At 40.7% G+C, this 72,089-nt stretch overlaps 4 protein-coding genes across 5 annotated transcripts in view; 1 reads left to right on the top strand and 3 right to left on the bottom strand.

The window, feature by feature from the left end:
* Positions 1–11,012: 11,012 nt before the first annotated feature.
* On the bottom strand, positions 11,013–31,547 carry LOC310997036 (ubiquitin-associated and SH3 domain-containing protein B-like). 2 transcript variants are annotated; one of them, XM_083986607.1, is made up of 14 exons: positions 30,938–31,547; positions 17,875–17,928; positions 17,490–17,676; positions 15,993–16,191; positions 15,627–15,796; positions 15,262–15,470; positions 14,526–14,667; positions 14,026–14,146; positions 13,786–13,908; positions 13,554–13,646; positions 13,140–13,284; positions 12,945–13,051; positions 12,311–12,420; positions 11,013–12,220 (listed from the first exon to the last, which is right to left on the bottom strand). In XM_083986607.1, exons 1-14 carry the CDS (start codon positions 31,063–31,065, stop codon positions 12,083–12,085), a joined length of 1,926 nt encoding a protein of 641 aa, XP_083842733.1. In that variant the 5' UTR covers positions 31,066–31,547; the 3' UTR covers positions 11,013–12,082. The 2 variants fall into 2 exon arrangements, with proteins under 2 accessions (XP_083842733.1, XP_083842732.1); XM_083986606.1 differs by having other exon boundaries at positions 15,978–16,191.
* A 1,205-nt stretch (positions 31,548–32,752) lies between these two features.
* On the bottom strand, positions 32,753–41,203 carry f11r.1 (F11 receptor, tandem duplicate 1). The gene is made up of 10 exons (XM_083987049.1): positions 40,713–41,203; positions 37,481–37,540; positions 36,975–37,091; positions 36,415–36,555; positions 36,072–36,274; positions 35,857–35,959; positions 35,020–35,146; positions 34,265–34,270; positions 34,099–34,156; positions 32,753–34,001 (listed from the first exon to the last, which is right to left on the bottom strand). The coding sequence occupies exons 1-10, from the start codon at positions 40,762–40,764 to the stop codon at positions 33,966–33,968; spliced, it is 903 nt and encodes a 300-aa protein (XP_083843175.1). The 5' UTR covers positions 40,765–41,203; the 3' UTR covers positions 32,753–33,965.
* Positions 41,204–49,968: 8,765 nt separating this feature from the next.
* LOC310997668 (uncharacterized protein) lies at positions 49,969–53,927 on the top strand. The gene is made up of 4 exons (XM_083987450.1): positions 49,969–50,049; positions 50,467–50,596; positions 52,194–52,541; positions 52,631–53,927. The coding sequence occupies exons 2-4, from the start codon at positions 50,524–50,526 to the stop codon at positions 52,729–52,731; spliced, it is 522 nt and encodes a 173-aa protein (XP_083843576.1). The 5' UTR covers positions 49,969–50,049; positions 50,467–50,523; the 3' UTR covers positions 52,732–53,927.
* Positions 53,928–60,755: 6,828 nt separating this feature from the next.
* Positions 60,756–72,089, bottom strand: part of LOC310996719 (forkhead box protein O1-A-like) — a 15,547-nt gene continuing 4,213 nt past the window's right edge. Inside the window, exons 2-4 of the mRNA XM_083986174.1 lie at positions 64,266–64,457; positions 62,921–64,130; positions 60,756–62,836 (exon numbers count right to left, since the gene is read on the bottom strand). Coding sequence (XP_083842300.1) covers positions 62,937–64,130; positions 64,266–64,457 — 1,386 coding nt within the window. The 3' untranslated portion in view covers positions 60,756–62,836; positions 62,921–62,936. The remainder of the gene's footprint in view (positions 62,837–62,920; positions 64,131–64,265; positions 64,458–72,089) is intronic.

Below are 72,089 nucleotides of genomic sequence, written 5' to 3' on the forward strand. Positions count from 1 at the left end.
GGCAGAGTGACCTTCAAGCCCGGCTGTTGTTATTTTCCATAGAGGTCAGCAGCTAAGAATGTGAAGCATGTGGTGGCTGAAACATGTCTTTCTATTCCCAACAACCCCACCAATTTTTGAAAATAGCTTTTTGCATTATTATTACTTTACAGCATCTCCATTACTGTTGAATTAAATTAAACGTGTGTATTGAAACCTTCTCGAACTATCGCCATCGTCCTGCATGTCCATATTCTGTCTTCTTCTGTGGCTCTACACGCTTTAAACTTCCTACATTTGCAGCTTTGTGAGCAGGGTCAGTAAATACGAGCATAATGATGTTGGTCAGTGTTTCCAAGAGCAGTAATCATCTGAGAGACATGTGGAAAATAGGAGACCTATTTTAATCTGTTTCCCTGTAGATTCTGCTTAACTGCCCAACTCAGGTCACACACACTCACCAAGAGGGGTCAGCCAATCTTTGCAATTGGACAAGATGTAGCTAGTAATCATTATTCAGTTCATCATCATCAACTTAATTTGATCATTTTAAATTCAAAGCAGCCACTCCTTGGTATGTAATACACTACAAAAACATCATAGCTTTGTAAATCCCCTTTAGACAAGCTAAGTATCATGTAGATACTGTAGTGCATCTGTAATCTGCAAAGAACCCATACCACAAAATTACATCCACCTGCTGAGTATCGAACATTGCTTATTCATTACAAAATTACTGCAGCAACAAAACGTTGGACGATGGAGCGTAAAGGTTTTTTAGTTCTATCTAGAATATACACAGTTAGTTGTGCTGCACAATGTTCAGTTTAATTTTAGCACTAGACAGAAGACAGGAAAAAGAGCGCGCCATTTGCAGAAAACTAAACATCTAGTGACTAAAGGGCTTTTGTGTTCAGCTTTTCTTAGGAGTTTCGTCGAGACGACAACATGGCTAAAAAAGACCTTGACACTAAACACGACACATGATTCCAAGTAAACACTACTGTTGCTCCATGTCTGCTGGTTGTGTAAACAGGCAACTGTTTGTCAATACAGTCCCCATTTAAGGTGAATATAGGTTGCATCTGCCAGTTTGATTTTGGTTGCTCTGCCCACTAGTGGCTAAAAATGGATTCATGCAACTTTAACAGGTATTAATCAGCCTTTGAGACCAGGCTTCAATTTTGCTGCAACATAAAAAAAAGATAATTGCTATGTAACTTGAAGATAGCGTTTGTACTGTTTACCCTCTACTTGTCATCGTGATCGCTTCACAAAGGTGATGTCATCCAATGAACATTTTACCACATTAATATGAAACTCAATCTGGACTTTTTGGATAATATTCCATTGTCTCACCGTTAAAACAGCAAACCCAGCAGGGTTACACAAGCTTAACCACAGTTCGATCGTCCTATCTTCACGCTGTGAAATTGCTGTTAGCCGATATGTGTGTGCTAATGCGACACTATACCTTTGGGTTGGGGCCACATTACATTATCCTGTAAACAAGAGAGAAAGAGGAATGAGCAAATCCCCTCCGCTCTTAAGCCGCACCTACACAGCAATTGGAAATTAATCAATTGATGATCAGCACCGTCCATTGGGCCAATCCTGAAGCCGCACCAGTAATACTAAACAGAACGATACTCTGGATAAAAGGTTAATAATTCTGAGTGAGGGACATTTTTACTGATGTCCTCATTATGACCAGAATCACCAATGTTGAGGTCAAGATTCATTGCAGGCAGGTTTCAAGTCACACCAAGTGATACCTGACCATGTGCTGTATGTGACTTGTGATATTTTCATGATGCTGAAACGTTGTTAATCTGGAATAATGTCATGTTTAGCTCTGATAAATATTCAAACCATAGACCAATAAATGAAGAAAATCTTTTCTAATTTAACTACAATTAATTTTCTCTCCATTTCTTCCAGCTTGATCAACTCTGCCCACATCTATTAACATCCATTTAAAGGACCCATGTGTAGAATTTAGTGGCATCTGGTGGTAGGGTTGCTGAGTGAAACCGATTACCCCTCTTGTCACCCTTCTCTGTTGAGGTGTGTGGAAGAACTTACAGAAGCCCTCGGGCAGTGTAAAAATGTTAAAGGCCCCCTCAAGTTTGGTGTGTCAGTTGTGGGCTATTGCAGAAACATGGCTGTGCAACATGACGAGCTCTGTGGAAGAGGACCCGCTCCCTGGCTGTATAGATACCAAGCACTCCTGAAGTTGAACGCACCATTACTGCAGCACAGTGGTGCGCTGACATGCGTCAAGTGCCATCCTTAGCACCAATTGGAAGCTTTGTGCTGCAGCACGTCACTGACAAGTAAAGACCACACAGGGTGTGGGACTGCCATGCTAAGAAAACCATTTAAACTTGTTTTTTTCATCTTACGATCACAGCTCCAGAGCTATGGCTCACCAGGCAACGTCTTTTTTGCAGTCATCTTTATAATCTCGTTATATATTCTATTGTGGTATTAAAGCAGATATCAGTGGAATGTTTTTGTTAATATAAGTCCTAAATAGTCCTATTTTCCGTCAGCAATCACTTACATGAAGTATTTCAGCCTAAACACGAGTCTCTCCGTCACTCTGCTCTGCTGTAACCCGAGGAGAAAATTTTCCTTGTGGGATACAAGTGTTATCCAATGAGGAGAGAGAACGGCATGAAGGGCTGTGTGTGCAGCCAAGGGATGCGCGTGAATGTGGTGACGTAGCACGAGGACCAATTGATGCCTGACAAGGGCGGGGGCTGCTAACTCATGGTGCGTTCAAAGAAACTCGTACTTTGTGTTTTTCCGTCATACCAGTTCGATCTGGTACGAGTTCACGGGTCGGAAGTTACGAGTGGCCGTTATAGGGAACTTTCACAGACAACAGGATGGTAAAAACACGAGCTACGGGTTACCTGGAACGCTACCAAGTCGTAGTTGTGACTTGAAGCTGTAACTTACGGTTTCAAAAGCCTGCCTTGAACGCAGCATTAGCCGAAAAACGGCCGTGAAGCTGATATCTGCTTTAATTTGTGTTTATCTCCAAAGAAGAGGTGCTACTACTGGAGCCTAACTAAGGGCAAAAGGGAAAAACGTAGGGGGCAAGTAGAACACTGGTATGAAGATAGATGGCGTGGTAGTGGCATGGTGGGGGGTTCTCCTTTGAAAATAGCTGGTGTGCATTTTACTGAAAATAATTCGTAGTTTCAAGTGAAAATATTCATGAATATTGCGTTGTGTTTATTTCTACCGCTGGAACGTTACACACTGATGCTTTCAGCAGTGTTTACCACTAATGCCACACTGCCACAGTAAGGTGGCAATAAAAGAGTAACAACATGTAATCACAATAAACACAACAGGAATGTTTTTTGATAGAGAGAGTTGCATGAACAAACCCTGTGCTTGCTTCCTGCCTTGCTCATAAACACAGCCTATCCTATCCCTCATCTTATCCCTTGGTAATTGGCGTGCTTAGAGTGACACGCTAACAACCATTTAACAGGTGTGTTGTTTGGCTGTACTAACAACACAAGTTTATTTAATTTTAACTGATATCAGAACACCATTTTGTGTAAACTGTGCAACCAGGCCAACCAAGGGGCGAGAATACAACAAACATTTAGCATCTTAGCTACTTCGTCCCTCCGGAGTAGGCAACACGTCATCAATCACAACCAACATCTGCTGCATCTCAAGAAACAGCCAACAGGCAGGCCACGATGAGGAGGAACCTAGCAACAACACTGTATCACAAAACACCCAAACATGCCGTGGTTCAAAATTCTGGCCTCAGAAAATGGCTGAGGTCAACATTTTCATTTAATTTATTTTATTGAATCATGCAAGCATTATGTAAGCAGAGCTAGCTATGCACCACATTAAGCACAAAACTCAACTACATTCACTTGGCCTCCTGTTCATGTTCACACAGTTTTATACAAGAACAGTTGCACACCACATACACTGAAAATGGGACAAAAAAATCTATGGTTTTATAGAATGTAAATATACTAAATAAATGACTGTAGCGAACTTTCCAAAAATAAAAACAGGAAATTTGTTACAAAACATTGCCTTTTTTTCTTTTAAACTGAATGAGTTGTTCATAGTGATATCATAATTGAAGTGACTACTACAGGTTATTGGTTTACAAGAAGACTGCTGTTATTTGAACCAGCAGGAGTAAATCCTGTCTGTCCTAGGGTGAAGACATCACACTGCCCAGTTGTTTCCTGTGTATGAAAGAGTGTGCGTGTGTTTATTTCTGGACATGTGAGATGTCTGAACAAATGAAGAGGAGAAAACAAGACGTCCCCTCAGAGAACCTGAGCAGTTGAGTCAAACACAAAGAAAAACCACAGCCCAAACAACACATCATGAAATTCAAAAACACAACACACGCCCCCACACACGCGTGTGCACACGCAGCTACAGTTTTGTACAGTTTACAGAAGAGTTTTAAAGCAGTTGTACAAGGTAAAAACTTTCATACTGCTCCTAGTTTAAACCAAACAACCTAGAGAAACTTCAGCTGTTTGTGAGCAACTTACCCTTCTCCACCAAAGGTCTGCTTGTTGTCAGCCCTTCATTCCAGCTAGGCAAGTTTGTTCCTCAGATTTCTTTTGTCTCAAAATGGAGGCAGAAACTCTCCAAACACAATTCCTTTGCTCTGAGTTTTTCTTATTTTGAGTCTATCGAGTCCAGTTCTGCTTATCTCCTGCTGATTGCTGCGTGAGCTGCTAGCATGACAGCATTCATAAACAACCAGTTGGAATGAGAGACCACTGAAACACAGGTGCATGCTGTCTCCCAGCGAATACAAACAGAGAGAGGCACAGACAGCTCAGAGGAGCACAGTATGAAACGGCTCCTTTGCCAGTGGTTCCCCTTGTGTGGGACTCCAACCTTACTCCACCTCCCTCCTCCTCCTCCTCCTCCTCCTCCTCCTCCTCCTCCTCTCTGCACCTCCCCTCCCTCTCTCCCAAACAGCTCCAAGACAGAACAGAAAAGAAAGGACAACTCAGAGGTTGCTGTTTCTTGAGATTCTTCCTGTGTACAGCTGTGAGTACAGTGCAGAAGCTTTTCTTTTTACTTGCATAACTTACACAACAGCAGCAACAGTTCTTTCTTCACACAAGTCATTTCAAAAGAAGCATTTTAGACCAAGTATATATTATCAACTGTCCATGAAATAAAGCAATTTCTATGACGCCACTTTCAGCTATTTCTTGCGAATAACTTTACGAGGCAGTGGCACAGATATCCAAAGCAGGATGAAAGCATTCATGCTTTTACATGCATATATATTTGTTACTCTTTCTTGCTCAATAAGGATGTTTGAATGTTTTCACTGCAAAATAAAAGTTGTTTACCTGTTCCATTTAGAAAACATACACTTTAGGCTCCTTTCAACTCCTTAGGAATTTAACCTATACAGAAATGAAAAGCTAAATATTGCTCTATGTCATATTGCTCTCATAAAATGCCCTTACAAAAACAGTCACATTATACAGAATACATTAAGTGACCCTCGTTGAGATTTATTATAAATGACTAAACATGGTAACCAAGCATTAGTGGCTATCAGTATGGCAAAGCAGCCAAGACTGCCTATACCGATAGTGTTGAAATTTCAGCTTTATAAAAGGAGCAAAGGGGAGGGAAACATCACTCAGTGCCTCCCTTGGGCGAATGCTGGCCTCAAAAAGCTCATGCTAGCTCTCACTTGCCTAACTTCAGAAACACCAAGTAGTGGGGCCCAAGCAGAACTGAATGTTTTCCAAAACACTTATTTTGCACAACGTCTTTGGTTGAATATTTTTGAAATTAAACTCCATCCATAAGTCCAGTCAAATAAATCCCATCCTGACACCTCTATTGGTAGGGACTTTGCTATTTCAGGAACACTATACTAGAAATGCCACTTCTGACATCTGTAGTTGCTGCAGTACATTCCCATCCCCATGTTCTTCAACTGTGAAGACAGTGTAGCATCTTTAGGAAATGTAGAATAATCACTTATTCATGACAGCTGTATCAAACCCTATTAGTGATTAGGATGGATTGGTTGTTTAAAAGACAAAAGACTGAACCACCAATTATCAAATGTCCTTCAATGCATAACCATTTGAGCTGCCTTTAGATATACAACCATTTGTATTTGATATTTCGTAGGCTGGTCTACTTTTGCTTCCTCTGTATTTTTACATAATTTGCTGCACCTTGATCCTTTGCTTGATTTTTCTATGATGTCAAATCTAAAATGCTTCTACGCACTAGTTACTATGCTAATTGCATTCCTATAGATTTGTGTACTCTCAATCCGTATGAACGACAATAAAGTAAAGTTTATGATTTAAGCATTCAAGAGCCTTTTGTGAAATGTGCACAGTTCTTCTGATCTTTAAAGCTTTGTAGATAAGTTCCCATCCAAATGTAGTGCAACTTTTAATCAAATTTCCATGAAGTTGGCAAAAGTGTTTCTATCCACTACTATTATGCAAATATTGTAAGTTGTGCACATTGAGTACAGCTGGTGGTGATGATTCTCGAGTTGTGTGCCATTAACCCATTGTAAAAGAAGAGGTTTACTTAATGGATTCTTTTGGCATAATTATGAGCCTAAGGCAAACACAAAACTGTGAGAAAATGTAGTTGATTTATAAAGAAGATAAGCTCTTTGTATGAATTTAAGGAACTTCATGGTCTTATCACTCCCTACACCTCAGATTACTTTCCCACAATAAGGGAACATTCACACAAAAAACGAAGACAGTCAACATTTACTGTCACATGGCTGGATCACTTCAAAGAAGCACAACAAGTTCAAATTCCACAGCAGTCTCCTGAGGTCAGAAGTCTCACACCCCTGTATGTCAGCTGGGTCATATGGTCCACCGAGCCATTTCGGCTTTGCCATTAACTGACCTTAACAACTTATAGGAGCAAGGTGACACATTTCCATACTGTCTTAAAGGAAACAAAGATTTCAGTTCCTCCAGTGTCCAAGTTGATGCCATTACCAACAGGAAGCAATAGCAGCTTTACATGACAGCTCAGATGCTTCTTCCTCTCAGACTCGATCTGAAGACCCTGACAGGGGGACAGCAGCCAGAACTCACAAACAAACCCTCCCACAATGCGAAACAAAACTCAACTCAAATGACCAAACTGCATCATCCTCCTCCTCCTCCTCAGAAGGTGACAATCGGTCAAAGTCGGTACTTAGACCTATCACTGCTAACAATCATATTTGGCTGTGTTAATGTCGCTCAATTTAAATAAGCTATCCTCCTGAAAAGCAGCTCCATTACAAGGGAGTTGTAAAAAAAAAAAACTAACTATAAGAACTATAAGAATATAACTATTCATTAATGACTTGAAAAGGAGCAACTATCTAAACATCTAAAACACTTGAAAATGTGCCATAAATAGTATGTCTATAAGTTGTAGCAATATAGTTCAAATTAGGATTTCATTTTGTGTAACTGGAAAGTTGTCATTAGTGATGCTGAACCTACACAGAATTATTATCCGACACCGATCCCCTCAGCTCCACAAAGGGTTAAGAGGGTCTCAACATTGTTTTGGTTCACTCTCACTGTTGTCCTCAACAAGAAGGCCACTGCTTTCAGACAAAAAGCTCTGCCCAATTCACTGCACATTACCTGCCCAAAAAGACAGACAGACAAAATAGGCATCCTGGTGGTGAGAGTGGAGCATCTAGCAAATACAGATCCAGATGTGTCCCACCGAATCGGGGGAGACTAAAACAGAGCTAAAAGTAAAGTGAATATTGGCCTTACGTTGGTGTCACAGTCACCCTATCAATACATACTGCACTGCCCCCAAGTGGCTAAAATATAAATCATTTTAAAAAGCAAAGATTCACTTGGTTCAGTGCCAGAGCACTGGGACATCGGTCATTATGTAGATCATAGTGCACAGCAGCTGCATGACTAAGAGGTCTATGTTACTGTAGCAGATTTCCTGTGCAAGTGAAAAAAATGCCAAATGAACAAGCCACATTTAGAAGAAAAAAAACAAACATACCCTTTCGCGGTTTTATCTGAGGTAGTAATACTGGTGCTAAATACAGCTCCTGGTCCATCCTTGACATAAAACTCAATTCCCATGACTCAGATGTTACAAAGTAAATGCATGAGGGCAGACAAGAAAGATTATTTTTGTCCCAGCTTGCAACATCGCAAATGATGGCCTGCCAACGACTCCTCCAATTACTTGTCTGAGGATAGATTGTTTAATTTCAAGTGCAGAAGAGTAGCTGGATAGTTTAAAAATAAATGATGTGGATAAGCGGTTTGTGTGGATAAAAGACAAACTGTAAACAGCAACAGAGATCTAGTACTACAGAAAACACATTTTATACTTGAAAAAAATAGACTTGAGATATAAAATTTGTAAATATAAATGTATTTACATTCCAATGAAATTATAATGGAATTAATTAATAAACTTATATTTGAGATGTCTGGTGTTTATTAGATTAAAGTATATAATATAAGCTTATGATAGAAAATTGTAGATTTTAAAATCACTAGCTGTGGCCCTTGTTTGTTTGTTTTTTTTGTTTTTTTAAATCTTAACTCACATAGTTCTTCAAGGACAATGATAATTGAGAAAAGAGCCAGACTCAATGTATTGAACCATGTAGAGTGAGTCACTGAATGCCTACCTGCTACCTGCATGGACGCTGAACTTCACTGCCTCCGTTGTCTGAACACTGCAGGGAAATGCCTGAATGGAGTATAAACCAGTACAACCAATGAGCATCAAGAGAATTTACTTGAGTGACTTGAGCCATTTTGTGAGGAATGCATCTAAATGTTTTATAATACATGTTCTGGGAGAAGCTAATAAAATACAGAACCTCTTGAATTTTTGTAGACATACACTGGAGTACATTAATCAGAAAATGCTGACCCATCGTCCAAGTGTGGGGTTGTAGTTTACTGTGAATACCTGCTACTAATATTGGCCATCAAACAGCCCCATCTAGTGTTTGTCTCGCCACTGGCAATTAATGTAAGCCATAATCCTTTCCTTTCTTTTTGCCCCACTGTGAGGGATATGTCCAAAAACAGTTTAAGAATTAGGCTAGCTAATTATAGTAATGCCTTATAGCTACATCTATGACAGACTGTCACACTTCAGGATTTTTTTTTTAAATCATGCACTCCTGCCAGAGAGATTCTGCCATTTTAGATTTTACACTGTCAACATTAAGTTGCATGATTTCAGGCAAAGTAAATGGTAGGCTATATCTACCTATATGGCATTTATTTATCGTGTACTTTTTATTTATCATGTACTTTTTTACTTTAAAAAAAAAAGTGGGGATTTCTATTCTGCATTTCAAAATTAAAGCAGTGGCGAAGTTTTTTTTTTTTTTTTTAAATGTTATAGCCTAAGTCCTGTAGTCATCACCACACCTGTGTGAGCTAAAAAGTTTAAATAATGAAAAGAAAATGAATCCCTAAATGAAAGCAAACATTTATCTTTAAATGTTAATACAATTAATCCCACTAATTCAGCTTCAGTGGACAATTGGCGTTCTCTTTAGTGCATTTATCCATGTATCGAGTCTCATAAAAAAAAAAAGTCTCACCTGTTAGCAAGAGGAAAACAGACATGCCTGCATAGCTAGCACTGGTTAGCTTTCAGCTAGCAACCGTCAGCTAATGCTTACCTCTGTTGTTCTTAATCTTCATGTAACATTTTCAGTCTCTCCCTTCATCCTGGTAAAACATTATTAACTTATTACAGTAGCTTTAACTCCAAGAAACCGTCCAAAGGTGCTTCTTTCTTCAAGTGACACGGTCCTTTTCAGCCACTTTATCAGGCTGGTGCTGTTGTCTGGACAGACTTAAGTTTGGCTGCTTTGCTTTCTGAGGATGTCTTAGCCTGAGAAGTAAAAACACAACATCCTCAGAAAGCAAAGCAGCCAAACTAAATATCAACGACACTACACTGGACACCAATAAATTATCTTCTCAAGTAAAATTCTTGAATTTAATTATTTACTTACCAGAATCTCAAAAGTTATTGTGCTTTTTGTGGCAGACCCCCTGTAACAGCTGGGAGGTGTGTGGGGGTGGGGCACAGGTGTATCAGGGCCGGCCGGCCCAAGCCTCCATGCGGCCCTAAGCAAAAAATTATTTTGGGGCCCTCTATTACTGCCAATGGTACTGATTATTGATAATTTACACACAAACTCATTTAATTTTTCTAATCTGTCATTACGAATCATCATCCAGGCCTGGCATGTTTTTACTATGGTTTTTAATCAGAAATGGTACCAAATTCAGCTACAAGTGCAGCCTGGGTTGATTTACACTTAGTATTCAAAATACTAAGTGGGATACTTAATCTCAACTAGGCCTACTAAAAGTAACAAAATCAACCAATAGATGCATTTGCTGTAAACACGTCATCTATTTTTTTTATCTTTGGTTTTAAATCAACTGCAACAGCAATGTGCATCAACAACAATTAAGGGTAATTGTAATTATGCAGGATTTCTCTAGGGATCGACATAAGTTATGCACTATAGATTTAAAAAAGTTAATTGCTTTTTGGGGCCCCAGTGGTCATGGTGCCCTTTGGAGGTGCTTAGTTCGCTTACGCCTTTTCGATGGCTGCATTCAAATTGGTTCTGCTACTGAGCTACATAGCTCCCTGGGACGCTGCCTGTCCTTTTCAGTTCTGCACTGCATGTGACAGGTACTGCAAATTCTGCTTAGTAAACTATTTAAATATTAAATGGCAGCGTCAACAGCACAATGACACTGCAAGACAGACAGTAACCCCTTTCATTGTTATCTGTCCATTGCAATGACCACTCATGGACATTTTAGTTTAATGAGGACAGCCTTCCTGCAGTTTGTGTAAAACAATAAAAAATATATATATAAAAAAAACCAAAAAACTGGTAACTATAGTGTGACGTGTTGTTTTTACAGAACATGTGGCACAGGCTGGTATGTGCCTACATAACTCCACAGCTTTGCTTTATTCATTTTTGAGAGTATCAATAGATGTTATACAGCAAATAATTGGTATAGGCAGTTAAGTATTTAAATCATCTGACATAACTGAAAAAAAAAATGAAATGCAACAAGTGTTTGAGAAGCAGTGTGGTTATCATGCTTACAGAGTGTGTCAGGGTCATTACAAACAAGCAAATGTTTTAGTCAATGCACCAGGACATAATACAAACAAACCAACAACAGTCTCCATTTCATTATATTAATTTCCTTCTGTCATACTGACTTGGTTGCTCCGGTGGTGGTAATCAAAAACTGCATTGCCTCCACAATAATGCCTGTGGATCATGGCCTCACAGGAAGTTTAAAAGGATTCATTTGGGCACATAAATGTTAACTTAGAAGAATCACTTAATGATATGACATTTACAGGAATAAAACACGTGTAATTATCTACCCACCTCAGCACCAGAAATAATGAAGATCAGTTCTCCCGTGTCTGATTGTCAAAATTTCTTTTGTGCTTTTCGCAGGAGGGTCATAGCTACAAGTTAAATAATATCTTCTGAAATGTGGAAAAATATTTCTGTGGTACAAGTCCTCTCATCTAATTCTTATCACAGTGTGTGAGAAGGCAGCAGACACACAAAGTCTTCACCGCCCCACCTGAGGAGGAGCCACAGGCAGAGCTTAATGACACACCTTCTCGTGGCATAAAACCTGATTCATCAACAACCATCAAGAAATATCCTGATTTCTCGTAGCACCTCCACATTTTGGGAACAGAAGTGGAATGTTGAGGGTAATTCGACAACCTGCTGCCCCATCTGTAGCTCACTTTCGCTGTGATCCCCACACAAACTGTATTTTCTCTTTCCTGAGCTGTACATCTGAATACATTTGTCTCAGTGAATGTACTTTTTTTTTTTTTTTTGCACAATGTTTTTGACGGAAGCCAGACTTTACTTTTTCTTTTTTCTTTTTTGTTTTGGTAGTTGGGCTGGATTTATATCTGTGTGGATTAAAAATAAATACTTCTTCAGCAGTTCAGGGCAGCTGAGAGACAGAAAAGCCAAACAGCAAATCCTTCAGTCTTGCATTAGCATTTCCCTCCAGTTGAAACTGTGATTGGGTCCATGTGTCAGAGGCAAGATGGGTGGGTCGACCAGCTGCCACACCCCAGTCTCTCCCATTTCTTCACATGCACAAAAACCCAAGTAAGGAATCTGCACAAAAAGGAGACAGATGTATACGTTATCAAAGAAGAAAACAGGTGAGGAGAGGATGGGGCTGAGAGAAGCTTTGAAACTACTGACCTTTCGGACAACTTGGACAAAGTCCTTCGAGTTTTGGGGGCTTAAGCCTTGTATCTGGCGAGTGCAGGCCTCCAGGGAAGAGGCATGGGCCACAATCAGGACTGTGTTTCCTGTGTGAGAGAAGTATAGAACCACATTCCACAAATAGCATTAGCTTACTGTTATGTTTATGGACACTTGGCCGTTGATAACATGCAGCATGGGGCATTCAGGCTCTTTAGCACATTTACATAGAGACTGGGAGTACATCCAAAGTAAACATTTTGGCATTAGAAGGCCAGCAAGGTAAGAACAAAGTGTTTATTAAAAAACTGAATCCTTTTTATACAGCTGTGTCACCCTATTAACTTTCAAGGTTTTTGGGTGTGGCTGTGGAGTCAGATACACTTTCTTTGTGTAAGGCTAGCCTGTTTTAAGCAGATAGCATTGTTCAGTTTCGATTTTACTCACATACCCAGGGCACAGTGGCCACCACAGATTAATTTTAAATCAGGAAAACGTCAGTTAACAAGAAGCTTTGAAATGCAATAATCTTGGTTGCACAGCAGATGATGTGGCCAGTGGAAGTTGCCAGTATTTTTTGCAAAGGAAAACTGGTATTAACTCAAAACCTTTGTTGCCAGTTCTACTTTACCGAGGCTCTTGCACTGCGCCAGGATCTCTCGAGTCACTTGGAAGCTCCTGCTGATGTACGTGTCATACGACTCTGACGCCACCAATTTACTTATGGGAATATGAGGTCTAGGAACAAAAGGAGAGATAGAGAGGATTATTGCTAAATTGCAGCATCACAGATAAAAGCATACAGCGTTACTTGCTGTGTATGTACCTGTATGTTGTGTCCACACTCAGGTTAGCAGCAGCCAGGTCAGCTGGGGGGATCCAAGTGGGTAAACATGTGCCTGAAACCCATTTGGTCCATTCAAACAATCCAGGCTCTACTCGAATTTTTGTCTTTCCCTCCTGCTGGAGACCTGAAACCATCAGAGAGGAAAATATCTTGTTCACGTAAAATGTAAGACTTAGTGCAATAGGCTATTTACAAAAAACATATCTAAATAAAAAGAAAAAACCTGTTAAAATCTGCACCAAGGATCAAAAAGCTAACAAAAAAGTCGAACATCATCAGGCAGCAGTAATCCCTTTAAATGTATATGAACCATAGCAGGCTGAACCTAAACAGTTGCTGTGTAACTCATCTGTGACTGTGGTCAGAGTATTGAGGGTGAGGATGAGGACCTACCCTGCAAAATGTTCTGTGCAGTCTGAACACAGCGAAGGGAAGGAGAGCAGTAAACAAAGTCCAACGTTGTGTGGCTTTCCAAAAGAGCTTCACCTGAAATGGACAAAAACACAGTGTGACTCTATGGTCTATGGTCTATGGCATTTAGATTGTTTGGGAAACATAATCCATACTGTAGCCTATCTAATAATCCTGCAAAATGTGAATTCTTTAGTGATCTCTGGCAACTGACCGACAAGACGGGCCTGGGTGGAGCCAAACACAGTAATTGGACAATCCTTATCATAGTCCCGGTGGCCTCCACTTCTGGCTGGCAGGCTGGACGGCATGTTGAGATTAGAGCGAATGTATCGACCTGCACAGACACAAATGAGAATCTTACAGAGGAAGAATATACAAAAGTCCAAAGTGTCTGGAGAGAGGCCACATGAAAACAAAAATGAAAATGATGACAATGTGACCGTTTGCTTACCTTTGGAGTCAAAGCACTGGGTGATCCACTGTTTTCCGAACACCACATCCATCCTCTCCCCATGGCGACACACAAACAGTCTCATCCTCGACAGCGAGGACTGAGTAGTTGGCCTAGACATCTGAGATAAAGATTCATTTCAAATAGTGAGGCACTAAACACAAGTGGCACAGCAATAATCTCGAGCTCCCGCTGGTTGCCAAGACTGTAATTACTGTTATCAAACTGTCTTATTGGGATGCACAACATTATTGCTAGAGGCTTGTGATTTTGAGAGAGTTTGTCAAATAATCCCCATAGACGACTGGTTCAGTGCATAAAGACTAAACAACAGGGGGGGCTTTCCCTCAGAACTGAGCTGGTATCATGCACAGAAACAAACACTGATGATCGCTATGTTCTTTATCAATTATATTATTTTCACCTCAGCAAGCAGCCTGAGGTTACTTTGTTTTCCCTGCATGCAATAGGCAATGTCACCTATTGTAAGAACATTATACCTGCATAGGAGGGCAGAGGCCGCTGAGGCCGGGCGCGTCCATGAGACTGTCAAGTAGACTGTCGTTGAGCTGTCCATCAAATAATAACCCACCAACACTGCCAGAGTTGGATGGAGAGGCACAATTGAGGATGGAATGAGATCTGGATGAGACAAGAAGAGAGAAAACAACACAATTTCATACAAATGGCACCATGTATATGATCCAGTTTTATCCATAAGTGGATAAGAGAGTAAAAACAGTATATAGTGTACAACATACATACAAACAGGACGAGTTGGTGAGTGTAAATATCCATAGAGTGACAATTATGAATGGAAGAGGGAAGGGGATTCTATAGTTGTGTGCCAGATGCTGAGAAAGGCCCATGACGGTGAAACATAACCTGCTCAGGGAGTGTAATAACGTGGGCGAAGGAGCCCAGTGGAAGAGCCAGTCCATAGGGAGGCCAAGATGATGATTCATTTTCTTTTCTTTTGCTGCAGTGTTTCCAGTCAGCTAAGAAACATCACCTTGTTTGTGCTTCAACTGTAAATCAATGCACACTGAATGGATTTGTGTGTTGGAAGTTTGAGATTAAATTCAGAGATGGTTTTGCAAAAAAAAAAAAAAAGCAGCAGAAATAACCCGTCTCTGTGTGGTCACAGCAGCTCCCAGTGCGGCTCCTGATGTGTCATGGTGTCTTTTAATACAACAAAAACGCAAGATGACGAGTATTGCGGTTCCATTTGCGTACCCATGGACGACCCAGGTGTCTGACTCATCGGCGCGGCTGACGTAGTTTTCAGGCAGCAGACCAGACAGCCCCGTGCCCAGCGAGGTGCCGTACACCCAGCCCTCGCTGGCTGTGCTCTGCTCCACGGGAGACATGAAGATAAAATCTCCTGTCACCAGCTCCAGCTCGTCGTCGTTCTGAGGCACATACGGGTACATGACTTGCAAAGTCTACAGGGGGCAAAGGGTTACACTACCGTTAGACAGTGGTTATAGGGATTTTTACATTTATTTAATTTAAATGAGCCAATAAGTGCCAGAGTTACCATTGAGGGAAGGAAATACACTTGTTAAGAGAAAGTACTCATTTCAAAGGAAGCAGATTACCTCATGGTTAGCAAATCGGATATCCCGGGAGAAGAGCACAGCCAGCCAATCACAACCTGCTAATGGATCCACATTTTTGGCTAACTTCTCCAGAACTGGAAGGTGACTGGTTTGGAAGTGGTATGCCAAAGTGACATGAAGTTGTTTCTTGTGAGGCTCAACATGAACATCTGGACAGAGGAAACAGAGAAAAAAAAATACCCATCTCAGGTAGATACTGTACATAGACAGCACATGCAATTAGTCCACAACCGCACACATGAACCTCTCAAACTACATCATTCTTGATCAACCATGTGCAGGAAGTGAAATGTACAAGAAAAGTGTGTCGTGCATAATGGGATTTTTTACCACAGGGACTCGAACCTGCTTTGGCTGCTGCTTCGGTGGCAAAATCAGCAGCGAAACTCTTCAGGACCTCCGCCACCTGCTCCTCCACAAAGAGGCCGATAAAGGTGGCGGAGGTGTAGAGCTCCAGGGGGAGGGGCAGGGGGATGCGACCCTTCCACTTGGCCACAGTCGTCTGGAGAGCGTCAGCCAGAGCCTCCACCTTCCCATCAGCACACTGAGCACAACAGAGACAGAAGGACAGGAAGCTCAGCATCAGCATTGCAATCACAAACACCTTACATGAGATACAGACAGTTTACACATGTGGGTACTACATAGACTTAGAGCTCATTTATAGGTGTCCAAGTAAAGTGTAACATAATCCAATTAGACAGCTTCAAAATAAAAGATGTTCAATTCTGATCTACACTGAGATAGGTATTAATTTGACTTTTAATTTTACTACAATTAATAATTGTGTTCAATTGTTAAAAGGTAATTTTTGCCCTCCTCATTCACAAACACACAGGGAGAAGAGTATTAGACATATCAATTTCAAAACCACCACCAAATACAGCCTCAGTAATAAACATATAGTTGAATGAATTTTGACTCTTTAAAAAAATCTTTGTGATAAAGTATTCAGTAGATGTTGAAATATTTGACTGGAGTCACAGGATCATCAAAACGAGCTCAACTCATCATCCCCTGGGAACCATAAATATGTGAGACAAAATATCCAAGGCCAACCATTTAGTTGCTGAGATATTCACTCTGAATAAATGTGATGACAGTACCGACAGCATGTTCCCTAGATACACTAGTGTTGCTAACAAAAAACAAAACAAAATCTCTGTAAAACTATGGAAATTAGAAATTCAGATGGTAAATGTCAACCACAGACAAGCTGCACCAACAAAGAGGAACTGGAGTCACAAGTTGAAACTAACCAACAAGGATTTGAAAGCTATGTCGAGACGATAGGTGGTTAACAAATACAGAAAAGTGTCATGATAATATGAAGCTGCGTTTCCTCATTTATTCTCTGACAGAACAGAACTGTAAACGTGGAGGAACCCATGTGTAATGAACAGGGCCGTTGTACAGGGGAGAAAGGTGATGATAATTCTAGGGGCCCAGCACCCAGTAGGGCCCACAAAAAAACCCAGTAGTCTAATCTTTGTATGACTGAATTATTCTGCTTATATCCTGACTAATACTTATAGTAATGCTGCATTAGCATCAAAACAAAGTAGGCTAAATAAAAAATGATAATACATACTTAGTCTAAGAAAAAAAAGTGGAAAAGTCAGGGGCCCACTTTAATATTCTTTCAGGGGGCCCAGAATTCCTAGCAACGGCCCTGGTAATGATAATGAATGAAGAGCTTCACTGAGATGACATGGCATGAAACAAGATGTATGGCGCATGAACTTGGCATATAGGAATAGGGACAATATGTACTCAAAGTCCCATGAGCACTTGAGACTGACACACACATACAAACACAGACAGAATACATCTTAGTCTGACCATAAAGAACTGGCAGAGGGTGATGTGCGGGAAGATGTTGTGCGCCTTATTCTTGCCACAGGACTGGCGGGACTGCTGCCAGAAGTGCGACAGCTGCTGGAGCAGTGGTCCGCTGGGTCGAAGATATAACACATACTCTCTGGGCAGAGGGTCGTCCAGGAACGGGTCGTCCACGTGGGAGAAGAGCCTAGAGACAAGAGCAAAGAAAACCGGAGGTGAGGACAGCTTATGTCCAGCAGAGGGCGCTTCTGCTGCTGCAACAGCACGGCCACACAATGAAGCCGGGTCAAAACACGTCAGGTTTAAAACATCACAAGATTTTTTTCTAATGACATTTTCACATGAACGTTGATGAGTGTGAGAGGAGAAAAACTGTTGTTCTCACCAGTCACAAGCTGCCTGGACATTTTTGCCTCCTGTCGAAACCAGAGCTTTCAAGCTGCAGATACAAAGAGAAGAGGAGATCAAAGCTGCAGTCACAAAAAATCAATGGTTTCGCTTCCGGACCGGGTTCATTAGGAGGAGATTGCTGCACTTCCACGTGACAATGAACAAAGAACAATCATCCCAAGAGAGTAGTAAAAAGACAACAAGCTATAATTCATAACAGGAGCTTGTTATTCATACCAGAACTTTATGGAATTGCACTGATACAGATTTGAAACAGCCGCATTGTTTGCAAAAGAAAATATTCAAAGTTTCTACTTCTGATGTCAATTAAGCACAACTGACCAAACAGTAGATCCATATCCTGATATTCAGTGTGTATAGGGTTTAACATGAAGCTGAATCTGGACTTGATTCTGTTCCAAGTGATTCAGTCAATTATTAAGTACTGACTACAGTGTTTAGAGAGGAGTGGGTTTCTCAAGCATCGTCTTGGTTACTAATTCATTTCTGCAGCAGCCAAAATTCACAACATTAGGAGCCCTAAATATGGCCGAAACATTGAGGAAAGTATAATTCATGTCTCGTGTTTTGGTGTCAGAGGCATTAATTAGAAAAATGCAGCCTCCGTGTCCTATGACTTGATTTATTACAGTCCCTTCATAAACTTCTTAAGGCGTCTCTCTGAAACAAGAGAGGGCTGATTACATGATTACTCTTGAGTGCTCAAAATCTAATTAGTGTCTTTTTATAAAACCTCTGGTATCATGGGCCGCCTCTGAAGGGATTCTCTGATTAGAGCAGCTTCTTTGGGTCTGGAGGGGACTAACGCAGAAGTCCTAGACGTGACTGTAATTCTGAAGGTTTACATCTCTGCCCTTCTTTCAGTCAATCAGTGACACACTTATCGCTCAACACACAAGGGCTCTCACAGACTTATCGGCAAAGATCTGACACACAATAGCTCAAACTTTCCATTTCCTAAATTAGCGTATGGAGGATTTCGATACACATAGCTGGCAGCTGAGATTATAGATAGATATAAGTAATAAGATAAGGGTGCTGCCACTCACTGCAAAGATTCATATCTCTCACATTTATTTTTGTTGTTGAGCTATAAAAATGGATCTCAGAAATAACTAAAAAAAAAAAAAAAAACAATGTTTGGGTAGCTGACTATGAAGTTACAGGAAATGAGAAGCACATTGTCTCCACTGCATTCAACCATTAAACCTCAACTATATCCTTTCAGCTCAAGTTCATGTGTGTGCTATACAAAATTAAGTGTAGCCGAAAGTCAGTGAGAATGAATCACTCCTTTACTTCATTAGATAACCAAAGACAAAGGCTCCATCTAAAGCGTAGCAGTGCTGTCCCTAAAGACAGCGCCGCTTGTCACTGCTTGTCTAAATGGCCGTTTCTAATGAATAGAAAAGAACAATTTGCAGCTGATATTAAAAGGCAAATGAACATAAGGGAGTGTGGTTGTCTGTGCCATCGTACAGCCACTGTCTGGCTTAAATTCACAGCGCGATATAGACGTGTTGTCGAGGTTGACAGCGTTCATTGTGCTACTCGAGCGTTCAAATTCAATGAGCCATTTTTAAATGTGTCCCACTGAGAGGGTCCTAGATACAGCAAAGTCCCCGGACCCTGGGGCAGCGTGCCCTGACAGAGCACAGCGGGCAGGGTGGGAACGCCAAAGCCAAAAGCCACAGCATCGTGACAGATGGCTCACACAGATCTATTACCACATGCACAGACAAATGTATGTCGGGTGAACCTCAACCGCACAAGAGACAGAGGCGCAGTCAAAACTTCAATCTGCTGTTCAACTGTTAGATTAAAGACCCGATATTTTACATATTGTTTTTTTTTTTTTATTACTATTATTATTCTTTCAGTCTAAAGCGCTACTGCATGTGGAAGGCTTAAGACAGAGAGTCATTTGTTGGCTACGGTCGTATTATTCAGATATTCCACCTGGTGCTGTGTGGAGGAGGAAAAGAAGGGGATTTTCTCTCAGAAGGCATGATGGGATTACAGGCAGATGTGACTGAGACGTCACAAAATCCAATCCGGGCCAGAACATTGGATTGCTTGCTTCTTATCTCGGTGGTATTTTATGAAAGTGAACCCCTGCAACATGAAAATAATAGAAAAGGTCTTACCGCTGTGTCAGCGGGCACGCACACAGAGATGATACTTGAATTCAATCTTACTAGGCTGCTCCATCTTTCTAGAAACCCTGTCTCTTGTTTCATTAATACGGCACCATAGCTCACAAATCATAAATGTGCCTTAAGGGGATTTACAATCTGCACAGTCTATGATACCCTCTGTCCTTCGACAATCTACAGGCAAAGAAGAAGTGAAGAGAAATGGATATAAATGATAACATGGCATGACATTGCTTGCCATTTTAAGTCAGTGATGTGAGACATACTTTTGTGCAGGAGGGTAAAATAACAGCAGCGTCTAAATGCTAAATTGGACCCAGCTCCATGGGTTCAGTCCAACTGTCGGCTGCAGCTCAAAAAAAAAGAACAGTTAATAACAAAAGGCCATGAAAGGCTGAACTATGGGTACATAGTTGCATATCTGTAAGTACCTCAGAAGCTGTGGGCTTTTGAGTTTGACATTTTTGTCCTAGGTTTGGGTTTGTTTTGTTTTGTGTGTGTTCTTCTGCCTGATGAGAAAAGAGACAGTAAGGTTAAATGGCAAAGTGCTTTTCTGATCACATTGTTGAGTTAAGTAGTTCAGTTTACATCATGGGTAGTAAAATGTCCATCTAAACGTTCAATGTATGTCGAAATAAAGGTCTAAAAAAAAATAAAAGAGTATGTATGAAGACATCTGGCCTGGCTCAGTCTGAAGTGACAAACCAGAAGGAAGTCGTAGTACACTGCCAGATGCATCTATGTTCCTGCTCTTTCACAAAGCACCGCATGCACTGTCTTGTTTGTTTTAACCGCACTGACACTGAACATATTCTGATTCAAAAATCTGGACCCTTTGCATAATGCAGCCCCACTGGGCACATTTCCCAGATCCATTACAAACTACTGTATCAATAATAATAACACTACCTGTGTGTGTGCGTGCGTGCGTGCGTGCGTGCGTGCGTGCGTGCGTGCGTGCGTGCGTGCGTGTGTGTGTGGTGGTTATAACAGACAATAAGGAGTGAAGTCAGTGAAGTCAGACAGTCTGCACAATCAAAAACCTCAGCACATTGCAACCGTTTTTTTTGACACGTGACACAGTTTGGTGACAGATCTGCTGAGCCTTCTGAGAATGCCACGACCGAAACTATTCTTCACTGTTGATGGTGCTTTGGATTATTTTTGTCAATATAGAGGTGTATAGTGTGGTGGTTAAATGTCAGAAACTTGCAAAAAAAAAAAGAAAAAACCTCCTACAAAGATTTATCCCAGGAATCAATACTGTTTTACAACACAGAAAATAGTCTGTTAAACTATTTACTCTACCAACAACAATAATCCTCTGACATGGCAAACAGAATAAAATGTAGTTTTAAATAGCAGACGTTGTTTTTAATTCCTTACTTCTTCAGTGGTCTTGTCTAGTTGGTACTCTGGGAAATTAGTTCAACCCCCCCCCACACACTTCAATGTCCCTGCTGGGCTTTATAACGCATGGTTGACCTTGACTGTGTTGACTGTATGTGCCAACTACTACATCAGATGCACTGTCAATACTGTCCTCTCCATGCTGGATGTAAAGAGTAAAACGTTTCAATCATAGGCTACAGTTCTAATTCTACCTTGTTTCCATTTCCCTGAGCAAAAGAAAGTGGGACGGCGACAATCACCAGCACCACAGAGACCAGCAGAGGTGCAGAGGGAGCGGGCCAAACAGATCCTTGAGAGGGAGGCAGAGGGAGCGGCCAGGTGACAGGAGATGGAGCAACGCTTCTCCCTAATGGGCCAGAAAGTTGATGCTTTGACCGGGAAAGATATCCCATCCTGCACTAAGGCTCTGGCAAACCAGCTGTTTGATCCTGTTAGATTTTTTTTAAAGAACAAATCAATATTTTTGTGACCAAAGGTTTCGTCTTGCTGAACTGAATATCCCCTTCTTCGTCGTTTCTGTTCCGTCTGATCTGAACGTAGATGAAGCAGCCATGGACAAACTGTCCTCAATAACTGCATCTAACCCCGAGGCCTCTCCTTTGCTCTTAGCAAGAACTGAGAAAGTTATTTATAAACTGCATTTCCTGTTCACAGCTCGAGGAAGATAAAAAAGATTAGAGAGTGTAAGGGAGAGAAGTCACTGTGGATTAGGTATGGGCTTCGAACCAACACCACTGTTTGCATAATTGACAGTGACCATTATTAGATGACGGCTTTTACTTCATTTTCACATGCACCAATGCTGCAGGCGATATTGGAAACAGCTTTTCATTTCACCCACATATGGTAACTGCGTTCAGTTCCTATTTCCACATTTAGCTGCACTACGAATAAAATGTGCTGGCTGCCTGTTGCACATTTAAACAGCGGTGTTTTTGGGTCTTCATTTATGTAAACATTATTTGGACTGTTTGTTATAGCTGACCTTTTTGCTAGACTTGGATATTTTCCAGGTTTCAGGGAAAGTTATCGCTTTACATCAGGCAATCTGCACACTTCTCAAAGTATCGCCTGAGTGAGAACATTTGGGATTCCTCTGAACATCGTGTTGCAAGTAATTGGGAATACGCCTACACAAATGTCATGATTTTCATGGCTAAATATTAGCCAAGAAAGAATGAGGAAATCACAAATTAAAGCCAAAAGTAACAAGCTTGTGGGAATGAAGTGAATTAAACAATGTCACCCTGTCTCTGCAGTGCACACAAGCACAAATGTGTACACATGCTAACGCTCTCAGCTACATGCTCCCAAGGGCCCCTCCCTGACTCAGCTCTAAGGGCGAATCAACATTTCCTGTTTACAGGCCGGTGGCGAACACACATCACTAACCACTTATCGCACTAACAGCGCTGAGAGCCCTGCTGCTGCCCAACACCAGACTGCACCCTAAGGAGAGCCCCGTCAGCAGAGGAAATGTACTTTCCTACGTCCAGCCCGGCCGACTACGCTCGGGCTCGGACCTGGTCATGAGCTCACGCCGAGTCAAGCAGCAGACGTTTTGGCGTCTTCGTCAACTGTTTCACCTCCTGACTAGCGAGAAAAAACAAAAATGAAAAAATTGAATCCAGCTTTGCTTACACTTTCTCAGTCTGTTCACAATAGATCTGTTCAGCATGTGTGGAAGGACACAGAAACGGAGCAAACTAGAAACAAACTGATTCAGTGGAGGAAGAAATATTCGGATCACAAACAAACTAATTGATTAAGTCAGCAGGGGACCGACAAACGCCTATAGAAATGACTGTTTTAGTCAGTGGAGACTTAAAGCTTTGAATGAGGGTCGTTTCTTGTTAAACAAACAGGATATTACTCTTTAACTAAATGGTGTCTCTCTATAGGACTTCTATCCATCATATTGTCAGACACTTCCATCAACAATGTGAACATGGCAGTGGCCACTCTTTCTCAGCTGGCGACTGAATGCAAAGGTTTTTGTTCCTATTAAATAAATATCCCCACAAATTTGGGAGATAATACTTATAGGCTTACTTTGTTGTTTTACCAACAGTTGGATGTACAGTAAAGGTTGATGATATTTTGTCTAACAGCTGGGAGTTGATCTTAGCTTAGTTTAGCTTAGACTCACACACGCACCAGACATCATCTCTCACCTCTGAAATTCACAAATGAATATACTGTTTTGTTTTACTGGGAACAAGTTGAAATGTAAAAACGACAAGCTTTAGTTTTACAGAGACTCTCTGGTACAGTTTCTATTCTGAGCCACATTTAGGCGAGTAAGTCATAGGTTTCAACATTTCTGTTTGTGTGTGTTGGATTAAAGATAAAACAGCCTGTTAATTACACACATTAGAGGTGTTGTTGTGTGTATACTATCATCACTGGACAGAGCCAGGCTAGCTGAGTCTCCTGTCTCTGCTCTAAGCTAAGCTAACATGATGCTAGCAGTAGCTTCATATCTACTGCACAGAAGTGAGAGTGGCATCAATTCACACATCTAACACTGAGGAAGAAGGGGAATAATAAATGTGTAACATGCACTGCCTGGGGTGACTGGCGATAACAACATTTTGTCAGGGGTTAGCAAAGCGCTAATGAGGCCAGCTCTTGGTACTGTACACCCATAGAGCTCGTCTTTGAAGCTGACAAGGCAACGTTTCATTACCACATCTGTAACAAAGGCGGCTGTGTGCAGGCGGTGTCTGGAACTGCGTCTCTAACTTTCACTTCATTATTTCCAGAGAAGAGGGTGAGATGTTCACAAGGTCCAACCCCAGCAAGTCACAGACTGACACCTTTAAATGAACTGTGTGTGCTGAGGAGATGCTCAGCTCACTATACATTATTAATAATTTCCACTATTGGGTTCATCAAGCTTATCAATTTAAACAAATGATCAACAATGCTTCCTGTCAAAAGTAAAATGTAGAGTGCTGTTTTAAAATGAGGGTATTTTTAGAGCTGCCTGACGTCAGTGAAACAAGTCAAAGTGCACAAAGCAAATATTTTACTGAGAATACAAGAGGCACAGTGCCAAGACTGTGATGCATCACACTGCACTCCTCAAAGTCCCAGGATGTGTCATAGCAGGCAAACTGCACGAGTCTGAGAGCTGCAGCCATGGTTGGTAATAGGCATCTTAAAAGGAGAAAATACTTTTTAATACCTAATTAAATTAACAAGTATTTACATTGGATAGCATTAAATGTCTATAATCTGTGATTGTAGTATCTTATCCTCTCTCTAATGAGGAAAGAAGTTAATCAAACCTTTTCCTTTAATGGATGCAAGTGTGATGTGAATCTCCTGTTGCAGCAGCCCTAAAACTACTGTCTCAACAAAGCGCTCAGTAAAGGTCACAAACCACTTCCGGAAATGGGCGACTTCCTCTTGGTCGTCTTGAATACAAGCTCATAGTTTGTTCTTGCAAGCTGCAAACACAGCCACAAAAGTGTCACATGTAACGCGTACGTTAGGCTACATGTCGTGAGTACCAGGATAATAAAACGGAGCCCTCACATGAACTGAAGTACGGTTTTTACAGTTTGCTGTTGGTTTAGACAGAAGTTATTAAACTAATGTAAGTGAAGAGAACAGTGTTAAATAGTGCGCACGCACACTGACTTCCTGTTGAGGTCACAAAAGGCTTCACACTGTGAATGACAGCCTGAGAAGAAAACATGGGTTTAGCGCTCAGGGGCTGATCTAAGCTAGACGTGCAACAGCTCAGTAACCACAGCAGCTTTGAGTTTTTGCTCAAGAAGAACCAGAAATGTCAGCACCCATTAACAATTTCATCTGAAACAAAGGAGCAAAGTAAAGGATGTTGCACCATTTAAAAAATATATAATTTCAATGAAGCATTATGAGGCGAATCTGACCCAGAAGCCTCTATCATGGGATTAGTTTAGTGCTGGCACAGTTTGTTGGTGAATTAATTACTTTATTGATGGAGGTTAAAATCCACTAAAAAGGTTTGCTTGTCAAAAAATTATAAACTTTCAGCTCCTTATCGGAAAAAGTTCTGCTCAAAGTCTGGTGGTCGAAACTTCCAAACACCCGCTGTCACTGTAAGAACATCTGTGATTGGTTTAAAACATCACATTATGGGAAACTTCACCTCCTCTGCGTCAATCTCACTATCGCACAGGTGCATCGTGTTAGTACCAGACTGAGTCAAACAGTTTTACCATCTTACATTTTCCTCCTCACTCTGTCTCCATCACTGCTTTTGTCCTTCTGGCTCATTTTGGTCATCAACTTTCTGCTTCCATTGCTCACAGCTGCCACATAACGGCTTAATGGAAAAACAAAGCAGCAGCAGATAACGATAAAGAAATCTGTATGATCGACATTATGTTAAACTGTGTTTCTATTTCAGTAAAAACAAATTTTTGCTCAGCTGCTGTGAGGCAGGGTCGTGCTTCACGCATGGCCGACACAGCGGAGTCACTATGTCGACTGTTAAGTTTTTCATGTAGCACGGGGACTATTCAAGGTGTGTTTCCATTCCTAAGGTGCGTAATTCCAGTATGCCTAGTTGTCTAAGCTATAAAGCACAACAGGAATGCACAAACGCGCACACACAACCATCGTGTTTGTTTCTGTAAGAAGCACAAACCAGGCTTCAGCATGTGGGCCTCACACTTCAAAACAGTTCCTCTAGTAGGCTACAGCATGCACTGATGCCCATATACAGTGCTTCACACGATATGTTTTGTACACACGAGATAGATAAAGATAGATAGCTTTACTTTCTTTTTAGATGGAGGGAAGTAGCTACGACAAAAAGTTAATACTTAACACTCTTCACAGGAATAAAAGGAAGTACCATTTACACAAGTACAATTTAAGTAATGCCAGAGATTGTATGATTAACGCCCGAAAGGAGAAAATAGGTTTCTGTTTTCCCCCCTCATTGTGTTTGTTTATCATTAAATAAGAAGAAAGGCACCACAAGCAAAGATAAAAGCCAACAGTGTCTGGCTTTTGCAGGAAATGACATTATAGTGGGTCTGGTGTTTATCTCACAACAGGAGCTGGATCAGTCACCACTAACCTTGAAAGATGGTGCTGGATATTTTCAGGACACACTGGTGATGTCCTCAGTGTTTGATCCTGGTTAAGATTTGACCAGGCACCCAAATGTTTGATTGTTGGTGAATAACAAACCACAAACCATGTGCATTCTCACTCAGAAACTAGTTGAGGAGAGACAACCTGATCGAACACTGTGTCTCCACACCTGCGCTTAGACTAGCAGGCAGGATCAGGACAGGCAGAGAGAGATCACCGTCCATCCAGCTCCTCTCTGACCACACTAGTCAATTCCTGAATGACTAAGCAGAAAATCCCCCAATTAAAACAGAGGGCCGGCTTGGTGTGTGTGTGTGTTTGTGTGTGAGCATGTGTGTGTACATGATTCATGCTCCCTACTGACTAGGGGAAAAAAACCTCCAACACAATGAAAGCCTTGTTCCCTGAAGCTATGACTGATAGCTGATTTTCCTATTATTCCTTCTTCCTCTCCCACCAACATCCAGGGAAAGGCCTGACAGCAAAGCATGCAAACCTTGTTTTGATATTTTACCGCAATGTGACTGGGTTGAAATGTGATTTGTGCAGACGTTGTAGCTCCCAGACCAAAAACGTCCAACCATCAAAACCTTGTCAAACTATAAGCTGGCACCTGACGTCTGGTTACTGTCAAACTCTCCTTTACGCCAATCAGTCACTCTCTGATTGATCAGAATTTTTGCCATTTCCAGATTTTGTTTGATTGAGCCAAAGTTTTTTTGCCCAGCTTTTTATAGGTTTACACAAAATGAAAGCTCTGCAACTAATTTGTTCTGACAACCATGCTCTCACTGTGGGTGCACTTCTATTAACCTGCTAAATGCACAATTTGAAATTGCAATTGCAACTGCAAATTTTAATTTAAAATTGAAGAAACTATTAAATGTTGCAAAGGAAAATGCATATGCAGTGGTTTTCGTTGCAACCTTAATAGAACAGGACATCACACATTCAATAAACACCCACCTCACCTCATGTCCCTCAGGACACAGATACAGGGTGATGAGGTGCAAAATGTGTAGCAAATGCCTCATAGCGACCCTGAACAAATGGCCTCAATGTACAGGGCAGTGTGGACTCTTTTTTTGGATTGTTAAATGTGTACATAGCGTGTCTATATGTTGTATTATGTGTGTTTGCCCCAATGTTACCTTCTTGCTCTGTCCTCACGGTGGAATGAAGAGGTTCTGTGAATATGAATTTACCTAAAAGGGATAATAAAGTCTGAAGTCTATATCACAAAGGTGATATGAAAAATGAATCGCCCTCCTTTTAACTCTGTTTTGGTCTCCACCCGGTCCCGAAGCTCTTTAAAGCTCTGAATACTCAATCATGCTCACCAGATAGTTTCTAACTGAGTCTGTCTGCTGCTTGGTGCTGCAGGTAACAGACAGTGGGATGATCTGAGCTTTTTTGGCAACAAACAGCTACGTGTTCCTGCAGGAAACGGGGACGATGGAGATGGTGTATCAGTGTATTCAGGAATTAAGTCTGAACATGTGTTAGTTTGCAAACTGCCCGTTCTGAAATCGTCAAAGAAATACCAGGTAAAAGTGAAGAGAATAGAGGGAAGTTGTTGATGTAACCGGGGCTGGGCCGGCCGTGCCCGCAACTGTGTTATTGCTTATCGGACCAGCCACAGCAGTCAACTAACTACTGTTCCTGCTACTTCTGTTTTAGATGGAAGAGTGAGTGTCACTTTGTGGTGTTCACACCTTTTGTGGTGTGACTGTTGGCCACACCATAAAAGGTGTGAACAGTAAAACTAACATTTCTACGCCGAAAACAGCTGAAATTATGAAATGAAAAGCCTCTTTCGACCTATTCTAGTATCCTAGTATTATGTTATCAAGAAATGATTCTTTTTGGTGCTGATACCAAAACACAAATGTCATATTGGCTTTAGTATAAAAAATTTCAAATGACAGCGAGTCCTTCACATACTGATATTTAGTTTTAAGCATCAGCTAATAATAAAAAGTCTCCAAACTTACACAACAAACCCAGAGTGATGGAGTGATGAGCACAACCATCTACAGTCTCACCTCTGTTGATTTCAGACTATTCATGATTTCCATTTTGTGTTACATAACTGATATCAGACCCGACAGGCTTGAAGGTAATGGTGCTAAATTATTCTGCTTCATTATAATTTTATAGCCTCGATCAAATCAAAGTGTATTAGTCTGTCATCAATAATAGATGTGAGTCTGCAAATATAACCAAATCCGGTGGCTCGTTTTGTCTGCAGCGGTTCATTAGGCAGGAGGAGAGAGAGCTGCAGTCGAGCACGATGAAAGCCTGCGTGACCTTAGCCAGTTTTTGGGGAGGATAAAAAGGCTTAATTTTGGAGATACTGTATCTGTCTTGTCGAAAAGAAAAATGACTGCTCAACACTTTTGGCCTACTTAGCAACACTCAGATAGCTGTCAACACTCGTCGGTACATCTCAGTCCCTTGTTTTACCGAGGGAGACGGTTTGAAATCCTACAACTCTGATGCTGAAACAAGTAATGGATCTGGGAGTTAATCACGGCGCTCGCAGATTATCGCTGCCGTGGACAAAAGTGAACTTTTTCACATTTCTTTTGTTACACGGGGACACATTTCCGAGGCAAGCTGCAGATAAAGAAAGGCTTTTGTGTGAAATGAGGCTGTTCAAATCATTGAGCTTAATATATAATGTGGGAGTCACTGACAACAGGAACAATGAGAGGGGACATCATGATTATAGATTATGTGATTCGTTTGTGCAATCAGAGAAGGCTGAAGTGTAAAAACTGAGCCACGAAGAACTTAAATTAGAATATAATTCATATTCAGCGACTATGGCCAGTGTTGGTGGTGTTAAAGAGTAACTGGTTACTCTTGTATTTTTACTTTAAGAAGATATAAACGCTAATACACCTTCCCTTGTTAACAGGGTAAGTTACAAGGAGTACAAGAAGCAGTTATAATAGCATTATAAAGCATACATCTCAACATCAGTACTGCCTACTGCATTTTTCTAGTTTCTTCCGTTAATTATTGAGACTTTACCAAACCACTAGACCCATCTAAACCCAAATGCTGCTCGATGTTGAAATGTTGTTTGAGGCCACGAGCACTTGCACTGAGCAGACAACACACTGCCAGGATAACTGTCATTTTTGAGTGTAATCACGTAGTCTGCAGGCAACAATCACAAGCCAATACTACTTGTTTCCTGGAAACGTCTTCACTTGGGGAGAAGTGTTGTCGTTCCACTGTTAAACACAGAATCGGGTTTTCAGAGAAAACCAAGAGGAGCTGTTGTAATGTTGTCTTGATTCAGACAACGTTACAGCATAAGGACAAATATAGACTGAAGCGGTGGCGCAATCAATTAGTCAATTGACAGAAAATGATCTCAGCAATATCCTAAAAATAAAAATACATTTTGTTGATGTAAATGAATTACTTCCTTGTTTTCTACTGTTGTTCAGACAAATACATCTGAGTCAAAATGTGACTTTTCTGATGTTTCATGGACAAAATGGTTCATTGTAAAAAAAATAAAAAAATAAAAAAAGAAAGAAGGAAAATTACCATTACATTAGTCAGTTATGAAAACAATAATTGTGTGCAGACAAGTACAGATTTGAGGTATTTGTGCTTCATTTGAACATTTTCAGTACTTCATACACTGCACTTCAGCTATCAGGAACTATCAGGGCCTTACATTACATTGTTATAAAGTAAACTTAAGTACTCAGCCTTGTAAAGTACTGAAATTATCTCCACCTGCACCATCAACAACTTTAAAATGCTGCTTACACGTTTTTACATTCCATAATGTCCTGTGCAAAATAGAACTATAACCCTGACAGGAGCCGCTCTATGTACTGTTACTTTTTTCAGTTTTCCTGCTTTTATGATGTGTGTGATTTTAAGTATGTATGCCACCACTGTGATGGGCAGTTGCAATTTCCTTGTATTTTAATGCAGTGACAATAAAGGCCTCTTATCTTATCTCGTTTTTATGATGCTATCATATAAACAAAACAGCAGCATCAACCATGCACATTTCCACATACAAATAATTATGTCCATAGGGAAGTGGCTATTATATGACATTAACTCTTATTAATTGAACATGTCATATGGTTCTGGGTGCAAGAGTGAGGTCGTAGCCAACTATGACATGACCCCATAGGTCACATGTTGACACAGCACAGCTCTGGGCTGCAGAGGCTTCACATCAGCTGCTGATTTAATTCAGAGAGGAAACTTTGGCTTTGAGTGTGGATTTAATAGATGCTGCTGGAAATCCTGATTCAGCCCAGTTATAACGGTGTGTGTGCGCATGTGTGTGTCTTGGGACAGTGCAGCTGTGTAGCTACTACTCACGCCCTGGTCTTGGGGAAGCCCATGGACAGCAGCACGTCCAGAGTGGACCCATGTTTGACGGTGCTCGGCCGGCTCTGGCGCTGCCTCCGCGGGGTCACTTTGGCATACAGTTCCTCTTTAGCTGCCATAATAACTCACTGCTCCATCGGTATGTCCGGTCCCAGACTCCTCTAGTATACTGTTTACAAAATAAAAAATAAAAAAAATAAAAAGGCAGGGGAGAAATCGGCAGACTCTCTAGACCTGGGTGACTTGTGAGAAGCGGAAGCGCGTAGAAAACACCAGAGTCTGCTGCTGCGAAGAAGGAGAAACGAGCATTTCGAGAGGTCTGAGAAATGCCCCGGGCTGGGTCGAGCTGCCTCCTGATGGCTCGCACATGAAGGGGTCAGCCATGGGAAGTCACTCCTGCTCTCTCAGCCGTGCCCCCGCTTCGCAGTCCCCGACCGAGGTGAGCATGTCTGGTTCCTGCTCGCCGCTCGCATCCGGTCGGCTGAATGAAAAATCAAGATGCGCCTTCTTCTGCTCGAGCTTCCTCTCCACACGATGTCTTATTTATGAATGGATCCTGACTGAGTGAGCGGAGCCGCAGCCTGTTAAAGGTTGAAGCTTCCACTGCGCGGCCCCTTCTGTTAAAGGGACAGTGTGCTAATAGTGAGGAGGGGGCGGGGGGGGGACAGGACAGGACAGGGGCAGGAAATCAGTTTCTTGTTTCCAGGCGGCGGACACACACACATGCATGCTCGTCTGGGTCCGACCCGCGCGTGCTGCTGCTGCTGCTGATGACGCCCTGGACGCAGAAATGAACCAGATGAGTTGAGGCGGTGTGATGTTTGTTAACGTGTCGATGTGTGGGGCTGGATCATAATACATCCATGGGCTGGATAGTGGAAAAAGTTGGTCACACTTCCTGTCTACGAAAGTGGGTGTCGACACTCCACGCATGCGCAGTACACACAGCACGCCATCATCAGTTACCATGGCAATTACAGATGCAAAAAAGGCAACTAATAATTATAAATGATAAAAGATTATTAGTAGTAGTAGCTACTAATGTTATTATTATTATTGCTGCTTTTAGATATATTTAAGTATGCTTCTGTCTGTTATAACTGATAACAAAAAGAAGAAATAGCATTTAATAACTAATCATAGCTCATCTTGTTAATGTTGACTGCATAATGCTAAATAATCTACCTTTTAACCAAATGTTTTTGATTTATACACTTGCATAAATCATATAATATCACGTGCATGCATTTTATTTTATTTTGAAACCTGCCTAAATGGACCTGTAGAACTTCACTTTACTTGTATCATCAAGGAAACTGATAGACTGTATGATGGACATTATTGACTGTGCTGCACTCTCACATAGATTGGTCACGGTTAATGATATTGTAATAAAAAACATAAAACGTGGTGCTGCCATAAGTCGTGATAAGGAAAATCTAGGTGATGTATTTCACTTTGAGCGGGCTGACTATGATGCCTACATGCGCATCTGTTTGCCTAACGCATTTTATTGGATCATTACTGTCAGAGTGGTTTATGGTTTTACTGCATGATCGTATGTTTGTCAGTATTCAATGATGCAGCAAAAGAGTACAATGTTCAAAACAGACAGCTAATGAGGCGGTTCACTGGAGTGGTCAATACTTTCTCTTAGATCCAGTCAGTAAAACCAGTCTCTGTCATTCCCCAAAATGACCTCTACTAAGAAGAAAAACAGGTAGTACTAAGTCGAGCGGGTCCAATGAGGCTGAACTGTGTTGATGCAAAGCTGAATAACAAACTTTTTGACAGACAAGACAAGACTTAATTTAACAACAAACATTTTATTAACCAATATGTAGTTACAATCATAAGCTGATACATCAGCTCTAAAATCTCTGCAAAGTTCAGGCAATTTAGACAACAATATTGTAGCTTGTAGATGAAAGAAACTCATGATATGCACTCATGTGAGACCTTTTCAAAACACCTGAACGCCTGACCTGAGAATCCGTGGATGTCAAGGTTAACACATGGTACATAACAGAGTCATGTTGGTGTCTGGAGGTAGACGACAGAACTTGCACTTGGACCATCGAGTCAGACGATTTTGGGCAGTAAATGATCCTGATGAGGCTGCACACAATGATTACAAACACACTAGACCTCTAGTCCAGACCGTTTGGAAGATCAATGCATGAGCTCAGCGGACGTAGTTGTTCTGTTTAAAGACTACTTTCTCAGACAACATGAAGAGACAAATTTAATATTAGTTCAGCATCATCTACAGTGTTGATGTTGTACAAACAGTCTCTACCACAGCCACAAATGAAGTCAAGTTCCTGTCAGGAAGCCTGGTGACAACTGCTCCTGATTTCTAAATTGTTCTAAAGTTACACATGTCAAATTCTTTCATTTTATTTACAAGAATGAAAACTTTAACAAACCTCAAGAGAAACCAAATATTTTACATAACAACAGTGTGTATATAAAAAAAGAAAGATAAAGCAGTGCACAGACTCGGAGATGAGAAGGCTCTGTGGAAGACATTTTGCTGAGGAGCCAACAAATGTCATAAAAATCTGATTTTAAGAGTTTTTAAAAAAAAAACTTCTATCAAAAGTGTGTTTGCAGAGAAAATTATGTCTATTGCACTCACCTTCATTTCCCTCACAAAGAAAATAAATGAATACATTCAAACACACACTTTTTCCTACTAGTGGTGCAGGCATCATCTGTTCTCTGACTTGTGTTTACATATTTGTAAAAAGTACATATAAGGACAAAAAGAAAGTACATATAAGGAGAAAGAAGATGAGAAACTCACTTCAAACAAAGGTGGACAAATGTCTTAAGGCTAAAATGGGTCACTAGTGTTGATGGCTCTGTTAAAAAAAAAAAACTATAACAAGTATGAGAGAGGGCATCTATAGCAAAGAAATCCACTCGATAGAAAACCTTGAGAGAAAAAAACAAACAGGCTGGGACAAAATTAAAACCAAAGGTGTTCTCTCCTGTAGCAACTTCTCTTTGCAGACTATACCACAAATGATGACTTCTGTTTGAAATCCCCCTGAAGACAAACATATCAAATTGACATGGTCAAAATCAAAAGAAACTCAGCTGTGATGTAAAGCTTTTAGATGAACAACAGGCAGGTTCATACTTACATCATCCTCCTCATCACCATACGCTGTATGGGGCGGCTGGTAGACCATGTTGGGTTTTCTGCAGGGGAAAAAAAGAGATGTTAAGATAGTGACAGAGATAACAAACCACTTTATTTATGATCTGCTAAAAATCTAATCAAAAGTGTAACAAAGGAAAATGTCTTACTTTTCACTTTTCCCTGTGAAGAGAAAAGGGGAAAACATCAGTGGGATAAAGTAAAAGGAACAGAAGTACAAACATACAGCCGATTCTGTCAAGTGAGGATAATGCCTTCAGCCTTCACACTAATTAGTTGCAAGTGTGATACTGAAAATAAAAATATAATCCCTTAGAAAAGTAATACAGCCTTAAATAGTAAAAGCAGGTAGCTATAGTGGGTTTTGTGCATCCTGACAGCGTGCTCTGATTAGATTCAGTTATATGAATTTTGCAAATTGCATTAATCAGTTGCCATGGATGTTATAACACCTCAATTGCCTTTTTAGAACAGTGGCATGCACCCGTCCCCGTCACCTCCTGCAGTTGACTCATTTTCCCATCTAGTGCCCATGTTGTTGGTCTTACAATAAGATGTGGTCAGGTGCATTGTTGTCTTGAAGCAGCAGAAAGTAAGTGGCCAATTGACCACTGACCATTTCTCTATCATTTTAAGGGCACATTGTGATATTTCTGCTTCTGGTAATGTTTGGTCTTACTTGTCTTCAACTTTTAAAAAAGGAAAAATATAAGACAATAGCGCAAAAGAATATAAAGTCACTAACTGGCTGGCTAACTATGAACCTGGACTATGTGCCGCTTAATACAAAAACAACTTTCTTTTGGTTAAATCTATAGACAACTATTCAGAGCAAAAAGGTCCCTGAAAATGTCAACACAGAGTGTTTGAACATCGACGATCACAGTAAACAATGTAACTTTACTATAAGGTAGAAAACTCACGTGGCAGGTATCCCTTCTTGTTGGCGTACCAAATACCGAATACCAGCAGGGCAACAAGCAGCAGAGCCACTATTACCCCGGCAACTATCCCTCCGGTGTTCACGTCACCTTAAGGAAAAAGTGAGGTTCATTAGCTGAATAACAGGTTGACTGTTATCAGGTAAACGTTTCATGCTCAAATTAATTCAAAATGAAAGTTGTATCTTCGGCATGCAATTTAAAATATATACTTGATGTCAAAGAAGTTTACTGCTCTTCAAGTTCATACAGCTCACTAGATGATTTTTAACTGCTACTTACAGGACCCGTTCGGCTGAACTACTGCTACTCAAAGTTCCTCGAGTCTTTACGAGTATTGGCAAGACTGCTTTTTGTTATGATGCCCCTAGCTCTTGGAACGCGTTACAGCACATCCTGAGATTGGACGCGCTCCCTTCACTCAGTGAGTTTAGGTACTTGGTCATGAATAACTGTGTTTCCATTTGTAACTGTTTCAGATGATTGTGTTTCTTGTTTCTTGTTAAGTGTATATTGGTTGTAATCACTTCAAATGACTGTAACCACTGTCAATATTTTTAAACTGCGTTGTAAACTCGACGACATTGAAAATGAGGGCAACCTCAATGTCTCTCGAGAATAAATAAAGGTTATAATAATAATAATAATAATAATAATAATAATAATAATAATAATAATAATAATAATAATAAAACTAATTACATTTTTTCATTTGATTCCCTGTCAAGGAAGCAGCTCAGACTGAAGTGGGCTATTTGAAATTAAAGTGAAGAGTGAAGAAAAATGTGAAGAGCACTTACGGACTTCCATTCTCACGCCTCTGCATCTCTGAGAAGGACCAGCTTCGTTGACAGCCTCACAGTAGTACTCACCGGCTTCCCCCTTGGCTGTCCTTGAAAATTTCTGCAGAGACAGACAAAAAACAAAATGGTGTTGTTGGTGTTTTGTTTTGTTTTGTTTTCAAAAGACACAGCTGTTGAAGTAAAGATGTGCAACGTAACGGGGTGTAGCTGACCAGCTCGCCAGTAGCGGGGTTCAGGGTGTAGGTGGAATTTCGGAAAGCAGCAATCTTCTTTGGGTCATCGGGAAGTGGGGTGCCATTTCTGAACCACCTGTATGTCGGAGGAGGGGAGCCAGTGCCGTCGTAGCAGGTCAGAGTTGCTGCCTTCTCTGTTGTCACCGAGGTGGGGATCCTGCACGTAGGCTTACCTGGAGGCACTGCAGGACATAACGTTCAGTATGACACAGATTTCAGTACAGAGCAAGTTCACATCAGGGTATTGTTCGTTTTATGGTGGTGATAAGTAAAAATAAAAAGAGGGATTTTTCTTTAATGTGTGATTAAAATGGACCATTACCTAGAACAACTACTTTCAGTACAGCTTCCCCGAACTGCCCATTGCCGGACACCTCACAGTTGTACACTCCGTTATCATTGGCGGTCATTTTGTTGATGCGTATGTTGCTTCCGTACATCGTCACTCTGCTGGAGTATGGCTCTGTGGAAAAATGTAGCTGCATTAGGTAACATAACATAACATAACATAACAAGAGCATTCAGAGAGCACAGTCTGCTGCCAAAGCTACTGCAAAATGTTCAACACAAAAAAGAAAATGACTCTTATTTGAATCATGAAACACGGCAACAGGGAATCATGTGATCATCAAGTGACTTGAATATTTGCTACTACTTAGCAGGAAGTTTGTTTAAAAAAAAATAGTGGAAAACACATACACATAATCATTACTGGCATAGATGGATACTAGGTCAGCAGACTCAACTTGAGTACTACCTTCATTAAAAATTTCTATAGCATAGCTATTTTATATTTATGATATTTATTTATTTAGGTTCAGAGATATTTTAATATGCTACAGATGAACATAGACAAAAAAAAAGAAACATTACTCCACTCACGGGTTGGTTTGCCATCAAAAACCACGTATGTCTGTGAACCTTTTGTGTTCTTAAATTTCCACTCCACTCTCGCGTCTTGACCAAAATCAGCTGTGTAAGTGCATTTCAGGTCGGTCCCTGAAACAACAAAAACAACAGAGTTCACAATAAATCCAAAATGAACATATAAAACTGGACTAGAAAGGTTTTCACAACTATTATTTTGATATCATTACATTATGTATATGTGATGGCTCTCAGAGGCCTTCACAAATGAAACCCCACTTTTAAAACCAAAGATACAATATCTGATCACGTATGAAGATATGTTTGTCCTCTACACTGTTTCACAAACTTTCAATTCATTCATAAAATCTGTTATGCTTTGTGTCTGAGAAATAGTATTTCCTTGAAACTTGATTGTAACATTGTGCATTTTTTTTAGCAGAAACTTCACTAATAACAGAGTTAATTTACTTCCTGGCTCATCTTCTTTATTCAATTAAAGCTGCATGTTCAGGACTCACCTTCATTTTCTTTCACCTTCACATTTGGAGTGTTTGTAGAGACTGTAAAGCCATCTACACCTAGACAGACAAACATTACAAATAGAAAAGGTAATAAGACTTCGAAAAAAAAATACATAAATGAAATCTATAGGATTGGGTTGGATGCATTAAAGACAGGAAAGGGAAAACATTTTATACCAATATACAGGAATATTAGGCACAACATGACTTATTGTACATGGGTCAGTGATAAATAAGGGAATTATTTAGTGAAAAGTTTTTATGGTTACATCACTTGGACATTTTTGTCATTGGCACAAAGAAATTAGCGTCACATCATTGACTGACTCACATATTGAAAGCGCTCAATCATTATGTTTTCTCATTGAGTAATATTGTCTTTGAAAACCATGTGACAAATGTTCATCACCACAGTTTTGAAAATGTCCTCTGTGTAAATTCTCACTTCCTTTATGCAGAGCTGATGATGATGGATTAGGGAGTGATAGACTAATGTCAGTAACTGCAGCGTGTGCAGCAGCAGCTCCAACAACCATGTTGTATTGGAAACCTGTATTTTGATCTCTATCATATGAGGTAAATCTTTGGAAGAAGCAAGACAAGCACACACTGTGTTGTAATATTAACACAGGAGACAGCAGCAGTAGACAATAAGGACTGGTAGGTTGAACCACGGCTGCGATGACTCAGCCTCGATACGGACCAGCATCAGTTCTGCTTTGTTGTCCATCACAGAATCTGACATCAACTCACTCACTGATCAGCTCAGAAAAGCTAGGTGCGCTCTTCAACTGAAATGACTGACGAGAGAAACAGGAAGTACTCTGTCATCAAAATGCCATACCTGAAATTTTTCAGTGCTTTGTCAATGACAGAAGTAGGCCTGAAACTACTAGTTAATTGATCAACTTAATTTATCAGCAGCTTACTTGATACTCAATGCATTCTTATGTTTTCACGCGGGAACTGGGAGGAAGAAGGGCTTTAACAATCGTGTGTTTTCATAAATTATTTATGTATCTGTTTATTAATTTTATGTATTTTCTTTTTTTGCAAATATGTATGTTTTGGGAGACTGATTGTTAATTGACTAGTGGAGAAGGGGTAGGTTTAAATAAGCATGTTTCATCCTACTCCTTTTCGGACATGTTATTGTTTTGACTACAGTATTATCATTGGTTTTGTTTGTTTCTCAAATTACTTTCTTGTGTTACTCATACATGTTCGAAATAAAGCAAAGCAAAGGTCTGAAATTGTGTTTGATTTGTTTTATCACTTTCCTTAACATAAAGCATAAATATTGCCTCTTTCTCAGGAAATAATTCTGCATTTAGGTTGTTGACGACTAACTGATAGATTAATTTAAGAAAATAAGCAGGATATGAATCATAATCAAAGTAATGTTCATTTCTGCCCTATAAACAAGAATTATTCTCGCCATATATACACTAGCGTATTTAGGGGAAGGAGATCGACCTCTGCTTTACATCATTCCCACAGGAGCACTTCACACACTGATGTTGTGTTAATGAAAAACCACTTAAAAGAAAAGAGCACATCCCTTGTAAAGGACGGAGCATGCTCACAAGGCTTCAGGGTGTGGACAGAGAAAAAAAAAAGTGCTTCATGCGTGTCTGCTGAGCCAGAAAACTTCCGGTGAAACCGTCAACAGTCTGCCTGAAACTGAGTTGTCTCAGCCACAACAGCAGCGCAGCGACACCAGACACAGGCACCTAAATCATTGATGCATATAGTGACCGCCGGTCTGTCTCACACACCATTTACACAGCTACTGCTCCACTTTATATAACAACATACCGTCCCCCATTGATACCACCACTTATTGTAAGTGCTGGGTAGTCGATGGTGTAACTGCTACGTTGTTGTTTGACCAGCTACAGAGCAGCAGCAGCAGCAGTAGGAGCCAGTTAATCATCAACTGTGAGCAAAGTCTGTCATTTGGCTTTAACCAACTTTCAACAGAGAGAAAAGATAAACAACAACTTCAAAGTAACTTGAAATGATCATTCAAATTTACAGATGACATTTTTTTATTGTATTGTACCATAATGACAGACAGATTCACACCCTGCACACGTCTCTCACAGGTGGTCTCAGCTGAGATAAGGCAGCACAGTCACAGTTTTGGTTTGGCACAGATACTCAGGCTTGCAGTGTAAAATGAAACCAGGCCACTCCATGACTTCCTTGTTTGCATACTTTGCGAGTTTCAGGGTAGGAGAGATAAATGTCTTTCAAGGTAAATTGCTGGGAATACATTGAGATAAGAAAACCATGGGAATCTCATTTTCAAGGCCAGACGATTAAATTCTCTGTTCGAATCAACAAATCTTAAGAGGTCTGTCTCTGATGCTAATTTCTAGTTCACGTGCAAAAACACCAAGTCACTACTGAAACAGAACAACCAGGACAAAGGTCTCAGATACTCACTTCAATTAATGCCCCATTCACACATACAAATTAGATTCAAATACCTGCATCATGTGATTTGTGGCTGCTGGATTTGTTTTTGTTTTTTTCAAGCACAATTTTTCTACCACAGAAAAAAAATGAAGAGAGCCAAAATGCAAAACCTCCTATACAGCAGTGACAAGAAAAGGCACAGCTGTGGTTACCATTGTGTGATGGCTTTCTTTATAGGGAAGGTGGAGACCTACTCTACTAGGACCTGTATGATAATCTTATTTTATTATTCAATGCGGCCTCATAGAATTTCATTCTCCCTTAAGATTACTGTAATATTCCTTTAAATACATAATGGTATAAGTAACAACAGATACAGGATTATGAAAACTGGAGTATTTCAAGCTGTTTGTAGAGCACTTAATCCTACTTATGTGTGTGGTTGTATTTATTAAACTGATCCCAGGGCGTTTTAGATCTGTTGTTTGTTGTATTTAAGAGAAAATAGTTTAAAATATCTGTAAACTTTCAGATTATAAACAATAGTCTTTTTTCAATGATATCTAACGCCATAACCTCCTGAACGGATACCGAGCAGGCTGAGGTTTTGTTTCCAGGCCCAGGCCCCGCCGTAGTACAACACACCTGGTAGCAGCTCATTTAGTATTTAAGGGGATAAACAGTCATATTGTCGTTACTGTTGCATTTTATGTAGCTGTTAAATTAAACAGTACATCATCAAAGACTTTTAAGCGTCGACTGAACTCAAAATCAAAGAAAATAGGGGGGAAAAAACACCACTCACCTGTCAATGTGTAAAACAACAAAGCGACCGAAACCAGTCCTCTCACAATCATGTTTGGTCCTGATATATCCACGACACCGAGCCTCGGAAATAAAACTCCCGTGCAAAAACGAGCAGAAAACGCACAGAAACCTTTCTCGCGTCGAATAAAACACCTGAGCTCCGGTACTTCCCAACTTTGGACTGACTGAACCGACGCCTTGTTCGCTCTCACTGCTTCACTGCCGCCTGCTCTCACCTGCTGAGCCTGCCCAGGTGACAACACAAACGGTAACTTCCGGTAATAGGATCCCTCAGGTGGCTGCCTGCCTGCTGGCTAATGACTGGAAGAGCAGGTTGGACCAGAACAGACCTTTTAACAAACTGTTGTACGAGTTTAGAGTCATTTAGCTCTGCCCACGCGACATTGCGACATTTAGCTACTCAGTTCATTTTTCAGGCGAAGATCTTGCCCAAGAGAGCGAGAATTCCCAGTCCTCTTCCAAGACAAAACGTTACATACATTTTAATAATTCGCACTGTGTGTGTGTGTGTGTGTGTGTGTGTGTGTGTGTGTGTGTGTGTGTGTGTGTGTGTGTGTGTGTGTGTGTGTGTAATTAACTCTTATTGGTCAGAAACAGGTGGGGAGTGGCTGTGGTTTAAACTCAACCCTCCCTTCTTGGGCCTGGACTACAACAAAATCCTCCCTATACTGACATACATTTTCCATCCCAGGTGTCTGAGGGTCCAAGGCAGATAATACAGATCATTAAAACTCTTCCTCACAATGCTTCATTCAGCAGGCCACAGGCCTCTCATCCTCTCCTCCCTTTGGCCTTGGAGATGTTTTGGTTTCACTGTGGCTCTGTGTGCTCTCAACTTTGCCTCTGAATGATCAAACAGGTTACTGGTATTCATTGCATTATGAATTAGGCTCAACACAAATCTATATGGTTTGCTTACAAGTTTTAGTTGTCTTTAAACTCAATGGGTTAGTCAAAAATATAAGACACAATAGGTTAGTTAAAACATGAGACTAAACTCTACTACTACTTAAAGTGAATGCGTAAACAGGTACATAAATCCTAAAGCCTACAATATAGGCATGAATACCTGTACAAAAAATACAAAAATAGGAGATTTTTATTTGTAGAATCTGAATTTGAAGTGTAGAAATATCACATATACACATATACATATCACAAACATTTGTGGGAAAAGGTTACAACAAATCAATTTGAAATAATGATCGTCATCATGATACACATCAGATACTGTGCACCAGTTTCATTTGTGTTGTGTTGCCTTCTCTACGCATTTCAGTGTCTTGTTTGTCAAGTATTACTTTGTACGTAAATGACTTCCCCTATATATGAACTGAAACTGCTGATGCACTGTGACTGATGAATGAGTCAAGCTCACAGCAGTTTTATTAAATCAACACAGGCTATGTGTTTATCTGTCATACATCAGTGTGCAGTGCACACCTGACCACCTGTCATGTTCAAGAGAAAGTGAAACAGTTTCCTTGTTGTCATCTGGAGTGTGGTGTAACACGCTCTTAGTAATGACTCAAAACTCATCAGCAGAACATTATTGTCTATTATTATCATTATTATTACACAAGTGCTCCTTAATGGATGTGTAAGATTAGGCAACATGCTGACTCAAAGTGTGTGTGAGGACTTGTTCAACTTGTGTGAGCTTCTACAGGTAAATATAACTTTAGCTTGATGAAGTGCAAATTTAACAGTTGTTATTCTCTTGACTCGGCAGTAAAAAATAAAAATGTCATGCTCTGTCTTTAAAGTTTGTCCAAAGGTGTAAAATTACAACATGTGACCAAAAGTATGTAGACACTTTGGTTTTTGTTTTTTTTCCTCATAATTTAGCCTTTGGCCGGTATTTTCAGTCCATGGAAATATGAAGGCAACAACACATAATGATGATGAATGATGTTTCAGTAAAACTGTTGCAGAACTGCAAAGAAAAAGTGGTGAGGCCTTATCGACAAAATGTTTGTCTAGGATTTAATTTGTCCTTGAATGGGAGTAAATCCCTGAATGATGATGTTGGCTTCCCTCAAAAGAAGAAGCAGAAGCTGTTGTACTGTAGCAGCATGGTTTTAGTAATGCTCAGATACTGCATTCACACTCTTACATAGTGTAACCACTTCTGCTTATGTATGTGTGTATTTATTTATTTATTTATTTTTTTTGCATTTGCGTCATTTCTGGATTTGTATTTGTGTTTCGCTTCATATACTTTGTCCTTGCACGTTAATCTCAAAACCAGCATCTCAAACAATACACTCTTCTTTGCATGTCATTAAACGTTTGGTATTTTTTCATGACAGTAAACCCTGCAATCACTTGCTTCCTCTATTTGCCACTTTGCACTAGCGCAGTGTGGTTTAACACAGTGCTACCTGTAATGGAAATGTTTAGTGTGTACTTGTTTATTCATTTCTACTGTTTTGTGCTCTCTCTCTGATACAATAGAGAGATACATGTTGTGCATGTTCTCACCTAACATCGCCTGATTCTTGTATTTGACGCCTGTTGCTGACCTTGGTGTATACATTGTAATCTGTTTCAGCAAGATAAAGTTCACTTGTGGGGGGGGTGTGACAGATTCTACAAAACCCCTCTGTTCAATGTATTTTTTGTTCCATTCCTTGCAGACTACGTTGCACTCTGTTTGACTGAGAACCTTCTTTGCAAAGAATAAAACCCTTAAAAGACAGTCAATTTCAACATCTTTATTTCAGATCTTGCCTAACAAATTTCCACAACACTGCCCTCTACAGGAGATCGACAGCACATTCAGTGAAACAGTAATCCCACACACAAGTGTAAGACATGCATAAACAGGTTTAATTTACTTTCACATTATATTTATCATCGAGAAAAAGGGTCTCAACACTCAGCTCCATTCATTTTGATTTGTTTGTGCCATTCAACAAGCATTGTTCTTCTTTGTTGATGCCTTAAGATTTCAGTTGAGTTTATTGTCGGTATACAGTACATAGTAAAGCAGTGCTTTTCAGTGCATTTAAATGATTGTGCTTTGGCTACACACCACCTACTCAACTACAGTATATACATGAGTAAAAATCCTTTACATTATCAGAGAAAACATTGCACAATAAAAAGCATATTCAATGTAAATGTATAAATAGGATCATCAATGAGGATCTGATTTGCAGCCCTCCGAGACATACTGTGTATCTATGAGCCTCGGCTGAACATGGATAATGTTTCTCAGGCACAAGTGGAAGGCAAAACAAACACTGAGGTTGTGTTTAGGTTTTCTAAGTCACTATCGCTGCAGGATTTCATACAGTAAAGTAGAATAGAGACTTGATTGCTCATGCATGCGTCATTAAACAGTCAAAAACAGTTTTAAAGTTTTTGTTTCTCTGTTTATCACTAGACTACACCCTGCCAAAGCTAAAGGTGCTGCCCTGCCCGGTTCTTATCGACAAGTAAGACACAATCTTCCACCAGAGGACCTGTGTGGCACAAGGTCGCCTCTGTCTCCTCTCATCGTTTGGCAGCCAAGAAGAGACACAGGGGACAGATTTCAGTCAGGCAAGATAGATTGCTTACCTTAAAGAGCGATGAAACTCAGCAATAAAGTCACACAGGGCAACTTTGCGTAACAACTGAGCTGGGAAAATTTGAGATTGTAAGACAGTATAGAGCAAACTCAGTTTTCATCACTTTTTAAAGTCTCTCCTCTTTACAGCCCTCACTACTTTGTTATTAAACCGGTAGGCTAAAGCTCAGTATTAATTATTACAGAATATAGACTTTCAATTTCAGGACTAAGTCACATTCTGCTCAACACCCTGTTAGACATATCTGTCTGCATCCAGTATATTTGTTCAGTACATTTCAGCAATTGATTATATGTGAGTGTACTGTAGAGTATAAAGTGTATGCAGTAGTACATGTGCTTAGTATTGAGTGCATGACGCTGAGTATGCAGGCCTGTTACATACCAATTACAGCATATATTGTACATACGTTCAGTTCAACTCATTGCACTTTGTGCATACACACAATTCGTTGGGAGGCCGGTAGCTGTCACCAGATGATTATGAAGTGCAGTGTTAAAGTATGCAGCATTTTGGCGCCTTATTCACAGCCAGTGAATTTCCAGCAGCATGGGAAGTGTCATCAAGGTCAGCAGTAGGCCACTGCAGCTTTGTAATAGGACACTCCACGCTGAACACGGGAGGAGGAGCTCTGCAAAATAAAATAATGCAATTTCAGAAGGAGGAGCATTTTCTTTGGCAAACAATGAAATGTTTTTTTTTACATGTAAAATAACCGGATGTATGCAGCTGTGGTGAACAGCGTCCATGAGCACACATGGCTTACTTTTGTCGACCACTGAGGTTTTGGTTGCCGTGATTCCCGTGTCGGGCTGTTTGATGTTGCAGGTGAAGTTGGACTTGCCGTTGGGCAGGTTTTTAAACAGCAGGCGACAGTTGTTCCCTGGGAAGAGGCGAGCTTTGGCACGTTTCTTGAAGGGGGCATGTTGCTCCTCATCTGGGTCGGTGGTGTCAAGGAGTCTCTCACCTTGTGTGTACTTGCAAAATGCTTCTGATGACTCAGCAGAAAGCGCATATTTGCAGTCCATCCTGAGGTTGTGCTCGTCTAATGAGCAGTAGTACAACTGAATCACCTTCTGGGCTGATGCAAAGCCTACGCACAGTATCACACAAACAGACAATCTGATATCAGATAGGTATTTATTAAACCCATTAAAAGTTCGTCATCAATGCAACAATAGGAAAGGATGTGACACAAATGATCTCACCGAAGAGTAAAATTGTGGTGAGAAAGAACATTCTTCCAACTTTCCTGAAGAAAAAAAAAGAAAATCAATCTGCATGAAAACAGAGTTAGAGCAAACTCACACCAGATAAACACTGCACAGCACAGCCAACCATTTTATTTTTCTCTCCTGTCTTTACATTTATTTATTTTTTACAGTATTGAGCCTCCAAGCAAATAAAGCTGACAGTGCTGTAAAGAGTGGGGGGGTCAGATTTCAGAGAGTTGAATGCCACACTTCTGCAGCTCTCATGCAAACCCACAGAGGTTACTGTTGAAAAGTCACTGTGCCATAATACTGAATGACTGAGTACAACACAGCTGTTTAGGCTGCAAAGAGACCAACTGCAAACTTCACTGGTGAACTGCCAACATTGACGCATTTCTGAGCTTAACGTCCCACGAGAACATATAGGTTGATTATTTGTCTGCTTGGATTCAAGATGTTAAAAAAAACACACACACACAGCAGCTCAGTATTATTTTGTTTGCCTGATGCAAACCTTCTCTCGCCTTCATTCATGTATTTTGCAGCTTTATTGCTGACTCCAAAGATTTCATGCAGAATAAAAGAGGACAAAAGATCAGTCTGTGTAACAGAGTTAAATACCTTATCCTAGCTCTGATTCAGCAAATAATAGTACATGAAGCATTCTCACCTTGTCTGATGCAGTTTGAGCCTTCCTCAGTGCTCTGCAGTGTGATGCCAGGGGTAGATACAGTAGAGGTCGGCTTATAGAAGAAACATAGGAGAGAGGGAGGGGGACAAAAAGGGAAGGGGGAGGGGGAGAGAGGAGGTGGGAGAAAATGCTGCTCCAGTGGACTTTGGGGACATTTCTCTGTATTGCATAAGGATTTCTATATCGATCGTTATCCACTGTTTTACCAGAGCACGGGGGATCACATGTCAATACACAAACTTCCGGCCCCATATCAGGAGAATGGATTCAAACAACTGAATGAGAAAGAAAAAGGAAAAGTTGTGAAGAGGGTTTGATTAGCTGGGACACCTCAGCATGCAGCTGCTCTACATTTCCTCATTCAGTGTGCCAGTAATAGCCGCCGTGCCAGCAGGTTCTCAGCTACTTTAGCATTTTATAGGCTATATGTAAATTATTAATATAAGCCAGGGAATTTAATTAAACAAACATATTGAGGATCTACTACTCTCTATTTACATTATAAAATAAATGCACATAACACACAATATGATACAATATGTGCTATCATTGTTATCATTGTTATCATTAACAACTACATTAAAATCACTTATATCTATCTGCATTTTTTTATTCTATTTTATTGGAGCTGCTGTGACACAATGATTTCCTGCAAAGGATTAATAAAGTACTATTCTATTTTATTCTGCTCTACTCTACTATACACTACACGCTAAGAGCAGTTTTGGTGCTGCCAATGAACCTAATGTCAGTGTGCTTATACAAAATAGCAATAATAATGTGCAGATGTTAGGTCATGTTAACAAAACATGTCTGTTTAGCTGATAATGTTAACATTTTATAAATACTGCACATGTTGATGGGAATATTGTTAGTTTTACAACAATTTGGTGTCTAGGTGAAATGTCAGTTGTTCAGATGTTTACAGTAACTCAGCATGATCATCTGGATGAAAAAGATCAAATGCATCGTGGAGGAAATGGAGGAAGTTTTATGATCAATATGATGCCACACAACACCGCACTCTCAGCCGCAGCACACATATCTAATTTCTTCACGCTGTGGTGAAAACTAAGGAGAGTCAATAATCAACCAAGAAATGCTGATGCTGAGCCAAGTCAGTCACTGGATTAAGGTCAGTGTTTCAACAAACATATGACAACATAATAACAACATACGTATCACAAGGAATTTCTTAAATATAAATCTGTTCAGTTTCACAATCTGGATGCTCTGTATCCACTGACTGCATTCTCCTCACAGTCCTCACACTGCCCATCCATTTCACTAAGGTCCTTCCTAGACAGCTGCTGAACGGCTGCCATACTGAAGCAGTCTCCCAGGACTCTGACAGAAGATTTGCTGAGGTCTCTGAAAGGCAAAACCCACAGCAAAACAACACAAGCAACTGTACTCTGCACACTACTTAACATCTGAAAAAAAAACACAATTGTGTCTGCTCTGTGCTGATGTCAGAGGCAGAGAGAGCAGGTGAAGCACAGAGTAACATTCATTAAAGATTCTGCTGCGATCCCAGCTGCTCCTCTGCTGCTGATACACTGCAGGTGAAACACACTCATCCCCTCTTTTTTTTTCAATGGTGCGCACAATACTATCAGCAGGCTCACTGTACTATTGTGTTATCACGAGGCACTCATTCAGTTTTCTGCCCCTTTGCCATAATAAAACTGTGTTGTATATTTCATAAGTGTAAAAATAGGTTTGTAGTGGGGTGGTGTTTAGCTCAGTTGGTAGAGCACCCGCCCCATGTGTTGAGGCTACAGTCCTCACTGCAGACGGCCCCGGTTCGAATCCTGCATCGAGAGGCCCTTTCCTGCATGTCACCCCTCCCATTTCCTGTCTCTCTTAACTCTCCTGTTCATTAAAGGCAAAAAAGCCCCCAAAAATATACTTAAAAAAAAAAAAAAAAAATTAGGTTTGTAGTGAAGAAGCCTGTGTTCTGAGGGAAATTACATATACGTATTGTATGCTGCTGTTGGCAACAGCACAGTGAGCAGAAAAGCAGAAAAATGTGTAGTGTTAGAAATGATCCATTTAGTAAGGCCCAAATACAGATTTGTGTTTGTATATTTCCCAAACATACAACACGGACAGCATACACACAGCCACACCACAGCTGGGATGCTTTGCTGTAAAATCACAGTTAAAATGTTACATATTACAAGGCACCATTGGTTTTATTCTTTTGTTTTGTTTTTTTACCCAGAGCACTGCAGGGACGTCACCTATGTTCTATGAGGTATCTTTTAATTCACATGGAATTATTGTCTCCTTTTTTTACATTTTCAAAGTACTTTTTGCAATTAGAAATAATAGCAGATTTCTTTAGTTGCTTGCATCATTTATCATCTCAAATGTGTGTGTATATTTAATATCAGTGCCTTTGCATCACTGTATGATGACACCAAAACATTCACGCACCACACACAACACTTGTCCCAATGACCCAAAGTAACCTCGATTGCAGATTTCCTACTCAACTGATCCTTGCCTGCAGTTTGTGTTGTGCTGCAGGCAGGACAGCTCATCCAGGCCTGTGGGATACAGTGATACACAGCAGCACAGTTAACACTTTGTGTCTGTCTGCAGACTGAAAGCTTCTTGTGTTCCTTGGTTTTATTCACTGATGGTATTCATGTTCAACTCTGCCATGTTGTCCCAAGTTGACCTGTACCAGATGAAAACAGGGTTGACATACACCAGCTTCCTCTGAGCTGCACCTGTTTGTCACTGCATCATCCTCCTAGGCGAACATAATATTTGAGTTCTGTTATCATTTTGTGAGGAAATATTATAGTATTGTATGCATAATAATACAACATTACATGCATATTAATTTTTTTTTACAGCCTACAGAGAAGTATGTCTTGATTTATCACTGACACTATTCTAAACGTTACAGGAAAAACATACAGTAATGAAAGAAATGCATGATGAATGTTCTTGTTTTTTCTACATTTGTCACTGTTGGTCTGTGCAATTTATCCACAGCATTAAAATAAATTAAATAAAGTAAAAAAAAAAAAAATAATAAAATAAAGTAAACTACTTATACTTACAAATTGCAATTGTACATTTGTACATTCAGTCTTTGAACTGAAACAATGAGGGACCTCTCTCACATCTGCTCTGTCTTTAATGTCACTTGGGTCTGTAAAAATAAGATATTACGTAACTACTGTGCAGTGTGGCGTTGTTTCATGAGATGCCATTGAAGCATTGACAGCTTGGTATTTCTTTTCTATGATGGCGCTTCCAGCTTTTGCCCTGCAGAGGGAACTCTTCTTTTGCACCAAGATCCGTGACAGTGCCCCTGCACAGCATGTGTGCAGCTGAGAACGGTGGCAGTGGGAAAAGCAAGTTGATTGGCCGCTTGGCATTATGTATAAAGAAAATAAATATGCACCTCAACTCAGTATTAAAAGTTCCAGTCCTGAATAGAAATCTAAATGCATCAAGCTTGAGTCACATATGATATCTGAGTTGAGTGGCTTTTATATAGCACTGCTGCCCGATGCCAGTGAAACACGAGCCGTGACTGTCTGCAGCCCATGTGTGTGTGTGCGTGAGTGCGTGAGTGTGTGTGTGTGTGTGTGTGTGTGTGTGTGTGTGTGTGTGTGTGTGTGTGTGTGTGTGTGTGTGTGTGTGTGTGTGTGTGTGTGTGTGTGTGTGTGTGTGTGTGTGTGTGTGTGTGCGTGTGTTTGGGTGAGGACGTACAAAGCTGTGAGTGTCCTGGCTGAACAGACGGCGCTGCTCTGCATAGCGGCACAACGGCGCAGCTCAACCCTCGAGACAGGGACCGAACATCAGGTAAGAGCCGCTCTCTGATCTGCAACCTGAATAAACAAGGCTCTGGCGCATATCAGCAGAGAAAGATCTAGCATGTTCAAATGTGTTCCGCGTGTGCCAGGGAGATGTCTGCATGGCTCTCCGACTCTCACACCTGCAGTAAGGACAAGATGTGCGCATATTCGGTGATGGGAGCTCGGCAGTTTGCTGCAGTGCAAAGTCTCTGCATGGGCGTAGTCCTATCTGCATTTAGGTTGCAGGGAGGACAGCACATCCAGGCAAACAGCAGCTGGTTATATACTATCCTTATACTGTAAGTTCTTTACTTAGTGTCTTAGATCATTGGCCTCCTGTGTTTTTCTGCTTTAATCATCACTGTTGGTATCCTATAGCTGCGTCTTCAACTTTCTCATGTTGTCCCATGTTGGACTCTGCCAGGTGATAACGTGGTGTGAAGGTTATTGATCTGATCGGACAGATAGGCCACTGTTCAGCATGGAGCTGCACCTGATCGCCACGGCCTGTCTCCTCTTTGCCAGGATAATGATCACGCACCAAACTACTCACAGTATGTGTCTTCTTGTCATTACTGATGTTCAGACTGCCATGTCACAGTTCAATTTTACTGGCTGCATTTTGATGCTTCTGTAGACTGGAGTTAGTGTGATGCTGCATGTGCATTTATCCAGTGAAAGCTGGTTTTAAACAGGTTGGTGAAGGTGGTTTTATATATGATATGACATCATATGATATAATACATATAGCAAATGTGTTAAAACACCTGTCAATGTTATATATCTTATGTTATGGGAGGACAGAACTTAAACACAATCTGAGGCCAAGTCCAATAATACTGCAGCAAATGTGTCATTAGCTGGTTTAACCACATGGATTTGTGAAGTTTGAGTGTGATTATGTAAACCAACAACAAATACAGATATTGGCTTTATTGGAAAAGCTTTCTAGCTCCTTTCTGCCCACACAGTTGAATGGAGGGTGGGAGGGGGTTGAAATGAGCAGCAACTGTAGGTTACATCATCCCAGAAGCACTTGATTGTTTTCATGTTCATTTTCTTAAGGCTTAAATATTGATTCATATGTTTTACACTTTGAATTCACGATCTAATTTGTTTTGGGATGATTTTCTTTTTCTTTTCTTTCTTTTCTTTTTTTTTATATTGGGTTTAAGAAGTATCTTTTTTCCAAAAAAACCACAGCAGTCAATATCCAGGGCTGAACACAGTGAGTTTTGTTCTTATTCAGCTTGATAAAGAGTTTAGCTAACGTAGCACGGACAGGTTACTAGTGCAAGCTGAAATAACAGAGAAAGACAAAACATAAATCTGGTTACTAGAAACGAGTGGAGAGAGAGGTCAGGAGCAGAGCCAGTGCAGATTATAAGAGCTTTTTTGGTGACTCTTACAGGTCGCTAATTATGTGATAATGTCAAGAAATAGCCAAGAAATAACAATTAATTGCTTCATAATGTGAAGAAATAGCCTAGCTGTAACAGGCTGGGCTAGCCAGCTATTAACTTAACTTGCACTGTGGCCGTGTGGCCTTGGGCTTGGCTATGCACAGTTGTTATTTCACAGAAATAACACAGTAATTACACAGGAATAAAACATGATGAAGAAACTGATAATAACACTGTATAATACTCAATAATACTCATCCCGTATAGAACGAGACCATCCCGCATTGAAACATGACACTGTCTCTTAGTGAATCAATACAGGATGCCCACCTTTCTCTAATGCTACTACACTATGTTTTCTCATGCCTGGTATGACATCAGAAACGAGAAAACCAAAGGTTTCATGAGACATAGTGGAGCTCTATTAAATCAGGCAAGTTGTCTACCTTCACTCACCGTCATCTTTGTCCTGGTTGAAAAAAAAAAAGATAATACTCTAAGAAAAAAGTTGTGAAAGCCAACTGAATGAAAAGCCAGGGGGCAGGGGCCCACTTCAGTATTTTTTCAGGGGGCGCAGATTTCCTAGCAGCGGTCCTGCTACAAGATGATGTCATAGTGTGGCTCTGCTTGTATGTTCAGATCATTGTCCTGGGAAAATAATTTTACAATGCCAATTCTCTTTTTTATTTTCAGAATAAAAAGGAAAAAACTGCAATGTGATAAATTCTTCTTTTTTCATCTCCTTCAGTGAACTCAGTGTCTACGTTTCTGTTCGCTCCTCGTGGGCCTCAGATGTTTCCATGTCTAACTTACCTGGAGCGAAATGTCAGGGTGGACTGTGAGTTCCCACCCACCTACCAGATCCCTGGGCCTTACTGTGAGTACCGGCAGGACAGCCGGCTGGTGGGCACCACCTTCCCCAACGCCGTCATCTACGTGTCCGTCGAGGACCGGAGGAGGAGCAACGTCAGCTTGGTCTTTCCCAATCTGTGCCGCCTCACCTGGGCCCCGCTGGCTGACGAGAAGCCTTACACCTACACGTGCCGGGTTTACCAGGGCAACAGCTGGAAAGAGAACAGCATGGCCGTGCATCACAGTGAGTGGAGTTTACTTCTTATGTCACTCTTTGTTTCTTCTGAGCATCAATAGACGCAACATCTAAACTCGTGTTCTGCTCTATTGCAGGGCTCCTTCCAATCTGCTCTGCAATCAGTGTCAAATCTGCACCATGGCTGTTGTCACTGGTGATGTCACTTCCTATGGCTGTGGGTCTTCTGAGTCCATGAACTTTGACTTTCACACAACAAAAACTCAGTGGACATTTTACATGATTTTGACTCACACTGGTTTGTTCGCTTGCAGTTGGAACCGTATATGGGATGATTTTATTTTCTGTAATTTTATTTGTTAGGCAGCGAGTAGAAGCCATGAAAACACTACAAAATAAATAAGACTGAATAAAAGCAACACAAAGCAGCAAAAATGACATTTGGGGTGTGAAAGGTTTTATGAAAAAAACTCCATTCTCACCACTGTACCTTGAACACTGTTGTGTCATAACACTATCAAAACAACATAGAGATAATGTTGATTAAAGCATAATAATGCAACAGTGAATAGAAATTATTGTGTTTTATAATGGCTGTTAAAACGAGTAGATTATAGACAATCTTTTTAACTGTTGTCTCAATCAGGTCTCCCTTGTTAATAAGATTGTCGGGAACCGGTGTCTGTATTCAAACAATCATTTCATTAATGTTCAGATAAATATTAATTTTAAGTTTTTCTTTTGTTTTTTTGTTACAGATTCTTCCTATAGATTTATAATGCATCATCCTGCTTTTCTGAACAGAAATGGGTTTTATTATACTGTATATATAATGACATTAAAACATTTATCTGGTGCTCTTGCAATATTCAATTATATGAAAAAGTGGAGAGCCCCTAGATTGGATGTATTGTGCTACAGATTCACCAAAGAGTGAAAATATTACAGCTTTTTGTCATATCTGCCCCTGATTTTAATTTGGATTGTGTTATGTTAAAGTCTCACGGCTTTGCTCAACTATACTTACAGTACTGTATGTACAGTAACCTGTAGGTATTCAGATGGATGTTATGGCTTTTGAAAAATGAATAACTGCTCAGACACTGCCTTTCCTGCTAGCAATGCTAACCTCAGACACCTTCAGTACCTGCATTAAGAGGTTGTGAAGGTCACCTGCTTATAAAACAGCAGCTTAAGTAATAAAACCAGATTCCCCCCCTTGGATAGCAATAATACAAATTCTCAACATGATTGGGATGAATATTATATGAAATAATTTCATTCAGCGCTTTCATGCTCATGTGCCCAACAGCCCAGTTTGCAGAGCAGGTTTTAGCTCTGCAGCTTCGCAGTCAGAATGATGCTGGAGCTATTTCCTACGCAGTTGAAGTAATAATTGACAAGACCGATAATGCCTGATAGCATATAGAACAAGAGATAGAGGAACTGTAATGTTTTGCACAGCAAATTCTCAATACTGGCCACTTTGAATTAGACAGTGCTGTCTTCCTGTACGCATGTGTTAATGTGCACAGTTTGTGTGTAGTATGAAAAAATTGCTTCAAGCCAAAATTGATTCCATTTTGATATTTTATGTTTGCAGTGTACGCGCCTTTCACCTATAGGGCCTTTGTATGCTCTATTAATGCTGCTTAATTCATTAAACGTAATGTTATATTTTACATTTGCACTTAAATGTCACATTGAAAATTATAATTTTGTTTGTGGTGCTTTTTTATGTTACCACCATTTTTTTTTGTTATGCAGCCCAGTATAATTTGCACAATAGCTGTTGTAAAAAGAAAAAAAGAAAAAAAAGATGTCCTTATATTTTTCAAATACACAAGTCAGCATATTTTGTTTATTTTACTCTGTTACCAATAAGAACTGAATTCTATAGAAAAAACTATAGTAACAAATAAAGGTTATGCACTATAAAAGTATCCAGTGTTTTCTCTTGTAACTGCTCAAGACGATTAAAATATATGAATGCATTTTATGTAAATATATTCAAATATGTGCTGCAGCATTGAAAAAGGCAGGCAAACCACAGTCACCCCTCTGTCCTTAATGCTGCTAAAAGAGGGGAAATGATGTGATGGGACAGATATGTTTTGTCTTTGTATGAAGTTCATTGTCTGACTTGATCAGCAAGAAGACTTGGCGGGGACACTGACCCTGCTGGATGTCAATGACCTGACTGTTGAATTTTTAATGTTTGGGAAAAGTCTGATGGGGAAATTTTGTTGTTTCAGTGAAAGGATCCAGTGTGGCCCACTGGGTAACAGTCTGTTTTGATGTTTTGCAACTACATGTATGCCAAAAGGCATTGACTAAAAATTCTGTAAGAGGGGACGTCCTGTCTGAACTAGTCAGATCACTTTGCACATTTAACTTGTTCTGCTGAAAACAGTGCAAACTGTTTCTCAGTGAAAACATAAACCTGATGTTAAAAAGCTCCTTCCATCTGACATAAGGCCGTTGTATAGGGGAGAAAGGTGATGATAATTCTAGGGGCCCAGCGCCCAGTAGGGCCCCCAAAAACACAGTAGTCTAATCTTTGTATGACTGAATTATTCTGCTTTCAGCATTCAGCAGCTTTCAGCATTCACCCGTATTTCCTTCAGGAAATGCATTCTCTAGTTCTGCATAAGACCCTGACTAATACTTATATAGTAATGCTGCATTAGCATCAAAACAAAGTAGGCAATTTTTTGCGTTGCGTTGCGTACGAACTGATGAAGCCCATTGGATAAGAGGGGAAACGTCTTCCCAGACAAATACAAGTCCAGTTGCCTACGATTCAATTTGCCCAGAAAAGAACGATGACCTGTATGAATGAGAATAGACAAAGTATAGGCTAAATAAAAAATGATAATAGCTATACGCAGCCTAAGAAGAAAAAAAGTGGAAAAGTCAGGGGGTTAGGGGGCCCACTTTAGTCTTCTTTCAGGGGGCCCAGAATTCCTAGCAACGGCCCTGCTGACATAACCAATGAGGTTTGGAATTCCTTTTTTCTTTGATCAGTTAGATAAAAGTAGAGAGGTTTGGAACTTGCCAAAGGTATACCCTACCTCCAGTGCATGCTGGGAATTCATGAAAACAATAGCTAAATCAGTACAAAGAATTACTAATATGCAGGATATCACACACACACACACACACACACACACACACACACACACACACACACACACACACACACACACACACACACACACACACACACACACACACACACACACACACACACACACACACACACACACACACACACAGTCACACACCTCCCTGTTACACTAGAGGTCTCCAAATCACTGCACCACTGTATTCGGCTGTCTTGTAGCCAGGGTGGTGCTTCCAGCATTTGTCCTGCAGAGGGAACTCTTGTTGCCTCTAAAAAAAACGTTGTCATGATATTGGGGTTATACAGTTGTGCCTCCATATGAATCAGGATCAACAAGTCTCTTTGACATAACCAGGAAAAAGCAGGTGTAATAATCAACATTAATAGTGAATGTTATTCAGCTCCTGTGCATGCCGGCTCTTTTGTCATGAATTGCTGGAAACCTTTAAACTGAACACATCATTAATGTTATTAGTTCCACCTGTGCAGTGCTGGAAAGTGACTGATTATTCATATTTTATGCTCCGAACGACGGCCACGAGTGAAGTGTAGGTTACAGTGGCTGCAGAACTCAGCATGCATGTGAATGGAGACACAAAACAGAAGGTGCCATGTTTAGTTCTTTTTGGCAGCTGTTTCCAAACTGTGCTGCATAAACAAAAACACTGTCACTGACGGTAAAAATGCAAAGAGCATCAAAACCTGAAGCTGACATCACTTCCTGTAATAATATGCATACTGCAGTTCAGTGGAAACATTTTCGAGATGGAAATGACATGAGCTCTGCAAAGGAACAAATAAAAATAACTTTGTACGTCACTAAAATAAAAACCTTTCTGTGGCCCTGAAAGAAGCTGAGAAAAAAACTATTTCTAAATCATTGAAGTTTGATCTCATTGCTTTGAGACTCATTAATCAGGCTGTGGAGACATTAGTCTTAATCTGGTGGGGATGGTCTAACCTCTAATGAAAAGATGTGATTGATTGCATTATGGGAAGTGTAGGATTCAGAATGGAGACTACAGTCCTTGATGACACTTCACCACTAAAACCAACACTACTGATCACTGAGAACTGGGTCAAATTGACACAGATTGGGTTAATATAGCAGTGACCTTACCAAGTGCATGTGTGTTCAATTCAATATTTTTATATTACTGGTGAGTTATTTACTCATAGTAATATAATATGGGTGTCCTGGCCCAGTGATAAAAGACACTGAGCAAACATTTTACCCATAATTATTAGTTGCACAAAGGTTTGTGTGATATTCAAAATCAAAACTAGGAAGAACAGACATGTATCTTGTTTATGACATTTCCATTTATAATGTCCTAAATGTTTTTTTTAATATATGTAATATTTCTTATCCTATATGCTATTTTATGTTATACATTGTATCTTTATTTTAATTTTTTGAAGCACATTGAGTTTATGCTTGCCGTATGAAATGTGCTATATAAATAAATTTGACTTGACTTGACTTGGACACCATAGTATACATCCATACAGTGTATTAGTACATATTCTAACAGTTTTAAATCAAATACCATTAAACCAATTATTCAAATCATCAAACATGAAAGTGCTCAAGACAAAAAAAAAACATTTAATCTCTTTATCAAAATTTGTTTTACCACACGTGACAAGAGCATTTTAATGGAGCAGTGTTTTAGGGCGTCAAGATTCGGTCATCCTGAGGGTGGATCACAGGTGACCACTCCTGCTCGCACACGTACAACAACCACCCTGATCTTCTCTGTTTCCTGTTGGAGCATGATGTGGTTTGTCTGATCAGCAGGCTGCTTGCCAGGTTAACCTCATCATGCATTCATCTCTATCCTGGCCTCCCTCTGAGAGACACAGAGATGCGTTGCAGCTCTGATCCTCGGTGTGCATGTGCATACTGTGTTTTATATTAGCAAAGCTTTAACAAACCAAACCACCTAATTTCCTGGCTCTGTGCCTGGGCTACACAGATAAATTATCCCGGGCACCAGCTTGCTGTGCACCCCCCTCCGGGCCAGTGACCCCCCTTTGGGAGAAACTACTGAGCAAAGGTCCACCGCATTTATACAAGCATGGCAGGAATTATCTAATTCAGATCAGAGGTGCATAAACAAACATTTGTCTTCCACTTCATGCAGATGTTAATAAGAGGCTGGGCTGCTTTCTCTATGAGTCAATTAAGACCATCAAGAGCACAGCAAGACACCTTCAAACGCAATCTGTATTGTGAGCTAATGTCTTTGTAACAAACAGCAAACCTCCCATCTTGCATGTGCTGTGCTGCAAAATAAACTTTACATTCAGTCAGAAAAAGTAATGCTTGTCATTTCCTCAGTAAGAGATTAGTGATAAATGTGTGATGAATTATATAAAAAGTGTTGCTGCAGTTTTTCCGCATTGGAAGTCCAGGAGGGCTACGGTCACTCAGATAACCACTCTCTACAACTAGTGAGCAGAGAAACATCTCAGTGTGCACAACAAACAGCGTAAGACCACATCAGGCTCCTCAGGGCACAGTGGGAACAGACTCTCTGTCCAACACTGGACAGTAAAAGACTAGAAAAAACGTATCCTGGTCTCAAAAGCAACAAACTGTTTCGCACAAACAGTCCAGGCTGCTGGAGGTGCTCAAATAGCTTGGAAACTCACATGAAACTCCACTCCTGTATGTTGTGTATACCTTTGAGTATCACTGTCCTCTTGTCTCTCTTTATCAAGTAGATACATAAAGGCCTAAGATACATGTGACATCATGATAAAACATTTTTTTGTCTCCTGTGGATGTCCCGTTGCATCTGTGTCAATTTGTGTCTAACTGCATCTTTCCATTGACCTTTTATATAACTGTGCCATTTCTAAAAGCCACTCAAGAAAAAGGAAAAAAATCTGTTTCTACACATATTTATTTTAACTACTACTGCTCTGTGAGTGTAGTTCATATGTGGGGCTAGAGTGCATGTTTTGTGGCTAATGAGGCTGAGAAGATGAGCCCCAGTCAAACAAATAAGTGACGGTCCCCACTCAGTCACCCACCTAGTTGCTCCTAACACACTTTATTGACCAGTCAGGCAGCAGAGGTGACCCGATGGCTCTGAAAACAACAACCACTTAGGCAACATATATGAGATCTGCCTCCTGCTGGGTGAAGGGCTCTTATTGTGTATGATTCATTTTATGTGTGCATGTCAGGATATATTGGAGAAACCAGTGAGGGGGAGCACAAACATGTTTTTAAATAACACAAAATGAATATTTTTTTTCAACAGAAAGGTCTTTGGGATGTGTATACTGAAACCGACTGTCAGTGCTCATAAAGAACATATCTTCTCTCAACAAAAAAGTGAAATAATTAAAGTGAATGTTGATCTAAGCGACTATGATCTTTGTAGGTGTGATTCTGTTGAAGACGCTGTACATTGCTGCTACCCACACGAGACTCCCTCTGTGGCTGTACTGCGCCGATTTCAATACAGGAAATGAACCTGTTATCATTTGCATCTAGTTTTTCACATTTGACAGAGACCCACGTCTATGTTGAGATATTCTAAATGTCTTTTTCTTTTAGGTGTTTTTCTAAGACATGCTTGAACATTTTATGTATTCAGTGCAACGTGTGAACCAGAAAAATTTCATATGATATTACTGTAGCAAATACTATCTAGGCCTATTTTTAATCATCTATACTAAAATAAACCACATATTCTTTATAATCAAGCACTTATTGTGACTTATGTGATGGCCTTGGAGTTGGCATCCAGTATTGTTTTCCACAGCTGCACTGAGTTCTTGATCTGTACACTACAGCCTTGCACAGTGTCAAGCACTAGTATCCATTTGTTGGCATTACATTTTGGTTTTGCTGAGCTAAGCTTGTGCAGCATTAAGGGTCTCAGCCTGGGGACCATATACATAAAAATATATTCATGCAAACAACTGCACAGAGACAGAAGGAGACTACGTCAGACCACGGCCTAACTGTGGTCGTTTGGAACCACTACAAACACCTTGAGATGTGGTCACATGACACGATGTTGTGTGTTTGTTTGAAGGCTTGAGGCCTTAAAAGACCTTTAATCTAATTTAATGGTTTCCTTTTATATCAATTAGGAAATGTTCAGAGTTACTGCCCTACTCACCTTTAGTTAAGTCACCATCTGTAAAACCCCATCTGCAGTTCATTAAATGCAGTTAGCTGAGACACTGTAGAGACTGTGTGAGTCACCGTAGGAAGGAATGAAAATGTGCCCTGATAATGATCAGAAGTCGTGGAGAACTTTTAATTGGCAGTCTGACCTGGGCTGATAACCAGGAAACTATATGTGAGCAGTGTGTTAGAGGCACAGTATGCTTTTAGGTAATGTGAATGAACAAGAACACATTTCATTCATTCGCGGCACTTCCCACAAGTAAATGCTCAGATATAATTTACGATAACAATCGCATGACTCAATAGCTTGCTTTTTATTGCAGCAATACTTGCACACTCACACGCACAGAAAGTGAATGATTCAACTAAGCAACACTGATCAAATCTTCAGCGTTAATAAGCATCTCTTTGTCAGAGGGGAACTGTGGTTAAAAGTAGTAGCCTTGTCAGTTCTGGTGTTACTGGTGTTAAATCTGACTTCCTGGGTGATAAATGTATTGAAAGCCACACTGCAAGGTACAGCATTGGTGACTCATATAGTGACTGTCTCACACATCAGAGGTGTTAAACAAGTTTGGTAAAGGACAACTGAACAGAGGCACGCTCTGTGATCTCAACCTCCAGTTACACTGGCCTGTGTGACCTGGTTTGACCTCTGAGAATCTGGACGAGAGCATGTGGGCTGCACACTGTATGTGCTTAATGAGGGGTGTTTATCCTGCACAAGCCTCATTCCTCACCACCACCAGCCTCACGGTTTAAGATGCTCCGTGGCACTGGAGCTGAAGACAGTAATGACTTCAAGTCATGCTAGGTCAAGTTGTTTACAGTCTTCTCAAAACAAACTAAATGAGCCGAAAAGATCTTCCAATAAAGGTAAGGAGCTGATGCTAACGAGCAATATTTCTCCTTATAAAGCTGCTTTGATAAAGACACGCAAAGGCAATTCTGTTTTTCATCCTTTAATTGCAAGTTCACATGGTGATTTATCCACTGGAAAGGGTTACTTAGAAAAAAAAAACTGCATTCTTCAACATTTATAATTAATAATGAAATGTAACATGCTCAAGTATTTTTGAAAGTTTAAACTCATTTGTGCAAGGTAGCTAAAATGCACTCATTGTGTAATTATTTTCAATGGGCATCAACAATAATAGATGTGGTACTTGTTACACCACAAGATTCACTGATTATGATATCAGGATATTCTGCATGTCATGTCTATGCACTTTAGCTTTTCACCCATCATTTACAGTAATGTTGAAATTCAATTAATAGAGAAATGAAATGATGTGCGAAAAGCAAAAAAAAAAAAGGATTAATGATAACATGCAAATTCACATATATCATTTGGTGACTACACACACAAAATCTTTCAAAATGTACAATTTCACTCAAATTCATGTTTAATTTAAAACTTTTACTATAAACTAATGGCTATAATCCTCAAGCACAAATAAACACTAGAAATGCAAAGACGAACGAACAGGTCCAAATATCAAATAATTGAATTCAGCATTAATAAAATACAAAAAAAGAGAGAATACACAAAAATATGTACAAAACTCTGCATGTCAAAAATGAAGATTCAATACATTACTCACTGAGGAAAATGTCAGGAAAAATCCCTTCAACACTTCAGAGGTAAGATATTTTGAGGTATGAGTGGTACAGTGTGGTCCAAATGTCTGAGACCACTTCCTGTTGGACCCCACTGTATTACATTTATTGATTCAGGTTGGACTGACATATGTAAACAACCATTTCTAACACAAATTACAAGTAATCAAAAACCTTCATATACAAAAATGCGCTGCTAAAGAAAATAATATGTACAACACTGTAAGGCTGAGTGACCCTGAACACCTTCTTTGAATTGTGTCTGGCAGAGTAGGAAACTCTTTGGTGCGTAAAAAACACTAGAGCTAAACTTTGAAGACTGGTCAGTTAAAAATCGTATCATATCCACCCCTGTTCCCCCTGTATCAGTCAGCATTAGTCAGGTGAAAATTTCCCAAAATGTCCCTTTTTCAGAAAGTGATAAAAAAAAAAACAGCTTTTTATTTCAACTGGATCAACATGACTTTGCAGTTAACCAAAGGCAGGCTGAAATGTGTTTCATACATTATTATGATATCATAATATCCTAACCCCCAGAAGTTAGTGGAGACTAACTGAGACTAATATGGACTTTCTGCAAACTGTTCTCAAAAGGCAACATGTCTAATATATCTGTAATTTAGTTTAAACTCAAATACAGTATATACATTGTACATTGCATCGGCACATATTTTACAAGCATAAAGGTACAAAGCAAAAATTGAACAGCTATAGATAGATTAAAATAAATATCATACAGTATATGCTGGATGAGTTAATTTGACTTAGAGATGCAGCTTGTCTCACACTCTAATGGCATCTAATGGTGAGGAGATATGGCTGAGCCTCCTTCCACAGCACTCAAACACATCATGTTTCTGTAAATGCTTCAGACGTGCATAGGCCAATCTGAGTTTTGAGGTGTTTTTTTTATAATCTGCTATGCACATGTGCTTTTGTCACTATACATTTCCTCTGAGTTTTTTCAATTGCTACTTAATAATATTAATATCACTATGCAGATGATACACTGGTATGAATAGCTGCTGTGTTAGCCTCATTTAAACCCAGCACTAGTTATTTTCATCCGATGGTCATACGTTTTGAGAGATTTCTTAAGATCTGCATTTTTGTCAGGTTCTCTCTTATGTAATATATTCTACTGTATATCTTAATATGCCACTAATCAGCAAAAATAAACAAATATAAACATATTTCCAGTTTTGGACAAGCAATTGTAAACAAGAGTATAGTTTGCAAATGCAGACTTGTCAGTTTCTCTCTTTCTATCTATATCTGAGTGATAAACGTATTTTGTTTTGTCTCCTCAGCGTAAAGTAATAAAATACTCCACTATGCATAGTGCTGCAGCTCAAACAAGTGAAAGTGATGGTGATGGTTTCTTTGGATTGACGTTTCCTGCCTCTGAAGGAAGGTGAGCACCGGCTTGATGGTGAAAACCTGTGAGGGAGGAGAGAATACGTTACCTGGAGAACATTTCATTTGTTTTGTAATGACTGTACTTACTGCCAGACTCGTTCTCACCTGTTTGTGACGGATCCTAGCCCGACACCCAGCTGTGTGTGGTGGTCTTCACCCTCGGCGGAAACCCATGAGAACCAGCTGTGGGGTCAAAGTTAAAGTCCAGTGCCCCACCGTCCATGAGGGTTTCATGGAGGACCGACTCCATGTCGCATTCTAGCCGCTCGATGGACATGTTGTCCAGGTCGCTGGGCAGCCGCTCCTGATGACCGTGAGGGTGAACCGAGTTCAGTTCCCTGTAGCCGTTGCTTCTGCCGTAACTCACCGAGACATCGTTAGTGTGAGCTGGGTGTCCATGGGGCAGCTGCATGCATGTCCTCAGGCCGGTCATTCGAGGAGGGGCCCCTGAGAGACTACTCAGGCTACTCAGCGGGATCATGTTGCAGCTATTCAAGTCTCGTGAGGTTGAAGGACGCTGGATATGTATAGCTTGTGGACTTAGGTGAGGAACTGGGTGACTCTGAGGAGGATTCATCATTTTTACTCTACTGTGAGCTCCAGCATGGCTCTGGCTGCTGTAAGTGGGCATTAGGCAACCTCCCCTCCCAACCTGAGACACCAGCGTATCCCTAGAGGACATCATGTCCCTGCTGGCATCCGCATCCGTGGTCAGCAGCTCTTTGAGGAGGCCGGCGGAGCAGATATACTGGTTCTCGTAAGCCCCAAAGCTTGGCTTGGTCTCCGCCAGTGTCTGCATGGGAGCAGGGTTGGGGTTAGGGAGCGACTTCATCCTCGCCGGACCGTACATGCACTTTCGGTAGTCCTGTTGCGAGTGTGGGGTCAAGCCCGGCGAGCTGTAGGGGCTGCTCTGAAGCATGGCCGCACCGGAGGAGTGTGAGGAGTCAGAGCCCAGTGGGGAGTTTTTAGGGGACAGCAGGTTCAGGTTATCCAGCAGATTCTCCATGACGTTCTCTGGACCGCACTGGACCAAGGACCCGGTCACCTCAGACAGGCTGGGCAGGGTCGGGGTTATCTTGGTCCCCGGCGCTCCAGGATACATCATGTGGCCGTCGGGCTCCCCCAGGTCTTCCTGTTCAGTCGGGAAAGGTGAATGGTGACCGCTCAGAGTGCTGGCATCGGAGCTGGTGCGCGTCCTGAAGGAGCTCCAGGTTTCAAAGTCCTCGTTACTGTGGGAGTTCGGGCTTCCCAGCCAGTTAGAGTACTGGGAACCAGGACTGGCAGCTCCGCCCTCAACCCCTTCTTGTAGCGCCATCTGGCCCGGAGAAAAAGAACAATACCTCACATAAGCTGTCATAAACAACAGTGTGTTATGATGAACTTGGATTCAGCAGACGTGTAATGATAGACATCCACTATCTGATTATTGTATAAATAAAAGGAACTGTACCTTTTTCTTTGTTGCCCTTCCTCTGCTCTTGGCAAGCTTACTGTTGTTGTCCATGGAGGCGGCTCTGCGTCGAGGTGACTTGCCGTTCTTTCCTCCTTCTGGGTTCAACATCCACCAGGAGCTTTTTCCTGTTCCCTCATTCTGTATGCGCACGAACCGACTGTGCAGGGACAGGTTGTGTCTGATGGAGTTCTAGATGGCAGAAGAATACATTAAGTGTACGTTGTCTCTGGATGTCATTAGTCTGAAGAGGCATACAACAAAACTATTCTTTTTTTCAGTGGTCGTTTATGGTGGCATTGGGCATCTATGAAGTGTTTTTCAAAGGTTTGCAATTTATGCAAACACATGCCAACAGTGTGTTACAAAAAGTTAACTCGTAGTCTCTTAGTCACCTCTAGTTGCTTTTCAATGGGAACTAAATGAGAGGGTGTTTGTAATGTTTCATACAGAGTGGAGAAAAAGCTTAAGAGGCTGAGTGTGACGTAAAATCCGGCAGATGAACGGCACGTATACATCCACATCCTCTGCCAACAATATTATGTCTACTGAGCTTTTTCCACTCCCTCTTCACTCTCTTTAGCCGCAGAAACAGTTCGCTCTGGAGCATGGGACCCACGGATGGATGGGATATGTGGTGGCAGCTATTTTACTCTAAATAAAGGATTTGCTGCCTACAATTTGGGTTTTAATGATTTCACCTGAATGAAAAGGGAAACTCGGGTTGAAGGCTAAAGAAATAAAACTGTTTTCAAAAAATGTTTTCAGTTGTATCAGATTCAGCCTCTTCTCCTCTGGCATGAAGAATTATTCCAGCTTTAAGATTATGTATGTTGTTTATCTTTTGTATTGCTCACTACTGCATAATACAGTACTACAAGTGGTGCTTTTGTTTGGCTGGTCTGTCGCCCACTGGCCCCCTCACAGTTTGAAATGTTCATATGTTTCCTGTGATTTCCACAGTTTTATCAGCACAGCCCTATCCCCACCCTTCCACTGGGAGCAGCATCGCTCCAGCAAACTGAAAAGACAACACAAGAAGAGAATATTTTTTGCTTTTAGGAGACACGCTACAGAAAATGTTTGATCAGAAACATTACAGCTGTTGGATTATGCTCACAAAGATCCAATGTTGTCTGTGTTTTGTCTCAATGACGCAACTGAAATAAGTAATTCAGAAAGCATTTCTTTGGTTTTACCCAAATGGCCTCCTTGTTTTTTCACTGTGGTCACATTTGTCCTCCTTATGCTAACACAAACACACCTAAAGCCTCATTCAGCCCGTTTTCTCTAATGCTATGTTATGAACCTTAAAAAGGATGCGAAGGCACCTCCTGCGGTAATTCTCTCAGGAAGAAAAACAACGATGATTGGGGATCAGTGAGACGGTCACGCAGGACACAGACGTAGTGTACTGTTTGGTCTCTCTGGACAAACTCTTCCTCGTGTGCAGCTGATGGCTGTGCTGGATGGAAGCTACAATAAAACACCAAAGAGCAACACAAGACGAACTAGCAGGGAATTTCCCCTAAATACCCATGTGAACCCAAAAGCAGCTCCCTGCAGTTAGTAAAGCCAGATGTCCCCAACCACAGGATTCACCAGGGATGTACAAAGCATGGAGATAAAGACACTCACTGAAAACAACACACAGATTGTCTGAGTGTGTCTGTGAAGTACTGGTCTTGGGCTGTGGACAAGCTTTCAGCAGACACATTCAGTTCTTATTAATCATCAGAATTTGACTCACATTCAATCATTACTAATATGACATATACTGTAATTATATCTTCCCAGATTTTGATTTATTACCGAACAGTTCATGTGAATAATTGTGATACTTTCCAACAGAATAACTATTTCATGATGAGGATAGTTCAGTGAGGTACAATACAAAGTAAAGTGTAACCATGGCCACCAGACCAAATAATAATAGAAACTTAAACTCTAATTTATGGATGACTGGCCCTATACATAGGCAGTGGACCACGGCAAAGTTCAACTTCAAGCTATATCAACAGTAGCCCTCTGAAGCCTTATCCTGAGAGTGGGAGCGGTGAGCAAAAGGAGGTTACAGAGTTCGGAGTGAGGATGGGGAGGGTGGCAGAGTGAGATGTTTTTGCTGGCAGAGCCGGGGTCAATGAGTTCACTGTGTGCTGAACACGAGCTCCTCAGCCGGCGCTGACAGAGACATGCAAACAGGTTGAATGGAGCAGGAACAGAGAGCGGAGGAGAAGCATCAGATATGACGTGCTGGGATGGACGGTCTCCCCTCTGACTCACCACAACAGAATAACCCCCCCCCCCCCCCCCCCCCCCGCTCCACCCTACCCCACCAACCGGACTCCTCCCTGCTCTTCCACTGACGTTTAAATGAGGCTTCCTGTGTCAGAGGACATCCTGCACAACCAGAGGTGCGTTAGGTGGAGTCGACACAAAATACACGGTTTACTCTGACTTGTCTTCACTTACTTCATGACCTTTTCTCCCCCTTTTTCTGTCTTTCTTTTATTTGATCTCAAACTGTAAGCGAAGACAGGAAATGAGTCATTAGTGGAGGACCTGAGATCGGAGCAGCGCGCTGCACAGACCTTTTATTCTACTCACGAAATGACATGTCTTGCTCACACATGGCTGAGATCACTGGTGATATGCAAATGTCTGTAGCCTCTGATTAGAGCCCACAATAGATCATGGACTGCATGACTGGGCCCTGAGAAGAGGCATTCTCTACCCCGCCTGGGATAATCCTTGTCTGAGACAGACCTCACCTCAGCCCAAAGAGAACAAAAGACGTCCCCTGCGTCACTAATTCATGAGGTGCCCCACTCGCATATTATTTCTCTGAAAGCACGACCCAAGGTGCATTATATGTTGCATTGTGGCTAAATGTCTCTTAAGACGTTTTGTTATGGCTCTCATGTTTAACCAACTTTGAAGACCTAAAATATTTGCACCTGTAGCTGCACGACAGCGGGGCGTTAAGAAATCTATATGATCCTCACTGACCTCTCTTAGCAACCAGGGCATTTCCCAGGCACAGATTATGGAGGGCTGTAAGTGACGTACGTTTTTAGGAGGGAGGATCCATTGAGTAGCTACAGCAGTGGTCCAACACAAGCTATAACATACATACATACATCACAGTTATTACAAAATATTGTAATATATTGCAGCTTTGTCTTTAGCCAATCTCAACTTGAGGACAAAAAAAAAATATATATATATATATTTTTTTTTTTTACCTTTAAATTGATTTTCAACATTAATTTGGTATCATTCCTGGCTTTTCATCAGCCCAAGTTCTCTTAAAATTTTGACCACCATATCTGTAACAAATCTAACGTGCGAAGGAATAATGTCACTCTGTGAAGGAACAGCATTTCTTTCTGAACAAAAACTGGCGCTATACTGAAGAATGTGTGAGTTTTAATATCACATGGGCCCTAAGTCATCTGGTGCGAGAACACCTGACAAGGGAAAGGTCTTTTTGCTTGTGACAAAATCTATTTTCAGTTTGCCCTCAGAAGTGCCATAATGCTGGGCAGCACGCTGTAAATGCAGGGCAGCAGAAACCTGTTGTCTCTCTACAGACGGAGCTGTTGCTGCCCAGATGAGATAATTGGCTGGACTTAAAAGACCTGCATTAGATTACGGAGAGACCTCCACCGTCTTACAGCTCTTCCAATTTACCCAATGATCTCTTAATCATCTGTGATCAGTTTCATCAAGGCTCACTGCAGCAGTACGAAATGACTCCTCCTACTGGACTTCAAAACAATCCAATCGACACAGCTGCTGTTTCTTGTGTAGCGAAGCATGAGGCTTGCAGTAACGGTCGCAGGACAAGTAAACAAACAAGGCCCAGTTGCAGGGACAGGTGCAGCCTCAGTGAAAGTGGCCTCGCTTGCAATTGGTCCCAACATTTCACATTCAGCACCAGACAAAACCACAGACAGGACACAGGATCTCCCAGGAGGCCGACTGCTGGAGAGCAGCTGCTTTTCAAATCAGTAACTCACTTTAATATCATTGATGAGGTCTGATGTCGAGCTAGTGGTGGTGAAGGACTGAAAGGAAGAAAAAGACTTTCTCCTAATTTGCATTTACTACATGCAAGACTAAAATATTACAGTGAGACTACATTGCTTTTAAGAGAGGATGATTTTTTTCACTAGTAAAATGCTGAACTGCTAAACGACAAAACGCAGACTTGCTCATTTCAAAAGAGTCAGAAGTTGTGTGATGTATTTCATGGTCTGATATGACAATTAGCTTACAGTGACTAATTTTCAAACTTTGATTACATCTGTAATGTACTGATTTCTAACGTTATCACCGTGCTACTGCTAAGATATGCTTCACCATGTCACAAAATAATATGTCAGTGGGTTTATTGCAAAAATGAAATAAGCAAACACACAACGTTAGTTGAAATGTTCATCTGTGAGATATTAAAACATGTAACAGAAACAAGGTCAGCAAATTACAGTAATACAAGTTATGCAGCAATACCGCAAATTGGCTAATATTAGTTAACATTAGCCACGAGCAGCACCAAACTAAGTAGATGGCACAAAATCCACAAGTAGGCTATATAATGGTGCAATGGATTTAGTCAAACGATTCTTTGTAAGAATGAGAATGATTAATTTCTTCTTAATTCCGTGGTTTCACTTCGAGCTAAATGTAATTTATTATGCGGTTATTAAATGTTATGTAACCATTTTATTACTTCTAATCAAGGCATCGTTGACCTCAGCAGTGGGTTCAACTGCCCTCCAAGCATTGTTTCCGAGAAGCTGTGCAGAATGAGGCAAAACACTGGAAGAATCCCCCATAAATCAAAACATCAACAGTGAATCAAGGAAGTTTGCTAATCTTGCCTGTAACCACAAAGAAGCTTGGCTGTGGCACACCAATCTGTGTGTGTACGTGTTGGCTGGGTCCTCAGCCGTGTAGGAAATAATACTTCTGTTAACTAGCTGATTGTGTGGCTCACGTTGTCGGTGCCAACAGCAACTTCCTATTAGTGTTGGACAGTATGTCTGAAATTAGGAATCTCTGTATCAATGATTATTTTTTCACTAGCAATACATAATAGTCTATGTTCAGTTTGTTCCACTGGTATGCATGACATCAGCTTAACTCTTTGCACATGAAATACAAAAAACTTCACAGAAAGCGCAAACAAAACAATGTCGTCTTTCAAAACTGTTGTCACGCTGCTGCCGCAACAGAGCAGTCAGATATCTGGGGTGAATAAAAGAAAACAGAGCACTTGCTGAGATTACAGTAAAAGTAAGAGCCACTTCCTGACACAGTCTTCCTGTGAACCACCCCCCGCCCCCACTCTTCTCTTCTGACCCAAGAAGTGCAAACCGAGTTGAAAATGAAAATGAGCCTGAGAACAAAGTTTTCTGTTACAGTTTTCTGTGGTAAAAAGGTGAGCACCGCTGCTGCTGCAGAAGAAGAAGAAGATGAACCCTGCAGACCATGTCGCCTCTTCGTGGCTCCAGGCACAATGCAGGCAACTTCATTAACACTGAGCATCAAACTGACTGACCTACTTCTGCAATGGCTTCAAAGTGGGACCATGAAAGGGACCGGAGAGCTTTGTGTTGGGAGTTTGGCTTTAGATAAACAAGGAGGGGGGAATTGAGAATATAGACACAACTACGTCCTCACATGATGAGCTGTTGATTACAACAACAACAAAAAAAACACACAACCCCAATTAAATGATATGAAAATATCCTTAAATAATGAGGCGATTAGAGACTTAATCTCCAGTCTTTATCAGTCTGTCACACATTCTTTACACACTTTTCAGGCTAAAAAGGCTAACTCATTTTTACAAGATTTAGCCGCTAATCTCAATCACTTCTGACCCTGTTTCTCTTTCTTTGCACCATATTTCTTTGCTTCCCCCAGCACAATGTCCTTTATATTTTGAATAAAGGCTTTGAGGCCAGGTTTCTTTTTGTGAGCATAATATACAGGGAGGATTATTATCGTGCACAGGCTGGAGGTCAATGCAGAAACCGACATGCCACAGATTCCACAGACTCACACATGTGTAGACAGCAGACTGTACACAGGCCTCAGCCCACTGCCAGCCAGTCAGCTGACAGCTCTGCTCCTTCCCTCAAGCCACGATCGCTCCACTTTAAAAGCCCCTGCCCCAAGCCTCCCTTTCTTCATGGGGTTACTTGAAGCATTCAGTGGGCCTCTTAAGTTCAGGGCAGACCTCCCTTTTTAACCTTGTGATCCAAAGACAAATAGCTGGCAGTTATTCAGGTCTGTTTTATCCTAGCCTCTTTCAGTAGCTGCTGTCTTTTCTTCTGGCCTGTGTCCCCAAACTGAGTTCATGGAAACATCTCTGAGGATGATTCATTTTAAAATGAATTTATAAATAAAACATTAAAAAAAGATTAATAATTTCAAGTTCACAACCAGGGTTTGTCACATTAGCATGCTAAAAGCAGCTAACAAGCCTCTTTGCTTTAAGTACATCTGAGACTGGTGTGAATGTCAAGTATTTACAGTTGTATTTAACAAGTTGGTACCAGCCTCCCTGATGGTTCCCATTCATTTCTGCTGAAGCTACTTTAGACAGAAAGAGTTTGTTTCTCGACATGGATGGAACTTGCAATACAAAGAAGAATTATTGAGCATGTTTGCAGCTGTAGATGTCCTGTCATCACCAATACAAATACGTCTTTTATAATGATGATCTGTCAAGAAAATGGTTTTAGAGCCACAAGGGATTTTTCTTCTTCTTTTTTTTCTGCCACAAGTGGCTCCTGTGGCCAAAACTGCATGCCAAACCAACTGATAGTTATCCAAAATTTTGGTTAAAATCACAAACGTAAACCTCACGTTAGTACTTGGAATACATTTCCATTTTTTTCAACAGTTGTTGAGCTGTGTCCATCCTGACTGAAATCTACTCAACACTTGTGTATCCCACATTTATACACAAGTGTAACTTATTGTTGACCAATTTAATTGAGACACCATAGGAAATAGGATCAAAGTCAGAATAGGTATAACTGTCCTCCGTTGGAGGGTATTCCAGTTCACTGACACTGTCATCTACAAACATTATTTAGTACACGAGCATCACCTTTGATTCTGCTATAACTTGCACTAAATGTGGGCTGCATGACAGTATGCATTTTACCAACTCCGTAGGTCCACTCGTGTCCCGTGATCGAATGGACGTGGAGTAGATTTTTCCACTGAGCAAGTCCACTCATCCTGAATAAACACTGTCTACCACTAATTTCCACATATGAAAACATGAAGCACCAGGTGGCAGCAGGCATGTAGGGGCTCCTATGACATCTACAGGCCTTATATGAGATTTGCTTTTGCACATTTCCTCACATTCAACAAAGTACCTCAGTTAATATATTTAGCATGTAATTTACATGTTTTGAAATGAATAGAGAATCTCACTGCCAGTTGAACTCTGTGGTGTTAGTTCCTGTTCCATCATTCAAGGTCACAGTTCACTGAGAAAAACAGTGGCAGCACCAGTAAGATGGTAAAGTACCTCAACATGCTGCACACTTCCACCCAAACACCCACTGATATCTCAAGGGAACCAGTGCTCCCAGTTAGAGGCCCTCTGTGTCTCACTAAGCGGCCAGCCACACCGTTTTTTTGGAGGGAAAACAAAAAAAAATCTCCACTGACATGAGGGAGACAGGAAGCTCTAACAGCACCAGTATCGCCTCCATCCTGCCCTCCACCCACCTACAGTTTTCTAGGTGGAGTTGTAATAATCACTGAGGTTCAAACTGAACGCCCTCCACC

Source organism: Trachurus trachurus (genome assembly GCF_905171665.1).
Source record: "Trachurus trachurus genome assembly, chromosome: 14".
In the NCBI taxonomy this organism is placed as follows: domain Eukaryota; kingdom Metazoa; phylum Chordata; class Actinopteri; order Carangiformes; family Carangidae; genus Trachurus; species Trachurus trachurus.

Coding starts and splice junctions, on each gene's coding strand:
- LOC310997668 (XM_083987450.1), top strand. CDS start 50,524: ATGGAGCTGCACCTGATCGCCACGGCCTGTCTCCTCTTTGCCAGGATA. Junction 50,597..52,193: donor CACGCACCAAACTACTCACA/GTATGTGTCTTC, acceptor CATCTCCTTCAG/TGAACTCAGTGTCTACGTTT. Junction 52,542..52,630: donor CAGCATGGCCGTGCATCACA/GTGAGTGGAGTT, acceptor GCTCTATTGCAG/GGCTCCTTCCAATCTGCTCT.
- LOC310997036 (XM_083986606.1), bottom strand. CDS start 31,065: ATGGCAGCTAAAGAGGAACTGTATGCCAAAGTGACCCCGCGGAGGCAG. Junction 15,797..15,977: donor AGCAGGTTCGAGTCCCTGTG/GTAAAAAATCCC, acceptor TCCTCTGTCCAG/ATGTTCATGTTGAGCCTCAC. Junction 14,668..15,261: donor GACACCTGGGTCGTCCATGG/GTACGCAAATGG, acceptor TGTCTCATCCAG/ATCTCATTCCATCCTCAATT.
- f11r.1 (XM_083987049.1), bottom strand. CDS start 40,764: ATGATTGTGAGAGGACTGGTTTCGGTCGCTTTGTTGTTTTACACATTG. Junction 36,275..36,414: donor ACTGAAAGTAGTTGTTCTAG/GTAATGGTCCAT, acceptor TATGTCCTGCAG/TGCCTCCAGGTAAGCCTACG. Junction 34,002..34,098: donor ATGGTGATGAGGAGGATGAT/GTAAGTATGAAC, acceptor GTTTGTCTTCAG/GGGGATTTCAAACAGAAGTC.